The following is a 72,089-nucleotide window of genomic DNA, read 5'->3' on the forward strand; positions in this document are numbered from 1 at the left end:
ATAAAGTACATGGAAAATGTTGAAATCATATAAAGTACATGGAAAATGTCGAAATCATATACAAAAAAGTACATGGAAAATGTCGAAATCATATAAAATACATGGAAAATGTTGAAATCATATAAAATACATGGAAATGTCAAAATCATATACAAAAAAGTACATGGAAAATGTCGAAATCATATAAAATACATGGAAAATGTTGAAATCATATAAAATACATGGAAAATGTTGAAATCATATAAAGTACATGGAAAGTGTTGAAATCATATAAAGTACACGGAAAATGTTGAAATCATATAAAGTACATGGAAAATGTTGAAATCATATACAAAAAAGTACATGGAAAATGTCGAAATCATATAAAGTACATGGAAAATGTTGAAATCATATAAAGTAAATGGAAAGTGTTGAAATCATATAAAGTACACGGAAAATGTTGAAATCATATAAAGTACATGGAAAATGTTGAAATCATATAAAGTACATGGAAATGTCGAAATCATATAAAGTACATGGAAAGTGTCGAAATCATATAAAGTACATGGAAAGTGTCGAAATCATATAAAGTACATGGAAAGTGTCGAAATCATATAAAGTACATGGAAATGTCGAAATCATATACAAAAAAGTACATGGAAAGTGTCGAAATCATATAAAGTACATGGAAAATGTTGAAATCATATACAAAAATGTACATGGAAAGTGTCGAAATCATATAAAGTACATGGAAAATGTTGAAATCATATAAAGTACATGGAAAATGTTGAAATCATATACAAAAAAGTACATGGAAAGTGTCGAAATCATATAAAGTACATGGAAAATGTTGAAATCATATAAAGTACATGGAAATGTCGAAATCATATAAAGTACATGGAAATGTCGAAATCATATAAAGTACATGGAAATGTCAAAATCATATAAAGTACATGGAAAATGTTGAAATCATATAAAGTACATGGAAATGTCGAAATCATATAAAGTACATGGAAATGTCAAAATCATATAAAATACATGGAAAGTGTCGAAATACTATAAACACAAATAGTTGGACATAAACCATTCTTAGGGTTATTTTTGTGTGTAAATAATGAAAAAGTAATATATATATAAAAAATTAAAATTGCCATATTGATAATTACTGTTTCATTTAACCACTAAAGCACCAGCATTACCTGGAATTATTGGCAGTTTGAAAACTGACCTCTGATAACAGCAGGTGCATGTTATTTTTTCCCTAGCTAAGTGTTTATTAATACCTATCTTGGTGTTAGTGACTTCGTTATTTGCATTTTACATGCACGGTATAGACATTATCAAAAAGCTTATAAATTTCATCACCTATTCACTATAGCGGCTTCTGCAACCAATAATATTAATATAATTATTTGCTTATTTCATAATCAATTTCGGGTTCTTTTGTGTTGTCACGTGGCATTCGAGCATACCAATAGCTAATCCAGCTAGGTGTGAATAGCACCAGCTTCATAGTTAAAATCACGTTTTAAAGCTTTTGATACATTGGAAGATGTAGGCGTCTCATACCCTTAATGCACAGTTCACGGTTTATTTTTGTCTGGCCCATTATTGATCAAGTATTTATTTGTTTTCTTTTCTCTTGAGATCTCTCTACATAAGGTGTGATAGAATTTTAAAATTGCTACAGTTTTAATTAGATTGTTTCAGATATCTGCTGCTTTATTATTATTATTATTATTATTATTATTATTATTATTATTATTTATTATTATTATTATTATCATTATTATTATTTTTATTATTATTATTATTATTATTATTATTATTATTATTATTATTATTATTATTATTATTAATTTTTATTATTATTTGAATGTGTTATACTCGGGCAAATATATTTTACATTCTAATAGTGGGATTCACATCTGGAAATAAACATAAAATTAGAATGATGGTTTAATCAATTCTGGCTTATTTTATATTGTAAGTGCCCAAGGAAATCCCGCAACCAGATGCTGTCATTTTCGCTGAGCCATTTAGTTATTTCTGCCAAACAAAATCTCGTGCCACACTGCGCTTTGTATTTATTTACAAGGCAGCACTGTCAAATTTTAGAGTATTATCAAAACTGTTCCATATTTTGCATGTGAACAATTGTCTTGTTTTAGTGTAGCATTCTGACTTTATTAAGGTGAATTTGCTACTTTACTGTATTGAATGGGGTAAGGTTCCGCATATGTGTGTGGTATTTTTTAAAAATATTTTAAAAAATTGAAATTTATCGTGTCTGAGATAACGTGTGCCTAAGACACACATTGAAGTAGGGTCTATTACATTATGAATATCGTCTAGTACGTTTACACTCGAGTCCATTAACCTTTTCGCTGTCCTCCGCACATGTGCCTTATGTTTGCATCGTGTCTCTATCGCATATACAAGGTTTGTACGTTTCTGAGTAAACCCATTTAAGCATATTTTTTTAAGTTGAGAACGATAATGTGAAATCGACTTTTCTCGTGCAAATACATTGAGAATATTTTACTGTTGCTCTACATCAAAGTGTAAATTTTGCTGAATAATCTTTCTCTAATCTTTTTTATGTTCTTCACCGTTAAACCGTTTTAACCTTGTTGATTTTAAACACTAATTATATCTACGTATTTTGTGTCTCCATTTTTCGTTTCCTCAAACATGTTTCTCTATTGAAGTTGTATATATTAACAACTCCGTTCATCCCAAGTATTGACTCTTCTATTTCTTTGAGTAATTTAATTTTAATTACTGCTACATGTGAAATGAAAGTCCTGAAAATGTTGTGCTGTAATTAATTTGTATTCACCTGTTGGGTATAGGAGCTTAATATCTACACTAAATGTGTAATTAATTTGCATTCACCTGCTGGATATAGGAGCTTAATATCTACACTAAATGTGTAATTAATTTGTATTCACCTGTTGGGTGTAGGAACTTAATATCTACACTAAATGTGTAATTAATTTGTATTCACCTGTTGGGTATAGGAGCTTAATATCTACACTAAATGTATAATTAATTTTTATTCACCTGTTGGGTGTAGGAGCTTAATATCTACACTAAATGTGTAATTAATTTGCATTCACCTGTTGGGTATAGGAGCTCATTCTGTACTAGCTGATTTCATTTAACTTTGTGGTAATTCCTTGTGATTGCAGTTTTATAGACGCGCTAATTTTGCATGTAAACATTTATGCAGGACAATGCTTAGGTAACTGTGTAATTTGTGTAACTGATTTGTATACAATTTCAGAGATGTTAAAATGTATCGATGTTTGCATTAACATTTGTTTGAGTTTTTTGACATTATTTCCTTCAAAATCTTATGTTTTCACCTTTTTAAATATTCACAAGAAATCAGCTTCATATCTTTCAATCCTAACATTCTGCAATGTGTTGAATTTTGAGTATGCATTGTACATTAAAATTTTGGAACAGTCAAGCCAGCAAGGTTTTATGTGAAGGGTCACTTCGACCTTTTCCCGTGTCAGTTGTTAAATTTCGTGGGAGGAGAGGCCAGCATATGTGGCTAATTTAGAATTGACCCGGGCATCGCAAAGCCGTCCTGGAAAGTAAACATCAAGATGCCGACCATATCTGCTTAATGGGAACGTCGTGTCGAATAGTCATTTAATAAAAGGAAGTTGGTATGTGTCTTGTTTCTCAGATTCGATAAACTGTCAAAATCTAACGGAAGTAATAATCATCTTGGAAAAAATTAGGAACGTCTGATTACGATTGGTCAGTTTGGATTTAATGCTTACACCCTGGAAGAAATGTTGAATTTAAAGTGCATATATATATATATATATATATATATATATATATATATATATATATATATATATATATATATATATATATATATATATATATCAAAACGCTTAAAATCCATATTATTCTCATGTGTTTGCATGTCAACAATGTCTGCCCGCTACTGGTAATCCACGTGACTAACATAGACCCGTCTCTAGGGATATTTTCTTATTTTCTTGTGTAATGTGTAAGTAAGTTATTCAGTTTAAATTTATTCCTACTATATACTATACTGAATCATTTTCCTTCCAGGGATGATGTTGTAATCGTTTGGGGAGCTTTCCTGAGGCATTGGAGTATATCTTTTTATGTTTGATATCAGCAAATTGACACTTTCATTTTATTTTGTTATTCATCAACACAACCAGATTTCACCATAATTTTATTCCATCTTAATTTATAAACAAGTAGGCAGTTTAACTCAATAAAAGCAGTGTTGATTTGATGCTGAACTCGTGAAATATTCCTGGTGACTACAGCACGCTGTTGAATTCAACACAAATGTAGTTTTTGCGTATATTTATAATGTGAAACATTGCAATTATAATTCTGTGCTCGCTAATTTTATTCATCGTCAGGCTGGTCTAGTACTTTGTAACGTTTGAAGTACCTTGTTGTATGACTGTTTCATGTATTTTTTGAGTCGTTGATAAATAGAGAAAACGTAGATTTTAATTAATCAAAATCTCTCGATCTAATTTTTTAAGATCGTACAATTTTAAATTTCTTTGTGGTCCAGCATTTTTTAAAATTGTTTTGATGTTCTCTTATCCAAAGCGAGACGGCGGTACACAAAAGTATGAAATGTCTAGTAAATTTTAAAGATTTTCAAGCAAGCATTGATGGTCTAGTAACACAAAAATATGAATGGTTTATCACATTGAATATTATAAATTTTTTCAACCACCTTTTCGCAATTAAAAATGTCTAGATTTGTTTCCAATCAGTTAATTTTTCAAATTCCATTCAACCGTACCCATACCTTTCCCACCAGCACTACAACCAAAAGAACGAAGGAGCAACCCCATTTATGAGAAAATGACTGACATAATTTATCAGACCAAAAGAGTATATGGCGGTTTTTCTACCCAAACATTACAGTCGTATATCCACCCAAATTACGTCCAATAAATGAATGTATACCTTTACTGAAAATGTAACATTTAATTTGAGAAACATTTTAAGAAATGACTGTCTTCCTTGCATAAAATAATAAATTTATGCAATAAGAAAACCGGATTGTTGTAAAAGTCCATTGAATGAGGTTCACTTTCATAACTGATTCAGAAGAAAGTGAAGACAAAGTTTCCAAAGAATGTTATAGCTAAAAATGTAAGTACCTGCTTATTAAAATAAAATCATACTGCTCTTTATACTGTGGTATAATAATAATAATAATAATAATAATAATAATAATAATAATAATAATAATAATAAAATTCAATAATAATAATAATATACAGAGTGACACTTTGTATGCCCAAATTACGCTTTTTTGCCACTTATAATAGCAATATTTACGCTTATCTCTCTCGGGGGTTGGGGCGTTGGCATGTATGCAAGAGAGTTAGCAATATTTATACTTTGGAAACAATAAGGTGTTTTTTTCCCTAATGCTCAAAATGCACTGTGAAAGGTCATTTATTGTAAAACCACAAAAACGAATACCCACTGAGTTCACTGTACCATACTAAAATAGTGACAGTGGTTTCGTTTAATATAGTTAAGGAGTATTATGGTTAAGGTGACAGTGATTCATTGCATTTCAATACTTACTTGAGGCAAAAGGTTTTGTATCTGTCAGTTTGAGATCACTTCAAAAGCACTCGTTTGATGAAGAAACATGGGGCAACATTATTAAAACAGACTTTATAATGCCACCTTTGAACATCGTGATTAACACAGACTTTATAATGCCACCTTCGAACATCATGATTAACACAGACTTTATAATGCCACCTAGGGCAAATAGCAATAGGCTCCTGTTTTAGACGTTTAAAGGTTATTTTTGTGTCAAGTTAAGCCTCATGTACTTAATAAAGAAATACTTGCACATATGTAAAATGACAGCATAAGTATAGTTCTAGCTTGTAAGAAAGTAAAAGTGCCTTTTCTAACAAATTATGGGAATGATGGATGAAAAGCTTGTTTTACTTGGCTATTAGATACACTGTTGCAAATTTATAGATGTCAAATGACTTCTGGTGTAAATTTTAGCTTTTATATCTGAAGGGTTTCTTTATTTTGAATTGTCACTGTACGATACAAGTTGAAATTGTAACTTCAACAGTGTACATGAAATTTTTTCATGGTTTTTCATGGTTTTGTTAATGTGATTCATATCTCAAAAGGCTTTAATATTGAAAATGTATTAAAATATTGTAGAGCATCGCATTCTTGAAAAGGACTTTTTTTGTGATTGAGCTTAAAGACTTCTTCCAAGCAGCCGTGTTTGATTTAGTTAGCGGAATGCCATGTACAATAAATGCAATCGGGGAGTGGAGGATAGTTAGAGGTCCTAGTGAGATACTCTACCGGTAATGAATACCGCTTGGGGCAAGACTCTTCTGCAGATAAGTAGTTTTTATCTCAATCCTAACATGTTACATTGTAAGACTGGAATGTCATACACTGCAGCAGAGACCTCGCCTTAGTCAAGATAGTACAAGAGCATTCACCAGAGATATAAACATCTCACAAATACTATTTTCCAAGTTGAATGACCTCGATTAAACTGCAAGAGATTCTTGCGCCATGAAGCCTCCAATATATGTAGAAGAGCTAATTAAAAACTATACAGTAGCGTACTAACACCGGAGCGGGAAGGGGGCGGGGGGGGGGGCGGGGGGGGGGCGGGGCGATTGTCCCTTGCGCCAGAGATTTTGGGGCGCCAAAACAGCTGATAAAAATCAAAGTACAGGAAATTCGATGGCGGGCTCATCATCGTCGTCTTAGGCTCCATTTACCCTTAACATGCCACTAAACATTTTGTTGTTACTAATGTCGTCCAGTTTACAGAATATCATTCAAACCAGTGACTGTATGAATATATCAACTGTATTTGATGGTCTATCTAATTGATTACTTGGTGTGTTTAATTGATTACTAAGTGTGTTTAATTGATTACTTGGTGTGTTTAATTGATTACTTGGTGTGTTTAAGAAAGACTTCATAACATGAAAGAAACGTCTTTTTTTTTTTTACTGTGACACAAGATCTGTTTTAAATTCCTACCCCATTCAGTTGAATCAATGTGTGAGTTTCCTCTAAGCGTTTGATACCTATGTGTATTGTCAGTATTCAATCCTGTCAAATATCCATCTTATTTCCTGTAAACATTTGATATGTTAAATGTCCAATAAATGTTGAATGGCATTATCCACTTCATCTCTGCTGTATCCACTTCAGCTCTGTATCCAGTTCAACTCTATATCAGAAATCCCTTGTTCTGTAGTAAAACTGTCTATACTCGTTCACTTTCTGAAATGATTATCTTGGTAGGTCTAATGATCCAGCGTTCACACACACACACACACACACACACACACACACACGTACATACATACATACATACATACTTGAAAAGTGGTAGAGATATCAGAAAGTCTTGACAAAATTCCGATATCATTATTTTTCCTCTTATTTCATTTACAATCTGAGTTTCATTAAAATTCCCTTGGCTAAACGTGACTTGGTTCTGAGACAACCATTTAAAGGGAGACAACCATTTGAGGGGAGACTAACATTTATTTTAGATTATCTATCTTAAATTTTCCCTGCAAAAATAGTTTTCAAGCAGAAGAAACCAATCCGTAAAATATACATGCTTTGAGACATATCCTTTACAGAATCTCCTGTGTATAATCAAAAATTGCTCCAACAAAACTAGCAAGCTAAAAATACATAAACTATCAATATAATGATAAACTAATAACACAGAAACTAAGAAACTAATAAAACAGAAACTATAAAATTAACAACACAGATACCAAAGAGTTTTCATACATCAGAAGAATGTCAGAAATTAAGGATATGTCATTCTTAATGATCTAAATGCTACTTTGTATTTCTGCCATGTTTCAGTTCTTTTCTAACTGAGGGTTCCTGTAAGTCTACATAGGTATTATTATGGACTAAAGAAACGTGTTTAAGATAAGTCTGAATTTCGCGACCTTGAAATTGTGAATAGTACCAACAGAGAGTATCAAGTGCTGCACGATTCGTTTTATCTGATTAAAGAATTGTAACATCAAAATCAGATTTATTGTGGAACCATTGCCGTGTCTGGTCCACAAGTTGTTTATCCAAGTTATCACGATAGGTATACCGTACGATAAACATTTGACGCAAACTGTACTTAACTCATATAGGCATTTGTATACTAGATGAGTATGGAAGTCTCTTTGCAGAAATGCATGTTCCATTTGCGATGCCAAAGTGTCAATTAGGAAGTAATCTATGGTCTGTCTTAACCTTCGGATCTGTATTGCGTACTGTATTATATATAATTGGATTGAACCGAGTTTACCGTCTGTATTAAAAGAATGAAGAAATATATACTGGTTTTTAAATCGTTTGTAGCTTTTAACTGTAATTATCGGTCAATCTATTCACATATCACCCTTCACATACTCAAAGTCATCCTAGTCAGGGCGAAGCACAGGTGCTCGACGCGAGCTTGATGTTGAGAAAAAAACCCACAATAATCTAAAGAATAAAATCATATAGAGTGACAAAAATACCTTAGATTACCCCCATGACCCGTTCTGACATAGGACCCTCTCTATCATAATATATAAGAGAGAAGGCACGTAACTTCCAAATCATCGTTCCACCCATGACCCTCGATTTCCTTCTGCTATTTCCGTCTTTTTAGGCACACGACCATACTATATAGCTTGTTATACTCCTGAGATATTTTTCTGTTCATCAAGCCATCATTGACTTTTCTGTGTTATACTAAACTGAAGTTACGGTCTTCGAAACGTGGCATTTTCGCGAATTTTTACGCTGGGACAAGTCCGAGTTCTTATGATAACAAGTATAACCTTTAGAGCCAGTCATATTTCGGCGTTGACGTATGTGCCGCATAGTTTACCTATTTTGAAAATAGAGACGCATGTATACGATATATGTTCAGTGAAGAAGACAATGTCTAATTCTTGCATGGAACAGGATTCCTAAAGTTTAATCGAGTTAATGGTAAGTAAAAACTTATTTGCATTGACCATTGTTCTGTAATTGAAGAAGGGATGCATCGTAGAGTCGCAAACATGGTACATGTAGCTCTCTTCACCGGTTTTCACGCGAAAATGCCTCGTTTCGGCACCAGTAACTTCAGTTTGCTACAACGCAGAAAAGCCAATTATGGCTTGATGAATAGAAAACTATCTCCGGAGTAAAACAAGCCATATAGTAATGGTCATGTGCCTAAAAAGACGGAAACAGCAGAAGGAAATCGAGGGTCATGGGTGGAACGAAGTATTTGGAAGTTAGTACCTTCTCTCTTATATATTATGATAGAGAGGGTCCTATGTCAAAATGGGTCATGGGGGTAATCTAAGGTATTTTTTGTCACTCTGTATGATTTTATTCTTTACATTATTGTTTTTTTTTTCCTCAACATCAAGCTCGCGTCGAGCACCTGTGGGGCGAAGCTAACGGCAATCACGAACCAAGATCACCATAGTAAATCTGGCCCATGTGGCGATAAAAGGTGCAAAACCTGTTAACATATGATAGAGACCAGCGCATTTTCTAGCACAGCGACTTGAAAAAAACTTAACATATATTGTTCAAACAGAACGTGCACAACAGAGGATATAATTTATTTCATCACATGTAAGATCTGTAGCCTTCAGTATGTCGGATTAAACTGAAAAGCTACACAAAAGGATTAACTTTCACAGATCTGATTGGATGATAAAGAAGCTGTACTGAAGCCCAGTCGCAGAACACCCGCACTTTCACTGACATAACATTTATTGCAGTTGCTCACAACCCCGTCCTGAGTTCCGAAAGCAAGAAAGAAAAGGAATCTTACTGGATATGCCGCCTTAGAACATTGAAACCAAGCGGTTTAAAACAAGAAGACTAGATAAATACAGTGTGGGTGTGAGTGTGTGTGTGTGTGTGTGTGTGTGTGTGTGATTTGGGTTTTTAACTTAACTTTAACAATTTTTCAGTCATATCGCCACGATGTCTGCAGTGTGGCAGTTTATAGTGATGTCTAGCACTGGGACATCATGCCGCATACATGTAGCATGATGTCCCACCCAGTCACATTATCCTGACACCGGGCCGACCAGTCCTAACATTAACCTCTTAATGCTGAGCGCCAAGCGAGGTAGCTGTTAGTACCATTTTTGTAAGTCCTTGGTGTGACTCAGCCGGGGATCGAACCCACGACCTCCCGCATCCGAGGCGGACGCTCTAAATACTAGGCCACCGGTGCGGTCGATAAAGGCAGCCATGCACAAATAAAATTATCTTTTTGCGGACAGTACATTTTATTTTAAATAATTCTCTAAATTTGCTTGTAAAAATTTTGTAACCTCATCGATTGTTCTGTTTTATTTTTTTTTTTATTTGCTTGTCTTGTCTCCGTTTTGTGTTTGCCTTTGAAAAAGACATCTTTAGAGTCGAAAGCGCTCAGGCTAGTTAGAAACTAGTTTTGCACTGTTCGTTGTCAGTTTATTGTGTATATATATGTGTGTATGTGTGTGTGTGTGCGTGCGTGTGTCTGTGTGCGTGTGTTCTTTTTCAGGAAATATTTGTCAGTAATGATGCTGGAGCACATTTTAACTTCTTCTTTGTGGATTTTTGTGTGATCGAGTAATTTTTTTAAATATTGTTCCAATCGGTAAGATGACTACCTAGATGTTAATCTCTTTAGACACAACTTTAAGTGTAGTTCTAGACACTAATTTTGCCAGCAATGCTTTTTCCCTATATTAAGTGTTATGATACTGGAAAAGGTTACAGGCATTTTAATCTATATTGACATTTATAATGCACAGACGCCTTTAATGTACTGCGATGTTTATACTTCATGCACTTTTCAAGTTTAAATTTATTTCACGTGCAGATGTTGCTGGCAGCCGTACAGCACATGGAAGACACAGACGCGATCACTGGAAAAGCTAGAATATGACCGGAATCAGTGTACGTATCAGTCGGACCTGACGCAGGACCGATATAGTAACCACTGCTGGCGAAGATGCCGGGCAGCCGTGTGGACGTTCCTGCAACAACCCACATCATCCAGAGCGGCAAAGGTGAACACAAGTAGGCTGCTTTAAACAAAGCATCCTCTGAGTTAGGTTCATAAATGACGGTAGAACCTAAATCATTTCAAATTATAACTAAACACAACTAAAAGGACGACTCCACTAGATAGATGATTAAAAGGAATTCATGAATTTGATTCAAACAGCCTGATATACTTCCCCATTTGACTATGCCGCAATACTTTTTTTCTGAAAAAAGTCATTAACTTAAAAAAAATTACCCCAAAAGTGCTAACACATTCTTGTCAAGATCCTCCTAAGGTTAGAATCTGTCCTGGGAGTGGAACTCAAACCAAAATAAATGATCTATTTATAGCTTAATAACAAGACAAAGAGCAGGTGCACGCCAAAATTATATGCTCAATTATGAACAAAGATCAAGCATACACGATAAATTAAATATAATACCCTCCTCATAAGAAACATAAGGATTTATACAATGAAAGCTTTCTTTTACATATTAGACTAATATATATATATATATATATATATATATATATATATATATATATATATATATATATATATATATATATATATATATATATATATATATATTTATATGATACTATAATAATTAAAATTACATATGAATATACACTGTGAATGACTCAAACTGTATACAAAAAGCACTTCTATATACTTGAAAGTGCATCTGCAATCAAAGTATCCTTTCCCTTTGATGTTCTTGATGACAACGCTGTATTCCTGTAACATCTACCTAAGTAATCTCTTAATTCTTGTTTTTCATTCTGTTAATGAAAGTGATGGAGCTGTGGTCACTGCATATAATAATCGGAGGATTAGGTGAACTAATATACACTTCTAAGTGTTGCAAAGCCAGTCTTAAAGCCAAACATTCCTTCTCGATTTTGAAATAATTTTGGTACTTGTTTCATTTGGTTTAGAAACAATAGCACACTGGATGATCAATGCCATTTTTTTTGTCTTCCCGAATCAATACTGCACCACCACTATCATCACTTGCATCAACTGACGTTTTAAACGATTGACTGAAATTTGAAGCTGAAAGAACTGGTGCACTTTTATTTATGGCCTTTAACTTATCAAAATCCTCCTGACATTTTTCAGACCAATGAAACTTGGGTTTCTTACTCAACAAACAACAAATTGGTCACTGGTTCAGTAATTATGGAAAACCGTGAGCATAAATTCCGATAATTTACAGGCATACGCAAAATTCGTAACAGTTTCTTTTTATCGATATGCTCTAAATCCAGAGATAGCCTTGACCTTTACTTCAACAGGTTTAACTTCGCCTTTTCTACAATATGTCCATAAATGTAAACAAACTTATGTCTAAACTAATTGTCAGATTGGCATCATTGAGTAGATCAAAGAATTCCGTATGGTTTCCAAGTGATCTTTCCAGGTATCATTGTAGATAACAACGTCATGAATGTAAGTTTCACAATTATCTAGACCAAATGTTGTCATGTTCATTAAAAGCTGGAATGTTGAAGGACAGATTTTCATACCAAACTGCATAACTTTGTATTGATTAAGCCCATCTAACGTTGCAAATGCCGAGATTTCGCTAATTCTTTCCGTGAGTGGAATTCGCCAGATTACTTTTCAAAGGTCAAACTTTATGATATATTTTGCATTTCCAATTTTGACAATGCTGTCACCGATTCTTAGCACTGGAAATGGACTCGTTTTGGGGACACTGTTCAGCTTTTCTATAGTCAGTACACATGCGGAAAGTAATATCTGGTTTCGGCACAAGAATAAATGGTGAACTCCAATCACTGGTTCAATAAAATCATTCTCCAGCAAATATTGAATTTCTTTTTCCGAACATTCCTGCTTGAGAGGATTCATACTGTAAGGATGCTGTTTCATAGGTGCAGAATCTACAATCTAAACGTCATGATAGATTTTATTTGTTCATGTTGGCACATCTGGAAACAATTGCTCATATTCACATCAGAGCTTTTAGTTCACTCTTTTCTTTTCCAGATTATTTACTTTTTTTAACTTCTGAAGATTGGTTATACCAAAGCCACTAAAGTCTCATTGCATTCCATCGTTTAAATTCTCACTGTATGGGATAGGTATAACAGAATTAATTGAATAATTAACAGGGTTATTTCTCTCAACACATTACTTTAACATATTTTTACGGCAACTTTGTTCATGTTTTCTCCTCACAGGACTGCTAATTATATTATTTAAGTCACTTACTTTCTTTTCAGTTGTATAAAGACCATAATATTTAGCCTGAAGAGGATTTTGAAGTACACTTGTATGGGCAAGAGGGCCAGAACCCTATCACCAGGCTGAAAACGCATTTCTTTTGTATTTCTATCATTTCTTATTTTCATTTTTGACTGAGTTCACAAAGGCTTGACAACTTATACTTGAAATCAGAGACAAAGTCAAGAAGATTAATCTTAGAATCTTCATTTGAAAAATGTTTCTCTTTTAACAACTTCGATGGTCCACGGACACTATGTTCGAAAAAAAAATCAAAATGAATGAAATCCGATGAGCCTTGAACTGATTACTTAACAAAAAATAACAACCAATGAACACTCTCGTTCCAGTTATTTCCTGTAATAAAGCAATATGACCGAACCATATTCTTCAATGTTTGATGAAATCTCTCCAATGTCCCATACTTTTCAACGTGATAGGCAGAATATTTAAACTGTTGGAGTCCTATTTCATGTATAATGTTTTGGAAAATTCCAGACATAAAATTTGACCCTTAATCAGACTGGACAGATTTGGGAAGGCCAAAATGTGTAAAACAAAATTATCAAAGCTTTTCTTATGGTCTAAGTTTTAATATTCCTCAAAGGAATAGCCTCTGAAAAACTCGTAGATGCACACATTATGGTCAAAAAGTACAGCATAGCATATCTGCTGATTCGATTCAATGCTCGGACATTCAGTTTTCACACGAGAATCACGAAGTTGTAGAGTAAAGACGTGAAGAAGCACGTGCAGACAAAAATCGATTTAGAACGTCGAAAAATTCAAATCATAAATTATCTTTAACTAAACAAATATTTATATGCTATTGATGGTTCAGAGTCTGCTATATTTAAAATATTCAAATAGTTTATGAATTTGCCTATTGTGACAAGCTTTGTTAGTTTATAATTGTACTATGTGCATTTGTGTCTGTTGTTTGCATTTCTATTTTCTCGGACACTTTCATTGGCTACTTTTGTATAGCAATAAGTATCAACGAATTTTAAGTTTCATCTCCTCCCCAGTAGGTGAAATGCATTTATTGCCTTCTTTTATCCAACCTAATCTAACCAATAAATCCTTTCCTGTCTGACCTGCTGTAGTGTTGGTGCCTGCATTGATTTAATGTTACCTTAACTCGATATCTAAATTATCTTAATCGTGATATGATGTTTTTGTATTTAGGATTTACCGTTAACAAACTTTGGTAAGTAGCTTTCATTTTTATCAAAGACCTAACTAGGTTTCGGGATCTAAATGACAATGGTCAAGGTCATGGAACTGAAAGAGGTAAAACTGTTTTCTCACAATAATATATGGTAGATACCTTGATAAATCTTGGGAAATGGCTTTCATTTAAGAAAAGAAATTTACTTTTGACTTTGTTCTTTAAAATGTTTTCACGTTTTCTTCTTTCATGAATTAAATCTATGAGGTCATTATTAATGCAATATATTTCTCATTCTTGCTCGGTATGAATCATACCTCCTCATCTTGTTTTTTTTTTATCAGTGTCTTCATGAACAAGTATTTGCTTGCCTAGTGATCATGGTCTGTTATTGTGTCCTCGATTATTGCACTGGTCAGTTCGAGTCCGGGCACCGAGAGCACATCTCTGGTGCACGTTGTCTTTCGAGTGATCCCTTTCCCATATATATAAGATGTCTTTTACATTCTTCTGTGAACAGGACAGGCTTTGCAGTTTATTTTGATCATAATTCTTCGTACAATAGCCGTGCAGTCTTATTAAAGACATAGAAAAAACCCATGTATATAATCTGTCCCTCATTGAACTATATATAATAGAATAATTTGATGCAAATACAAAACCCTAATTAATTTGTTTGACTGTTTTGATTATCCAAGATATTCCATATTTCATCAGTAAATGCTAATTGTCCAGAAGAAAAAAAAAATATTGTTCTTTTTTAAGTTTTGCAGCTAGTACAGTTACGCTTGCACAATCGCAAAAGATGGATACAAACTTTAAAAAAACACAACAAAAAAAGCCCCTTGTATTGATAGGTTTTGAATGTTACAAATGGGTGCTCTTTAGGCATCTGTAGATTTATCAACGTTAATATATAGCATACTGCATTGGGGTGGGGTGGTTGGAGCACTGAAAAGTATTCAAACATTGTTCATAGAAATATTTCAGTCCGTGATGCCTATTTATTTGTGACGATACTAATTTTGAAAACACTTTTATCTGAACATAATTGGACCTTCCATCTTTATGGTCATCAGGACCGCCATATATATAAATATGACTAACATGTCAACATGTATTTCTCTATTTCCGTGATTCTAACCGATATGATATAACACGGTTCAGCTATATCATGAACATTTACAAATATATCAAATTCAAGTTATTTTTAATGTCCGTTATATGTACTGGATGGGTATTGAACCAATGAATTTATATATCTAAATTTTATTTTGATTATCTCTCAGGATCTTCTTTGCAGTATTTAAAACTAACTTCACGGAATAACAAAAATAAATCATTTTATTGTCCGCATCTTTTAAAAGAGTTGGTGAATATTTTTTACACTCATTCTGACAAATATGTGTATGAACTAACTCAACAGTTGATCTGTCGTTGTGTAATGTCAAATATTCAGTCTTGTAAAACGTCATTGTACAATTTTGCTTTCTAATGACCCAATTTCGCATTTAATATTTCAAATAGGGTTTCTATTGAAGTTTGAATATGGTCTATGTTCAGTATATTTAAAAACATAGTTCTTAGTTAGAAATTCATATACTCCACTTGTGCACATTTTTCAGTGAAGCTGTATTTGTCAAGAAATAAATTGTCAAATTTTATAATCGTAATTTTCTTTAAATAAGGCTCTATTGCGATTAAAATTTCATATAAATATGGGCTGTTACCGCAAAAAAATCTATACCGAGTAGCATTTCCCTGAAATGAATCTCTTAATAGTTTTGCTATTATTCATTTTAAATTTTGTGGCTGCAGCTTCCATAATTATTTTCTGGCTGGAACACGTATTAAAGGACGTTATAATTATTCACACATGCCTTGGTATTAGTACATTAAGAATCAACGTCTTCAATTTTTGTTTTATCTAGAACAATTGCTATTGACATTAGCTATTTATCATGTGTGTGATCACTGATATTAAATCTGTGTTATCGTACATATTGGGAAAAGTCCTTCAGCTCTCACTGGTCTGTCGATCGCTGTATTCAGCCATATCTGATGTTCGGATGCACCTTTAAATACATATTTTCGTCACATATCTTAAAAAGCATAAATACCATTTTAATATTCTTTTAAATAAAAGAGATACAATTAAATTTATCTTAGTCATTTTTATATCTTTTTTAAGTCTTTACAAATAACATAGGGTCGGTTGTTTAAGAACTTCCAGTGTGTATATGTTTATCTTATTCTCTCTTTATTATGTGTGATCATCTTCGCAAGCCAAGGTTCAGATATGTTAATTTGTATAGTTAAGATGGTGAGGTTTGGTCATGTTCTTTTTCTAGCTGTCTATGTCATTGTTATCTTCTTCGGTTTCAGGTGTATGCCTGGGTATCTACCTTGTTCGTCTTCATGTCCATCTTCTCATTTTGTGCCTCCACCCACCCCTACTTCCAGCTGTCATCGAATGATTTTGTCGTTCGTCAATTCGAGACGCTCTACAGGATCTTCACTTTGGAGGATAAAATAGTGTTCCCTAGACCCAGAAATGCATCGTCCACCATTGATATTCACACTCTAAATATTTCCACTACAGCTGATTTGAATTCAACAAGTTCCCAGAATTCCACCGCGGATTCCGAGAATGTTACGGTGAACCATCCTGTACTGCTCATGATGGATGTTGCTTGTGTTTTTTACTTCACTGTTGAATTTATAGTCAGATTCATCTTCAGTCCAAAAAAGTTGAAATTTATAACCTCCTTGCAAAATAATATAGACTTTGTCGCCACCCTTCCGGATTATCTGGAATTCATTTTGATGGCGATAGGCCCTGAAGAGAGGAAGGTATTTCTTTTGATTGATTTCATATTTATCTTAAGAATGCTCAGATTATTCCGCATTTTCCGTCTGATCCGTCACGTGCCTGGATTATGGATTTTACTTTATACATTAAAAGCCAGTGTTAATGAACTGATGCTGATGTTCGTATTTTTGTTGATCGGCATGGTTGTATTTGCGTCCTTGATGCATTTTGCAGAGGGAGGAGAAGGGTATCAAAACATTCCGATAGGATTCTGGTGGGCTGTCATTACCATGACAACGGTTGGTTATGGCGACATGTATCCCAAGACAGCTTTAGGTTACGTGATTGGGTCAGTCTGTGCTATTTCCGGATTACTAATGATTGCTTTCACAGTTCCGATCATTGTGAGCAACTTTGTTCTATATTATACGCATGTTCAGTACGGAATTTCGGAACGGCACCAGAAGAGTAAAGTGATCCTGCCTGTGCCGGAAATTAAGGCATGTTCCATTCATGATTCCTCTGTCAATGTGTCCAGGAGTGACGTCAGCATATCTAAAGAATATTTAGCAGACACACCGGAAAATTACACGATAACTGATGGAAATTGCAACAAACTGTGATATTTCCACAGGGGTCAAAAATAAAATGCAGCAGCCAGTCTATGTGAATTTTGCATCTCAATATCTGCATAAAGTACGGTGGTTTAAATGTCTTTTAAGCTCATAGATGAAGTTTTTTGTTTAAATTCACGTTTGAATCTTCCCCATTTGAAAATCCTATCTTTGTTTTCATTTGTTTACAAATTAACTGGGGGCCCCTATTGTCCGAGTGATCTAAAGCGCTCACCGTTCCGGATCACTGCCATCTCACCTCTGTCTGCGTGGGTTCGAATCTCAGGCTCTCACGTGAATGCGTGAGAAAGCTTGCCGGTAGCTTCTCATGGGTGGGTGGTTGTTCCCGGGGTTTTCCAGGGTTCTTCTTATACTGGCTGCCATGTATAGCCTATATTGTGCTGAAAATTGGCGTTAAACCCCACAACAACAACAAATTAACTATGTTTAAAGAAGGGTTTGTGTTGATTTGATCACCTGTAACTAATAAAATAAGGAATAGCAGGAGGGCCTACCAGGAAGGTCTTTAATATACTTACTAGTTTCGACATATTCTTATCCGACAGATCTTCCTTTAATGGGTCTTTTTGTGTGTAGAAATTAATGGAAAGTGAAAACAACAACTCCTTTTGATCACAATTTGGAAACGGATTTTCAAACTGAGCCATTTTTTCTTTATTTAAAAGACCGTATAAACTATACACTTATACGTTACTGTTGGTCGGCTTGTTGCACAATGACGTCACACATAACGGCAAACGGCGCCTTAGTCAGGGGAGGTAACGCAGTGTGTTAGTTTCGACACAATTAGTTTTAAAAGTAAATTTCGTGATTTTCTTGGGGTACCTTTTAAAGGAGAAACGAATTTCCAATCTACACATAATACTTTACAAAAGAATGAGAAATCTTTATTGTGAAGATCTTCTCCTTATTTTATCTTTAAATATCTATGTCAGAACGATTAGTTACGGTATGCAACTTCTCCCGGTATCTCATCAATGTACCAAAGCATCATCGATTATGTAGTTGCACAAACGGAACTCTAGATAGTTGTTTTACCTGCACAAGCCATCAGACCCGTCTTCATAATGAGTTCTCAAATATTGAGTTTCAAATATTATTTTAGATCAAGTGAAGAAATCTCAGAAATAACTGTCTCAACTGCGTCCATGTTTTTGTTCATATAGCCGCTTTATTTGGCTTTAATAAGCTTTCAAACAAAACTTTAACATATTTTTACCATAAGGATTAAGCAAACTATACACGCAAGACAGGAACCACTCGTATATGAGTGTATTAACCTTTGACCGAGATAATACTATCCTAAAGTTGCAGCTGAATACAGCAGCTGATATAGAAGATATGTGACTGTCAAACAATTTAATTCAAAATGTTAAGATTGTTAAAAACGGTGAAAACTTTAGAACCATTGTAATATTAGAATAGTTTCGGCAATAGAAGATATGTGACTTCATAAAAGTGAACTCAAGAATTTTACATTATTGTAAGCTTTATGCTTAAGCAGACAAGAGAGGCAAGATGGGAACACCTAGCACATCAGCATATATATATTTGAATGTTTAAACCCATAGTAACACTGCCCTCAAGTTGCAGAGAAATGTAGCCACTAGCGTAGATGACGTGATTTTCAAAAACCTAACGATAAACATAAAAATTGTCCACCATGAGGCTTACGTCGGCGAGATAGGCAAGACAGGAAATCAAGCATATCATGGCATGAACTTTTGACCTATATTGACGTCATAAGAGTTCCACTTGAATGCAATAGAAGATATCCGTTGAATGCAGTAGAAGATATCCGTTAAATGCCTTGACGCAAAAAAAAAATTAACATTGTTGACAATGCTAACGCTGTTGGAAATATATTATCTTACCATGTCTAAGTTGGCCCAGTTCGTTTGTTTATTTATTGATTTATATAGAGACCGTATTAAACACATACACATACAAGCATCAAAATTATCATTTTGTCTGTTCGAAACAAATGCAGGTAAGCCAAATAGAAATATAATTCATTTAGCAAACGTTAGAGTGATATTTGATTGCGTCAGGTTTATTTTAGATTTATGTATCACCATGTTCATGAAAGCTGAGACTAGACCAAAGGGGAGGGGGATGTTTACCAAAATCAATGTTAGCACGAGCTGGGGTTTCAGTTAATAATATTTTCTTTTTTTTATTGGGCAGGGGATGGGGAGGGGCACATGGATGTTGATATTTGTTTGCAAAATATATGCTGCTAAATTGATTGCCTTTTCTCACCATGAAACGTGGAAGACGCTGTCCAATATATTGATTGGCATATAGTTATCTACACAGTTCATGAAGGTGTGCACAATTCCATCTCGAAATGTCTACAAGGAACCATTTTGATGATCAAATGCACGCGAGCAGAGCGTAAAACAAGGAATTACGCGCAGTATGCTGGGATTGTTTGGTGTATCTACTATGTAGACTTCGAAATGTCTTATGATAAGATAAATGATATTATGTCTTGTGTTTTAAATAAGGGAGTTCCGAAATATGACAATAGATAATACTTTATGCATGGTTAGCCTCGTCTTTCCGTTATAGTTTGTACATAATATGATCAAAGATATATTTTATTACCGTTTTACACATTTTACAGCCATTGTAAATTATTAAAAAAAGCAATGTTTTTTTCACTTTTGTGCAACTTTTCATCATCAACAACTATCTGTACATACTAATGATCACAATATCACCATCATTATAGGCAAAGCTATGTTGAAACATTTCTTTTAGACAACTGTATATTTTTTATTAGTAACGTTATTCGTATTAATTGTTTGAGAGAATTGTTTTACGAGTTACCATTGCATCACACATCCGATAACCCTTTATCTTCCTGTTCAAAATCAAATAAAAAAGAATCCACCCCATATTCAAGCTGTGTTACATTGCTGAGTCATAATTAGCTGTTACTTATTGTCAAACGGTAAATCAGTATGTGTTTTCGAACACGGATACAGACAAAGAAAGGAACGCTTGTCTCAGTTTTCCCTTTTGAATGAGACGTGCCTCCAGATTTATCAATTGTTTGAAAAATGTAAGTATTATTCCATATTTAATTGATTGAATTCTGTCAATTTCTTTATTATATGCCCAGATAATTTTACATGGCCTATTCAATAAGGAGGTTCAATCTCTAATTCCGTATCGTACATTCCGTATCGCACACCTAAAATTTCCGTATCGCACACTCAGTTTGGAACTATTTTTTACAGTTAAAATAGATCTATTAAATAATAGCACACTTATAAAATATCCAGAATGATTTATTGCTATAAATTTGAAATTAGTCAAAAATGCAAACACACGTTTTGTAATTTTAAGAATTGCGATTATGTTTGATAAAAATGGCAGCTTTTGCCGCTGGGGTTCATGGGAGAGTACGGTAAGTAGCGACGGGCATTTTATGTGCATTTCATGGTATCTAAGCCGAGAAATTAGAGCTAGTTGCAGTTTTCAACACCATTTTAGACAGTATGTTTGTCAGTTAATTCTCAGATGAAGCTGGTAAGCAAATTGACATCGGTCATAAGAAAGAAGGAAGAGAGAGAGAGAGTGCGTATTATCCATTTATTATTTGCTTGCAAGTACAATGTCTATTCAGTAAGTTGCATGTATGAAAAGGGGCCACACACTGGTCCAAAACCGATGTTTCGTTTGAAAAACACAGGAAACTTTAATTTGCCCCATCTGAGAAATAAGAAAAAAATTCACTTTCCTGTGACTGCAGATTAAATCCATTTATATGTTCCATACAACATTTTTAAAAATTAAAAGCTAAAGAGGTTAATCCATTTGTAATGGAGACATACAGACAGAAGTTCTGCACAGTATAGAGGCTTAATCCCGGCTAATTAAATCTACATGCTGAAGTTTGTACAATATTTTTGATAAAACGCTAAATGCCTAATTCATTTTTGTTTAAAGTATACATGGTTTTTGTTTATATGAAAAAGATGCGAATAAAAAGAGGTAATGTAATAAATACAAAAGTGTACATAATATTACATACGTGTTTTGTTCCAAGTCGGGGGAAAGAACTTTGATATGGCGTAAGATAATAGCCTCCACCTGGCGGCCTTACCATTCCTACACAGTATCAGACTCGTTCTTTCCGCCCGCTCGGATTATAACACATATGTACGTTTGTCTTTGTATTGAACACACACACATACACACACACACACACATCAGAGTCAACTTTAAGCATGTGATTGTATGCGTGGGATTCGCACAGAAATAACAGAAAACGAATTCCAAAACAGAGGAACTTGGGTCCGAGAGACAGAAAAAGAGAGGGAGTTTGTGTGTGTGTGTGTGTGTGTGTGTGTGTGTGTGCACTTTCGAGTAAATGGATTATGTAATAAGTTAATCAATTATTTACTTTGCTAATATTTATCAAACTGCCAGAAAATGTTGTTACCATTGATAATTACCTTTTTATGGTAACTGTTTAAATGAGAAAACTGTTTATCCTTCTTCATAATCTACAGTGTAGATGTTGTTGTTGTAAGGTTTAACGCCATTTTTCAGCACAAGATAGGCTATACATGGCGGCCAGTATAACTGGTGGAAGAAGAACCCTGGAAAACCCCGGGAAGAACCACCGACCCACGGGAAGCTACTGGCAGGCTTTCTCACGCACCCACGTTAGCCAAGTCTGAGACTCGAACCACCCGTAAATTTTGTTTTACATAAATGGCTATACACACATTTAATTACCAGTGTATGCACTGTATACGAGATAAGTGTTTAATTTCTAAATTTGACGACAAATTATTATTTGAATGAAAATTTCTTTTTCTTTCCTGTTTACTTTTATCCGATTTAAATTATTTATTTGTACATTTTAATCGTGTCATTTAACGTCACGTATATATCACACGCACGCACGCACGCGCGCACACACACACATACATACATACATACATACATACATACATACATACATACTTTCTCCATCTATTTAATAACATTATTTTTAATAAAAGGAAATCGAAACAGTAGTTTCCACCTCCGTTCTTTTCCAGAAATTTTTTTAACAACAAACATCCGATATTTTGAAAGGAGGCTGAACTGTGTGGAGCAGATTGGACGATTTCCAGTTGGTTTCTTTGCAGAACACGTAGTCGGTTATTGTGGGTGTAATATTATTGTTGTGCTACTTGTTCAAATAATCGTGTTAAATACCAATGAATGAAATTGCGCGCATGTATTGATAATGGCAACGACGTTCGCTTCATTATCTGTTTTGCGAATCATTTATCATTTATAAGATTGTACTTTTTAAGGTCATGTGTGAGGAATAGTTTCGTATTGATCTAAGTTCGGTTCCTGCATGATTTAAATCTGCCATCTAAGTTATTTTGAATCGGTTATATACCCTTATCGAAGTAAAGATCAGTGTAGGGTAATGTGCTTTGACGGTTACTTGATTGCTTCCGGTGATAGAAAATGCGAAAACTTTACAAAGCTGACGTGTAATTATCTGTAAAGAGACGTGTTACTCTGCATTGCATCACTGAAGTTATATATCGTCCGGCACGTTGCTGCTGATGGTGTATGTGAACCCTTCAGCTTTTATTTCTGTAGACATACCAATATTATTACAGAAAATAAGAAATACCTGAACAAACTTACACGTGTGCTGGATCTTATAAGAATCACACCAAAACTGTCACCACGAACTCCTTTATCCGGGGTCTGCACTCTGTCCAATAACATACTCTCATAGCAAATATGTATCATACATCTTCATGGGTATTTGATAACATCCAATCTGTACGAACCGGTTTTAATTCAGATATTTGTAACCTTTCGTCCCCAAATCCGCACCTATATCGTCTGTTGGATCGTCGTTTGTATTTCTATCATTGTGATATCTTCCTGTTTTAATATCTATGTTGCTTTTGTCCTTGCAATTTTCGACCCTGAACGGAATTTCTTTATGTAAATCACCACCTCTACGTGCTGTTCTGGCCGTTTCTCTGGGAAGAACGTGCTTGGAACATCTCTTTTCAAGGTGACCGGTGCCGGCGTCTCTGTAGCGATAGTATAGAGTAAACTTTCCGGCAAAAATTGGGATAACCATACCAACAATTATTACACCAGCCATAGCACATATTACAGCTACGATGTAACCAAACATGGTCCCTGGGACAATATCTCCGTATCCGACGGTTGCCATGGTGATTAGTCCCCAATAGAGTCCAATAAAGACATTGTCAAAGGCCAAGTCGTTGTACACTTCTGCATAGTATATGCAACATGCATAGATCGTGAGAGAAAATAAAACAATCAACATTAACAGAAGAAGCTCACCCAGACATGCCTTTAGGGCTAAAAGGAGCACCCGTAAACCACGGTAATAGCGCGCCAACATGAACATACGAAGGGCTCTGAAGACCATGAGTATATCCATGGCCAGACTCAACTGTACGCCAGAATCTTTGTGCCATACAGTACCATCAACCATATCAATAATGAACCGGCACCACATGGGAATCAAGCATACAAGATCAAATATATATAGGCCTGAAAACATTTTTTTAAGAGAAGGAGTGACCAACAAACGCAGGATAAAATCCACTGTGAAAATGAACATCACCCCATTCTCAAGGAACCTTAGGGCGTCATGTGGTTGCGTAATTCTCAGGCGATTGATTTTGGAACTCTCGTCTAGAGTATCATTATTTGCTGCAGAGTTGTTGGAAGGTAGGACTATGTGGATGGTTCTGGGTACTCGGCATCCCTTCAATGTGCCCAAAAGTACGGTGATGACGGACAGAATGATCAGCAAGTAGTAGATCACTCCCCACACCTGAAAAAATTGATGGATTGATTGAATAAATACTCAAGAGGTAAACCTATGGAATCGTGGCGTACCATGGACCATAAGTTTCCATTTCCAGGTGCTGAATTGGCGCCGATTCTGAAACTAGTTATACACCCCAAGTTAAAAATAAATACACGCAATGAATAAATTTACCCCAGACTTTAAGCGGATGTTTCAAATGACTCCGGGCATGCCTCAATAGTAGACGAACGAATGGGTCTGCACGTCTACAGAAAAGAAACATCTCATTACATTTCAGTTGAAATCTGATAGCAATTGCTCCAGAAAAATTTGGAACTCACAATCATATAGCAAAATCTCGACCATCATGACCTTGGTCTTGACGAGGTTAAGATGAACGTCAAGGTTGCGTACATATCAAATAATCTTCATTGATAATATCTTCTAAATATGTAATTAATATAGAAATGGTACACGGCTTGCTCAGTGCAAACGTTTGCGGAAAACGAAAAGATTGGCATTGCCTCGTCTTCCGGAAACTATTGGAGAACGAAACTCAGGTTGAAGCTTCAAGTCCAACAATTCTGACCACCTTCTGTATCCTAAATTATCCTGAAGTTTGTAAGATAAAACATTTTCTTCACTTTGGTCCCTGATCTGATACAGTTCGCTTAAGTAGTCGTTCTGCAGGTATCGTGCAGGATGTCACAATAGAGTTAAATGGGTCCACAAGATAAATATTAGTCAAAAGATTATAAAATCACCTTGAAATGTATGTTTAAAATAGTGTAGCAGGAGCCGACGGTATGCATTCAAACTAAAATGTCGCAGAGGGAGGGGAGAGAAAGTGAAAACGGCACACAAAAGACAAAGAAGTCAACATTTGGTTGCTTGATTGCTTCTGTCTGTCTGCCCTATAAATGCCTTAAATTTTGTCATTTGTTTAAAATGTTTACTTCGATCTGAGTTCAAGACCTAACCTTATTTCGAACTTTTAATTTAAAATGGCACACATCCTGGACATTTTATTGTGTTTTAGGTCAAGGTCAAGTGAAATAAGTATATATAGGATGAGATAAACACTTATTCATTCCTGTTTAAAGTTCAGCCCGTGGAATCATTTCCTTTCGAACTAGCGTAAAAAGGTTACTGGGATAAACGCAAAATAGACACGAGACCTCCATTTTGAAAGTTGTGTTTTGTACCAGTGTAGCATGAGGCGACGATCTTCTCTCTAAATGATATGACGTATGACAACTTATGTTTCACACGTGGAGTCTGTTGGTTGTATTTTTAGGGGATATGTAAGGGGTAAGAGTTTTCCATAGGAAAAATGGAAGTTTGCTCTAAAAATGAAATTAATTGCCATATTTTGCTTTGCTTGATAACAAAACTAACTTCTTTATCTCCCGTAACCTCCCTCTGATCCCTCTTATAATGTTAAAATATTGACCATATTCTATAATATCTCCACCCTACCCTACCCTACCCTACCTTCCCTTTCTAAGAATAAAACTACCATCATCATAATATTTACATTTCAATACGCAGTTATCGACTTTCCACTACCTAGATGTCTAATATCCGGCACCCACATATATACTATCAACCAATTAAATATCATTCATCAACAAATTGAATATTTACTATCAACAAATTAGATATCTACTATCAACCAATTAAATGTCTACTATCAACCAATTAAATGTCTACTATCAACCAATTAAATACCTACTATCAACCAATTAAATGTCTACTATCAACAAATTAAATATCTACTATCAACCAATTAAATGTCTACTATCAACAAATTAAATATCTACTATCAACCAATTAAATATCTACTATCAACCAATTAAATGTCTAATATCAACCAATTAAATGTTTACTATCGGCATTCATTTATGTAATATCAACCAACCAGTTGTCTACTAGCCAGATCAACTGAGTGAGAACAATTTACACTGGCACAGTTAGTCCGGGAATATTTTATACTGGAATAAAATAGTTATGCCAACTGCGGAAGATAATATTTTCATATTAAATAATTAGCGATATATATATATATATATATATATATATATATATATATATATATATATATATATATATATATATATATATATATATATATATATATATATATATAAATGGCACAAAAATCACATATTGATGTGTATAGTATTTTGAAAGAATTTATGAGCTTTTCTGATTCTGTGATTTACATGTATGAGAACAGTGGAGTGTGCGCAGCCTTACAGGAAAGTTTTTGTTGTAGGGTTTAACGTCATTTTCAGCACAAGATAGGCTATACATGGCGGCCAGTATAAATGGTAGATGAAGAACCCGGGAAAACCCCGAAAAGAACCACCGACCCACGAGAAGCTACTGGCAAGCTTTCTCACATACCCACATTGGCCGAACACGAGACTCGAACCCACGCAGACACAGGTGAGATGGCAGTGATCCGTAACGGTGAGCGCTTTAGACCATTCGGCCACTCGGGGCCCCATTACAGGAAAGATTAAATGCACCCTACAGATTTGTTATAGGATATTGTACGACTTTTATAACACGTACTAGCAACTTTTGATAAAGTAAGAACGTTCTTGGAAGAGTAACGAACCCATGCGGTCAATACTAGAGGATGCCACACTAATCATAGGAGGTTTAAAGATTATAAACAAGGATTATAATATGCTTGAAGTTCATGAATGTGAGAGCACAGTAGATGGTGAGTTTCGAGTTGGTGTGATGCATTATTACAAAGGCAAATGTACGGTGATTTCACCAAATAGCCGTATTTTGGCACATGAAACATCAATTCTAATTAATGTATGGCATAATATAATTTTCAATTAATAAACGAGATTATCAACTATAATCCAATAAAGACTAATACGGATTTATGTCGGTTTAGGTTAGATAAATAATATTTTCTATGAAAGAATATTATTCCGATATACCTTCAAAGTTCAATGGCATTGGGACAAAATCAATACAAAAATGTATACATTGGAAAACGTAAACTATGTGTTAGAACTTGGCATTACGAATACTTTCAACCACATCTGCTCGCATTACGTATTGGTTTTCGTGCTAGACCATGTCTTAAATGCAGTATTGGAATCAAACCACGTAATCAGCATTCCCGGCATGTGGACATGTTTGCGAGTATTATCATGCACGCCGGCGAAAATTCGCTATCACAACACATATGGACCCTTTCTTATAGAAATACTCGACAACGTTGAGGAAACAAATGACAATGTTGATGAAATAATGGTAGGGATTAAATCACAGTTTCTGATCCTGGTTGAGTAAAAAGACTTTTAAAAAAATATTGGCGCAGTTCGCAACCGCATCAGACTGTGAGACAGCTTCTTGAAACTGTAGCACGATTAAATATACAAATTCTTCCACTAGCCCAAATTATACCAATACTCGAGAATCAACATGACCGCCGTAATATCGTCAACGATGCAGTTTTGCCTATGTTCGTGAACAAGACCTCCGTCGTATCGCATCTGCTATCGAGACTGTTGAGTATATTAGCAAATAAACAGACCCCGAGTTTAAGTTTCACACGCGCAGGGGTAAGTTAGAAATTACAAGGCAATCATCTGACTCATAAAAATCAGGCAAAGATGCCATAAAACATTTTTCGAAGATGCGTCAGGGAATTATGTCAGCATTAGAGTACCCAGGCACCTCCAGTGTTAAGGTTTACATTGTTCTGCATTTGGTCTTCATTTTGCTGCTTAACTTCCTATCAAAACTCAGTTCACGAGACAATGATGTTCAACGAAAAATGAAAGTATCATTTGTCATCTTTGCGGACTTTGAATGTTTAAATATTCCAATGGAAACCATCGACGTTCAATCAAATACAACGCAAGTAACTGACAAAATTTCATGCCGGTTTTGTTACTCTGTTGTTAGATGAGTCGCTCAACCTGAGCCGCCAATACTGTAACACGCCCAGTGCGCCACAATCACGGTTGAAATGAATACGAAATCATCTGTACACGCTGTATCATGACTCGTGATAATATTATTGAGTTTTGCGCGGCTACTTATTGTTGGATATGTGATGGTCACTTTCCGACTGATAGTAATGGAACTGGAAGTTCTAAATTTCGTGATCATGTCGTATAACTGGCGCATACAGAGGTGTTGCACATACCGAATGCATTATGAATCTTCAAATTAAACTAAATAAAATAAAACTTCCTGTTGTATTTCATAACCCGCGTTGATATGATTGCCCATTTAATAACGCATGCAAACCCTCCACCCTCAAAGGTGCCAATATTAAAATGGAAAAATACATGACATTTAGGCTCACATAGCTGTAATTCATCGATTCGTTATATTTTTGTTCTAGCCTGGACAAGCTAATTACCAACCTGTTGATAGCAAGGTTCAAAGTCACCAGTCGATATGTCACCAGTCAAATAACCCTGACAAACCGAACTATATGTTAGAAAAGGAATGGATGTTTAGAAGTTTGATGGCACACAGTTGCCACCATAAGTGCACCTTTCCCACCGTTGTCTCGCGAAGGAATTTCAGAAATAAATTGTGACCGTGCAAAAACCGCATTGGGACTATCACGATTTGGATTTGAGAACATATGCGTTTTTGTCTTTAAGACGTTTCGCAATACATCCATGCGTGTATACAAGTTCGATCCCGCGCATTTGTTTTACGTCACCGGGAATGGCATGGGATGCGTTGTTGTCAAAAATCAAAGTGAAGATGGAACTGCTCAATGATACCAATCTGCATCTGTTTATTGGGCATCTTACTTCAGGGCGAGATTTCGATTAAAAACCATCGATACTCTTGCGCAAACAACCCCAAAGTAGCCGGATATGACCCCGATATTCCAAATAGCTGCAACATGTATCTGGACACAACTAATGTTTAAGGATGGGCAGTGATGGAGCCCCGCATGTTGGTTTGTTTCAATAGATTTATCTCACAATTTTAAATACATAAAAACAGATTTGCGGATACAACCATAACAGTGACATCGGGTACTTTTTAAGTTGATCTGGAGTATCCAGAGAACATTCAACACCTTCGCAACGACCACCCGCTAGCAGCAGAGGTAATGACTGTCCCAAGTCATGTGTGTTTCTGTAGCAATGTTTAATCATTGAGGAGTTAGGTCGCTCCCATACAAAATGCACCAAAACTTGTTCCAAATCTAAGCACCAAACGGAATTATAGTGTGCATGTGTGAAACGCAGTATTATCTTCGAGCACGCATTTGTGCTTCCAGAAAATACCGGGTGCTTTCGTTTAACCAGAATGGTTGGATGGTTCCTTATATCCATATGAATACAAATCGGTGAGCGGATGCTAAAAATTAGTATGGGAAAGACTTTTTTAAAGCTCATGAATAATTTCGTATTCGGAAAAACGCTCGAGAATTTGCGAAAGCGAATTCGAGTCGAACTTATTCAGGGCAGTGAACAAGACAAACTTTGAAGGCTCATCGCGGACCTGACATTTCAGTTCCGGGAGATCTTAAATGATGGACTCATTGCTGTACATAGTAAAATAAAATCGAAACTGAAGCTGATGGAATGCGCTAGTGCACTAAAAGGACGTTAGTTACAGTTCTGTATTCACTGGAATGACTCGTAATTCCTCTTACACAAATTATATGTTGCTGCTTGCCTCCCATATCTACACCAGATGTGGACTCTCATTCTAACGCCAAACTGTAGCGTGTTGACTGTGCTGAAAAATGAATTCGGTCTGAAATTGTAAATGCATCGATAGCGCCCTAAGTGCTAGAACTCCAGATATGAGATCGAGCACTCCAAGATCTCATCCGTAATTCTTGTTCGTACTGATGTATATTAACATATCTAACACAAATCCTCAGTTGGTGCTTCTTTGTTGTGTTTTCTTTTAGCTGAATTGATTTGTAATAACAGTGGCCATGTTAAAGTCTCTTGCTTACCTGCGTTTAAGGTCATGTGCGACTCTTGTTGAAACGTTGGAGTCAACGAATCGGCTTTTTTGCCTTTGCTAGCAAAATCTACTGCGGTTTTCGCGTACCTGTATCATCGCTCATGCACTTTTACCAGATACGACAGACGTTAGCCGCTTCAAACGTTGTTGATGGACGTCATTACCAAAGGTCGAGAATCGGCTAATTTGACTTTTAATCGGTTGAACTGCGGCGTCTTTTCCTCTTTATACAACCGGGTGTTATGTTTTACCGTAACGTCGCTTAATGACGTAGCAGAAACCGAGTGGACGCTGGTTGGAGATCTTACATGTATTGTTTCTACAAACAATCAATCTCTTATTTTTCACAGACACGTTAAGGTCCTCGAGATCAGTTTAATAAAAAAAAAGGATATTAAAGTAAGGCTTTTTTTTCTTCCTGGCTCTGTTAAGAAGGTTCTTTGAGGCTTTGAGGCTATACATCGACAGTCTTTCGGGAAACTCTCGAGAAGGTTAGGTGGTGAGAAGGCTTAAAGGCATCGGAAGAATACATGCTTTGGACGTTCGTGTTTTCTACTAATAAATACCATCCGGAAAAAGTCTTTGCGTGGAACTGCCTGCCATCACCTGTCAATAACAGAAGATTGCCTGCAGGGACGTCATTGGAGGTGGGGTGTGTGTGTGTGTGCATTTGCATGTGCTGTAAAATTGATGTAGCCTACATACCAAAATTAACAAGCCCGTCATATTTTGACTCCCCCCCCCCCATCAAGTTTTGTCCCCCCCCCCCCACCAAATCAAGTCTCCGCACCCAATGAAAAAAATTGAAATGACGTCTCTGATTGCTGGTCCTGTCCAGCACTTTGCCGGTGATGCGTATAATGTAAAGCACGTGGTCCCATAAAAGAGGATAACAGCAATAGTACGGCTATTGTCCTCGAACTTTGCGATCTCTTATACCTTCATCGTAAACTTAAACTTGTCAAATTATAACCTTCCCTGACATTTGCTGTATTTGCTGGTACGCCCGTTGTGATCGCCATCTGGAGGATAGAGGGCAGAAGGGAAGGCTCATTCAAAACATCGGAAGTCATTGTTTTCGACGTTGATTACTGCTCTTTTGGGAATCCACCTTGGTGTGGGTATATGCCCTTTACATCGAAACGGGCGGTACTGTGAAATGTAGAGCTTTATCTCCTCGCACCGCATTACCACCAGCCTGAGTGCTTGTTCATTAATGTTTCCAGCCGCTTCTCGATTTTAGATATGACCTTAAGTATCAACTAACCGAACCGATCCGGTGGCCTTGTGGTTAGAGCTTCCGCCTAGGATGCGGGAGGTCGTGGGTTCGATCCCCGGCCGAGTCATACCAAAGACTTACAGAAATGGTACTGCCGCTCAGCAGTAAGAGGTTAGTGTGACTGGGTGGGACATCATGCTACATGTCTGCGGAATGATGTCCCCAGGGCTGGATATTACTATAATCTGCCCATTGCAGACATCAAAGCGATAAGACTGAAAAATTGTTAAAGCTACGTTAAAAATCCAAATCACATCACACATCACATCAACTCACCGAGGTCATCGGCCAACAAAGCTCTTTAGCTCAGCTAGCTAATAAATAAGCTTGCATGGAAATATCTCACCTTTCTATTATAATCGTTTCTAACTCAGCCCTAACACTAGTGTTAAAATCAACAACTTTCCTTCCACTCCCTTGTGTGAGAATATTCATCGGGCTCGAGGTCATGACTGTGAGAAGCTTGGAAAGGTCCAGTTCTAGAGGGTGACGTTATTTGATAGTCGACAATTGTATCCTTTCCGAAACGACCTCTTTTGAACGAGTATTGGCAAAAGGACTTGAGTGATTAAACATTTCCTCCACCTGTGTTTGATTGTCTTCATAACCCGTGTCTTATCTATATATTGGTGTGCATACCTAAATTAATAACTTAAAAGCAACGAAGATTATAATAATGGTAAAACTTTGCATTACTGTCTCAGTGTGGAGTTTAATTCTATATAAAAAAAAAGGCAGACTTATTTATGGATGTGTAATCTTACTCACACACAGCATCTAAATGCAAGCGAAATAGGAAGTGGAATTGGTCGATTACAAACCACATTAGTGTCAGGCGTAAATATAAAAACGTGTCCTATGGCTTTTAATTTAAGGAAATTCGCGTGAACGAGTGCTGATTATAATTCTGCTGCTGAAATGGTGTATGGTATGTGCCGAGCCATACATCCGGTACACTTTTATATCTAAATGATTTTTCAACAAAATCTATTTAAAAAATCCGGCTCGTGTTTTTCTCTGTATTACCTTATTGATACTCCACCCACCATGGTTTAAAACCGACATCACTGACAACAGTCATTGCCAATAATTCATATATATATATATATATATATATATATATATATATATATATATATATATATATATATATATATATATATATATATATATATGTGTGTGTGTGTGTGTGTGTGTGTGTGTGTGTGTGTGTAATTCTGCGCAACGATATTTCGTTTCTGTAAACATCACGTATTATTTTTGTTTTTAAAAAAAACATTTTGTATCAAGAAAAAACGATCGTACTTTAATTAAGGAGAGTGATATTCATAAAGTGTACAAAAATATTCCAGCTCGAAATGCATATGAAAATGTGATTTCTAAATGTCAACATGAAAACCCACTCCATGACCTTCTTGAATTGCTAACCCATAAAAATCCAATCTACTATGTATTTTTTAGAATCATACAAATAAATACATTATATAAAAGACGGAAATGTATACCTTAAAACAATACTGCATTTTAATCCAAGTTTCCAGTTTTGCAAGTTGTCCCACACGTACAAAAGCGTCTGCTACCCAACGTGTCAACTTGCCGCTAGAACATAAATTTTCAAGAAATTTCCCGGCTTATAGTCTGTTTCTAAATTCTTTAGTAATTTTTCCCCATCAACAAGACGTTTTAAACACGTTGCATCCTATTCATTGTTGTTTTTCTTCCACATAGTAGCTTTTTTATTATAAAATGTTGATCTTTACTAACTTTTTTACAGATCGGTTTAGTTTGCTTAATATCTCTTGCCATTTATTGGCATTTTTACGTCGAATTTTGTAAAACTAACTATAAACCTGACCTAATTACTCGACTGAACTGCTGACAAAAACAGTCCAAAGTAATGTATTTCGTTTATATAGCCCGATGGATAAAAATTACATCTTTTCAAAGCTGTGCGCAGAATATTCCGACATATCGCGAGTCAGAAAAACACAGGGGTGGTATCCCGTGTCCAAAATTAATATTATTTTGAACAGAATATCCTGGTGACAATCGCCTCTTTTCAAATGGTAAGCATCGCTGTATTTTATTTTGTTCAATCGGTCGAATTTGGTATGCGTTTTGCTTCAATGTTGGAGACAGAAACCTTAATTAAGTGTGTAGAAATGCCCGACAGCATTGTGTATGAGGCCGAGTTTTATTAACTGAACAGGCCAGTCTCGGTGTACTCTAGTACTAATATTAATACCCTTACTCCTACCTCGTGGACAGGGTACTAACATGGGCATATACGCGTCAATGGAGCAAGCCGGGTGTGATTCACACCTGGCGCTCTTTTAGCCTAATATCAACAATTTGAACATATTCCTTGCATATAATCTAATAAATTGTGTAGTCCTCTTATTTAATACCGGAAGTATCGAAAATCATTGTAGAAATAGTTGTAAAATCTCGTTTACCTTTTTTATCCGATATTTTTGTTTAGATCGTCCACCATATTAGTTCAAATAATGATCACTTCCGTTCTCAGCCTCGTTTGTGTGTGTGCCATATAAGGACACGAAGCCTTATTTGGAAACGTAAACAAATTGTAGTAAAAATTTTGCGCGGTTGGAGTCAGAAATTCTGCGCATTAAAAGTAAATACGGTTTATCGGCAACTTTGAAATTTCACCAAGAAGCGATTATTCGCCACTTGATTGATAATAACATAGCATAGAATATCCAAATATGGTCTGGCAAGTCTTACGTAGAAAAGGGGTCACGACGAGAGTCTCGCGTTATCTGTCATGGCGGACTCGGTGAGGTTAGTGTAACCATGCCAAATTACTGTATCGTGTAAGGGCTTAATAAATTCAAAATAAGCCAAACTTCTTTCGCAACATGATTATATTTATGTGGTAGATTTCTACACTGTTTGTTTTTCTGACATGAGTGATGATTTTTGTTGCTCCATTACATGATATGGGATCAGTTCGTAGCCTCAACCATACTTGAAATTTGCCTTAACAATAATAAAAATTAAAATGAAACGCTAATAATGTATACTGACTTAAAGGACTCCTGATGTAACGTAAATTAAATGACCGAAGAAAAATCTCTAAAAAGGCGTAGTGTTATTTTCCAACTAAAATTAAGTATATTATACAACTGGCGCAATCTGATTAAAATCAGATCTCCGATGTCATACATGAAGATCTGAGAGCGACCGCTTAGTGGTCATGTTCTGGTAACCTATGTTATTACCATAATAATAATCGCTAATTTTATCGACCAATAAGATGAAGTCTTATATCTTCGCGTTTGGAGACTAAGCAGTGTGTGTGAAGAGCATGAATGTGTAACGAACGATTTGATTCAGAGTTTTGAAAGCTGCATTTCTATTGACTATCTTAAAGGTCACCAGAACAAGACCCTTAAGCGATCTTCGTCAGATCTTCACGCAGGATAGCGAAGATCTGATTTTAATCAGATTGACAATTGTCGTTGCTTAGGAAAACTACTGGAGACTTTACATATATAGTCTGACTATACATCTCCGTTTGTTTGTACCCCCTACCGATTTCAATAATGGAAAACTTTAAGGTGATAAAAAGTGAAGGAACTTAGTCAATTCATTCATTGATTTATAAGTTCTAACCTGACTATGAGTAGAGTGGCCCTAACACCGTCATCATCTGCGCGTTTCATGGTTAACGGAAGTTTTAAATATACTAGACGGACATGCTGGAGATCCATTTCCAGTTCCTGGACAAGTCCATTTTCAGCAAAGGGGTGTGTGCACGACACATACATATGTCGTCTGCTTCAGATATTTACAATGTTGAATAGAATGACAACAACAAATTTGCCTTCACGTGGATTTAACAAACGGTTTAATTTTATGTTCATGTGTGCAAACCACAAGGGATGTAATTCAAAACTCTCAACGTTCTGGTAATTTGATCCGCAACCATTAGCAGCATTTGAACCTGTCTCTATGGATTTCTTACGTACAATCCTGATGAAGAGTGCACCAAAGTCATGTGAACTTGATCCAGTTCCAACATCACTGCTGCTTGAGTGCTTAGATCCAGTATTGCCTTCACTAACTGATGTTATTAATACCTCTCTCTCAGCAGGGGAATTCCCATCATTTTTCAAAACTGCCACTGTAAAGCCTCTGCTGAAGAAACCAACACTACACCATAACGATTTAAAGAACTACCGCCCAGTTTCTAATCTCCCATTCATATAAAAAATCTTTGAAAAGATTGTTCTATCCCAGCTTCTATCTCATCTGAATTCAAACAGTCTTTTTAGCAATGTACAATCTGCATATCGCCCTTGCCACAGTACTGAAACTACTCTTCTAAAAGTAGTTAATGACATTCTCTCTGCTTTGGATAACGGAAAGATTACAGTCATCGCCCTCCTTGAGTTGTTTGCAGCATTTGACACAATACACCATGATATATTGCTTCACCGTCTCCAGCATGTATTTGGCATTCATGATACAGCCTTACTGTGGTTCAAGTCCTATTTGGTCAACAGGACACAAATTGTATCTGCAAATGGAATACACTCAAGCTCAGTTGATCTATGTTGTGGTGTTTCACAGGGGTCTGTTCTTAGACCTGTTCTCTTCATTCTATACACTCAGCCACTCTCAAGTGTCATAGATCATCATACAGTGTCTCACCACTTGTACGCTGATGACACCCAAATATACAAATCTAGCCACCCAACTGAAGCTGATGCTACCATCCAAGGTGTAGAGAGGTGCATTTCTGATGTGAAATCATGGATGACATGTAACAAGCTGCAGATGAATGATGATAAAACTGAGGCCATTCTGATTACAACAACACAAAGACTTTTTCATTCACATCCTTTACCTCAAACAATCAATATCAGCAACACCAACATTAAATTCACTCAATCAGTATGAAACCTAGGTGTTAGTCTGGACAGTACACTCACGTTGCACCAACATGTCATGAACATGTGCAAGGCTACATATCTTGAGCTGAGACGCATCAGCTCCATTCGCAAATATCTTTCAGTTGATGCCACTAAAACACTTGTGTGTTCATTAGTACTTTCAAGACTGGACTAATGTAACTCAATTATGTCTGGTTCATCTCAATATCTCCTCCAAAAACTTCAAAAAGTTCAAAATACAACTGCTTGGATCATACTTAGAGTACCACGATCAGAACACACCAAAATTTGTTCTCTGTGCTACGTTTCACTGACGGACTCTAGTCCAACATACCTATCCGACCTCACCCATGTGTGCACACCAGCAAGATACTTACGCTCCTCTTTTGACAATCGTATGCTCATTATTCCTACTATGAAAACAAAGTCATATGGACAGCGTTTGTTTTGCATACCAGGGGCCAGCAACGTGGAATGAATTGCCCACTGAATTTAGACACAAAGACACAGTGATCACATTCAAGATTGCTATGAAAACTCACTTATTTCGACTGCAAGAACAAACATAAAGACCTAATAATGTTTCCTACCTTAAATATTCTCAGCATGTTTTTTTTTCTCTCTTTTCTAATTTCATGGTGTTTGTGTTTGTAATCATATCATTATATATGTTTTTTTTTTGCTATAGGTGTTGTCTAATGTTGTAAAGCGCTTAGAGCTTCTAAAGATTAGACGCTATACAAAGTCTTAATTATTATTATTATTATTATTATTATTATTATTATTATTTACGGAATACCGAATAGGATGAAGTACGTCATTATGTTGTCGGATGGGAATAAGCTAATCCATAGTGTACGCAATATGGCGCCGTGTTAGTATGGAAAGTCTGTCAAGCATGAAAGGTGAATAGGATGCCAGTATTAGTGCCTTTCTGGTCACAGTCAGGTTATAAATTATAAATCAATGATTAAATTGACTTAGTTATGTGCAATTTTTATTTTTATCACATTAAACGTTTTCGTTATTGAAATGGGGGGGGGGGACAAACAAACGGGAATATATAATGAGGCAGTAAATTTCTACCATACCTTTGCTGGCTTAGAAGACTCGATGTCATCCAGAAATATAAATATTTTTTCTCGTAATTTGTTTAATGTTGACATTTCAACACTCTGGGGTTTATCTACGTTCAAGCCGTGTTCAAACTCTTTTTTGAGCACAAGATAGGTGGCATGTTCATGCATCATCTCACGGTATTTCTGTCTGCAGCCTCCGGCTATCGTTTCCGTGGCAAGTTCCCAGAAATCTAGTTCCTCTGAAATTTTATTTACACACACATCCAAAGGCATATGCATCAGACCATAGCGGTAGTAGTCTAGAATCCATTCAAACAAAACAGAGTTGCGATCGTAGAAAAATTCGTCTTTAACGGAGTCATATTCTTCGCTTGTTTTATTCAGTCGTGCAAGTTTTGAATTCGGGTGGTTCCTTAGAGTTCCTTTCGTAGTTTTAAATCGCTGTCCTCCTATGTTTAAAACCATTATATCCGAATCGTCTAGTTTAGGGATTCTATGATGGCTTTTCGTGATAACCTCAACTTCCGGTGCCTGTAATCCATCCGTTTGGTGCATCGCTGCAATTACACTAAATTATGCCAGAAATACTTAAACAAGTCTAATATCTATAATCTCTGAAAGAATTTTTTACTCGCACGTCATCAATGCATACTCAAAACCGTTTTAGTCTTTCTCGAACGACGCATAAATGCTATTATCAGCCATTAATAATCGGTACAATGCAGGCCACCGTTTATACTTGTTTACAAATGACGTCACATGTGACGTCAAAACCGCTCATTATATGTTAGTGCTCACACGCTCTCAACACAGGCGAACACTCGGAATTCGCTACTAAATCTTCATTTCGTCGCTGTTGTTTTGAAGTAAGTTGAGCCCCCTTGGAGTTCGAAACCCTCGGAGAGGAACAAGAGTACCTAGAGGAGAACAACATTGTTTAACAGAGACAACCTGCTAAGAATTAAACTAAATTCAAACCTGAAAACAGAAAATAGGCCAAGTTTGTAGAATATTCATATAAACGACAGTATTTATAAATTTCTAGCTATTCTTATTAATTCATTCGAATCCAAGTAATGTGAACAATGACAAAACAGAAACTTCTTAATGGTACGAAATCGGTATTGACGCAAGGAACTACAGATGAAACATAGACAGCCTCGTTTTTATTTTCAGAAACAAAGACTCTACCAACCCCCTTATCTGTTTGGAGACAATATGCTTCTTGGTTCACTACGACATATACAAAATACCCTTACTTTCTGTTTCCTACAGACAACACCCAACTACCCATCCACTCGAAATACAAATAAAATAATACCAGTCAACAATATCTTAACCTGGACGATACAAGTTTTGTTCGGCGATATACTTTCTGGCTCAACCTCTAACAACCTTATTTTCGTATTTCAAAAGCCAATAGCCTTCCACCAACCCCTATACTCAAAATCAAAATATCAAATCTGAATTTCACCTAAAATAAAACTTAAATTGTGATACTTACAAATAACAGCTTGGCAGGAATTTATTGTACTATAGAATAACAACTAGAGAAATAATACTTTGTGTATACAGAACTCATAAAAATGAGAACGAATTTATCATACTATAGACCACTCGTACACACTGTGATGTTACAATTTTATAGACTAATTTTATAAAATTTTATAATTGAGATAATTATTTAAATTTTATGGCGATATTATGTATTAAACACAAAAATAACTTTATTAGATCTAACTTAAGCTTAAATTTTCTATTAAAACCCTTTAAATAGTATATGTAGCCACGTTATAAAGTGTCAAATGTCTATATGAACAGTTGAAAGTGGTGAACTTAGAGGTTAAAGGCTAAACGAATAGAATTTGGTCAAAAATATAGCACCACTTAAAACACAGCTTCGCGTAGGAATTGTAGCTATATCCTTTTCATTGCTGATTCTGGACAAACCGTAAAGACACGACGTGACACTGGATCAAAACCAGATTTTTTTATGGTGCTTAAAATGGGCCGAAATCTAATTAACTGTATTAATCAAGTGGTATAAATAAACTAAATGAACATATAAAGTCTGACGTGATGTGATGTGATGTGATTTGGATTTTTAACGTAGCTTTAACAATTTTTCAGTCATATCGCTACGATGTCTGCAATGTGGCAGTTTATAGTGATGTCTAGCACTGGGGCATCATGCCGCAGACATGTAGCATGATGTCCCACTCAGTCACATTTTCCTGACACCGGGCCGACCAGTCCTAACACTAACCTCTTAATGCTGAGCGCCAAGCGAGGCAGCTGTTAGTACCGTTTTTGTAAGTCTTTGGTATGACTCGGCCGGGGATCGAACCCACGACCTCCCGCATCCGAGTAAAGTCTGACACTATTTCCTCAGGTGATAATATCAGATCATGATTAGAATTTGTTATTATACAGCCTTTAAAAAATTTAGATTGATTTTTTTTTTCCGCCTGAAGGCAAAGAAAATGTGTTTGCATATTTAAAACATCTCTTTTTCTATCACTGCCTTAAGTATAGCGCTTTCTGATGTTGCATTTCCATTGAAAATTCTAAACTCACTTTTCAGAAATTCTATTTCGTTTAATTATAGATAGATCTGGCAGTAGTTGGAAAGTCTTGTAGTCGTAATATGAAAATATCTGACAAGGAATATGAAATACATCCCTATAAAATATAAGGTAAATCTCTGATTCATATTTCACAATTTGTTAAATATTTTGCTGGTAGCATCAAAGTTGAATCTTTATCTCCATGGTCATTAAAATTTAGATTTAAATTCTTCTGCATTTTTAAAGCATGGAAGAATAATTTCCTTGATGTAAAAATAATGGGAAGATTAATATGTCTGAATTCAGAACTTGTCCGCATGCGATCATTTATAATAATCTAAATGGCAGCTATCTTAGACCAAATTTGTATATGACCTGAAGGTAATAAAATATTCCTTTGTAGAAAGTCATCGTTACCTTACAACAAAAGTCGGATAATAAAATACTGGTCCTTTAACAAACTTAAATTTAAATAAAATTCAGCTCAATTAAAATTTAACAATGATTTAAAATAAATTATTGAAGAACAGCGTTTATGGCATGTATACCACGTTCCTGCAAGTACAATTTCGTGTAAAAAAATCTCAGTAAATTTTAGGAACAAAATACACGTGATAGGTAAAAGAAAAAATACTCTGAATTGAAAGTTTAGATAACTGAACAATCGACATCCACATTAACAAACACGCAAGAAAAAGATCGCCAGAAGAGTCTGTTTGTCACGTGGATGGCCAGTGGCAAACAGATATCATTGATATACAAGCAAATCACTCAGTTAACGTTCGATACGAATGCATTTTGACTGCAACAGATGTCTTCGCGAGACATGTTTGAACTATAAAGGCGAATACAAGCGGAGACGATATAGATAGCGTTTTTAGAGAAATCGTTAATGAGCCACAAACAAAATACATAATTCGACAAAAGGAAATAAATTTTCGATCCAACGTACAAGGTATTATTCGAGAAAAAGTACAGAATACATTTCCACTTACTCTGACAAAGATGCGCCAAATATTTAAAAAAAATTAATTGCGATTTGTAAACGAAACTGGAAATGTTTCACTAAAGATTAAACTAGAGAATGGATATATGCATTGCTTAGCCTTATTGGTGATACAATAGTTGAATAATATCACACTACAATATTATAATACTAACACAGGTCGATATATATGCTACCATTTAAATTCATTGACCTAAAAGGTATATCCAGAGTCTGTATTAACGTATCTGATTATCTGACAACTGATACCTGTCCATCGTGGATATATGAGTTAACATCTCAAAATATAATTTTGCAATCTTCCTAATTTCAAAGAAGAACAATCCGAAACATAAATTTAAGTGACCCTTCTGTATATAAATTGGAAGACTTAAAGAAACAGAATAGAGAGGGGATATTTTATGAGGAGGATTTATCTATATTCAAGATGAAGGTTCAAGCTTAAAGACAAAAACAATCATGGGAAACAGAATTGGAATTAATAAAATGGAAGGGATGTGATTCGTATATTGGTTGGGAGCTAAACAAAAATATTTTTTTTTAGCTAAAATAAATGGAATATATTAAACTGGTTTCTGTAAAATTAAACGAACTATTGGAAATAATCAAAGACATTAATCTGAAAGACAATTCTTGTGACATAGTGTTTGACGTCATACTACCACTTAAATGTTCGCAAGATGTCTGCTGGTAAAGATTTTAGTCCAGTAAATGCCCAGCTAAATGTATTGATTAAATTCAGAGTTGAAGAATATGAAGTATTGCGTTCTGTACATTGGTAACACAGAACATTGTCTGTAAATACAAATAGCAGAAAATAAACGGAGAGCAAAGTTAAAATTTTGTTTGATATCATTGATACAAAATTTAGTCCGGAAATAAGTCATGCTACAGGATTATATTTCCACGAATAAATTATCAAACGCTACATATAGATGTGTATTGACTAAAAGAGGAGAAGATTCCTACATCAAGTCACAAGAAATGACAAAAATTAAAACGCCTTTGATATTATAAAAATAAAGACAATCGTTTTTTATGCTATAGAATCTAACATAAATCCACCAAAAAAATTGAATATATGCCACAAAAATAGAACCTTGACAAATATAAACATTGGTTTCATTAATGAAAATAAATATGAGACAAATACAATTGATAACGAATTCATTATTTGTAGAGTCCGCTTATAAAGCCAGTTAAAATGATAAAAAAGGAATAAGATGGTCACGTAGATATGTTAATTTTATTTTATTTGAACAATTTACATTATTGTGGAATAAAGGATTGATCAAGACGAACATCATATCAAGTAAGTAAAAGGTACGAAAAGTATTTTTGCAAGAACTGTCTGAATTATTTTTATTCTAAATTATCTTTTAAAGAACGCTAAAGAATATGCAGTAAAATATATAACACAATAAACATAATGCGTGAAGGGTTCTATTGTTAAATTCAAAAACTACTATTATTAACTAAAATACCAGTCAGTCATGAAAAACATACGAATGTACTCATGTGAAAGGTTTATTGAAACAAAAATACCATAAATATAACAAGTTTAGTTCAAGATGAGCAAATTAGGAATTAGCGAAGTGGATTATCCGTACGATGTCATGAAATATTGAAAATTGAATTATCTTGCCGACTTAGCCTCCTTAGCACTTAATATACCTTTAAATACTGACTTTAAAAAAAGTACTTTGATTGTTTGTATCTGCAATTGTGTTCTGTGTGATTGTTCTTACATTTAGTAATTTCCTTTAGTGTTATATGTTGCAAATATCACTGATATGTCTTTATTGCTTCATGTAATGTCAGTAATCAGTAATGCTCATTAGAACATTGCATATTCGTTGCTTGAATCACGTCAATGATAAATAAGTCTTATCTTGGGATATCTTGTTACCGTGTAGAACAAGGATTTGGGTTATATTTCAGCGTAAATTTTGCTCGGTGATTGTTAATTTGCCGTCTAGATTCATGCTTATATATTTTTGACTAGATTGCTAGCGATCCATTTAGATCGCCGTGGATCTTTTAATATTTTAACATAACAGACTTGCATTGAACGGGTCTGCACAACGATATCACATATCGTCTTCCATCTTCTATTCAATCTGTCACAAAGGTCAAAATCATTACAAAGATGACGTCAAATTTTATGTTTTTGATGACCATAAACTTCGAGTCGTCCAATACGTATAAACGGCTTTAGCATCTCCCAAAATATATGATGATCTGTGAAAGTAAAATCAAATTTTTAAAAAAATATTTTTGGCAAGATTATATCTGACATATTATGATTGTGCTACAACATTAACTTGTTTGTGTTGAGGTATAATACCAGGTTCATCGGCAAGTTTAACATCAGGTACAGAAACAACTATGTTTCTAGATCGAACTCGGGGTGCTTTGCAATCCGGTGTAAGGCACCATTATTAATCAGTGAACCTCTAGCGGTCTGAGGTATACTTTGTGTCATATGATCAATATCATCTCGAAGATCAGACAATCGTTGAAACATATCATATTTTATCAGCGACATTATGAACCTGCTGTTTTACGCGGTTAAAGTTTTATGAACAACAATAAAAATAGATCTCAAACATGTTACTCTTATTGTTGGATATAATCCTTACTCTGCGTTTAAGGTACTGTTAACAGATTTCCAGGTATCAGAACTCAAAAAAGATAAAAGATCTTTGTAAAATCTTAGGGATATCTTAAAGATGGATCTGTGATCAGCAATTTTGTGTTAAACATTTGAATAACATGGAACGCTTTATTACTCGAGCTAATTTGTGAACACATATCAACTTGAAGAGGCTATAAGAAACATGTTTCGTGGAGATATTAACGCAATGGCCCACTTCGAAGTGGAACGAGAAACAAATAATCCTATTTTGCTTAACAACGTCGAAGTTGATCCATGTTGAAATATGGTAAGATTTGGATAGAGTACGACAGAGAAGCGCTAAACAAATATGTCAACTGCTGCTCGACTAACAATGATGTTGCCGCTATACTAAACGGTAAGTGATTCGTAACGAAAGAAGATTCTATCTTCACTCGTTTTCGAAAATGCGGATTAGGTAATACTATCAGCAAGATATTTTACTGAAGTTGGATAAATATTAAAATATTTTGCCGCTGATGAGATTGAAGGAAATAATATTTATTCATCTGTGACAGAATGTGTTGATATAATAGGTCTATAATGGTTTTTAACGTTTCCAGTATTACCTTGTCTGCTATTTCCTTTCGAGGTAACAAGGTCAAGATGATTATCAACTTTATTTTCTTTGATGTGGTCAATGACAAGACCAACATGAATATATCCATGAAATACGTCATAAACAAAACGATGTGAGAGATAGTTGGCATAACTTGTATTAGTACCTCTAAGTATGACCTTTAAATATCCCATGTTACTAACATGACCAACAATTTTTTTTGTTTTGATGTTTCTAACAACTTCTTTTCTGTCAGCCCCGTAAAGATCATACATCAAATGATGTTTAAACTCTTTTTGCAATGACAAATTTTCAATAATATTGTCTGTAACATGTTCATTTACGTGATAACCTTTCATTCCCACTGGAATATCGTCATTGAACAACGTCCAAATAAAATCATGTAAAAACATTTTTGATTTCATTATCATCTTCTTTACTGTTATCCTGTATCCTTGTGATGTTAATATTCCAATTACATTTTTCGTTTTTAGATGTATCACAACACCAAGTTCATTGTCGGCAAACAAATCATATTTTGGATGACACTATAATATTTCCTGACCCATTGAAAGACCATTGACTATGATAGTTCGCTGATATAAATTTACCATGTTATACTATACATTTTTCAAATCTCTAATTGGCGATTTTGGATCTTACTATTAGAGAAATAGAAAACACATATGATATGATGTTGAAACTTGCAGATATCGCAAAACGAAGTTTGTTCGTGACAAAATATCATCCCTCAAAACATTGCAACATCATTTGCTGGATCTGACAACAGTTGGAGATTTTATTAATGTCAAGAACAACGATAACAAGTGTTTTCTATGGGCGTTATTATCAGCATTGTTTCCAGCTTGTGATCACGTTGATCGAGTTAGCAATTACATCAAACACGTCAGTGTGTTAAATTTCAGAGGAATAAAATTCCCGGTCTCTGAAGCGCAAATAGATAAGTTCGAAAAGCAGAATAACCGCGTGTTACCTGGTAGTATTAACGTGTACGGGGTGGAAGATGATAGATCGCTAACAATCTCTCCGTGGAAAGTGTCTGATCTCGCTAATAAAAAAAAACGATAAATCTTTTGTTGTATCAGGGGCATTATGGATGGAATAAAACTCTGAATTGATTACTGCGCCTACAATACAACTATCACAACGAAAAGAACTATTTATGTTTCAGTTGTCCCAGCTGGTATTAGATCGTCACCTTGAATATTATTCTAACGAACAACGAATATCTACGCCAAGATAAAGATGAAAACATGTTCATAAATATGTTTCCATGGATCATAATTCATTAACTACAGACTCATGATGAAAGTTCCGTTTATAATATACAACGATTTCGAGTCGATTCTACTTCCTCTGCAAGGAGCAAAAAAACCTGATAAATCTTCTGCAAGAAAAGTACAAGAACATGTTCCATGTGGGGTCGCATACAAAGTTGTATGAGCTGCTATTAAACGTTTATCAAAACAGGTTAAACTTTATCGTGGTGTCAATCCTGCTCTGTGGTTGTTGAAAAATCGTATCAACGAGGTTAATGCCATCATGATGTTGTTCGACAAGATAACGAAAATGAAACATTTGACTGTAAAACAAGAAATATAATTTGCTTCAGAAAAAAACATGTCACATCTGCGAACAAGTGTTTACGTCTGAACTTGGATCTGATCGAGTAAATTATCATTGCCATATTATAGGTAAGTATCGCGATCCAGCTCATGACAAATGCAATCTTAAATATACCGCACCAGATTTCGTTCCTGTTGTCGCACATAACTTCCGTGAATACGATTCTCACAGTATCGTAGAAGCGCTCGACAACAAAAAATATAATAAACAGCCCTAAAATCAAAAGCAACGATAAAATAAAATACATTTTAAACAATACGGAAAAGAATATGCCTGTGACACTCGGCAAGTTGAGATTTATGCATAGTCTCCAGTTCATGGCGGCATCGTTAAACGAACTCGTGAAAGGATGTGGAAAGTATGATAATTTGATCGATCATTTCGGTGGCAAAGCAAATTTACTTACAAGAAAAAGTATATTTCCATACTAGTATCTTGACGATTGGAGCAGATTTGAAGAAACAAGTTTACCTGACAGGGAAAGTTTTTATTCTCGATTAAATCTTGAAAGTGGCAGCAATGACAACTATGCTTACGCTCAGCAAATGTGGAATGATTTCGACTGTAAAACACTTGAGATTATCATGACCTGTATCTGATCATAGATGTGTTGTTGGTCGCGTATATTTGAAAATTTCGTAGATGGCAGTGCTGGTAAATACGGACTTGACCCACCATGGCATTACTCAGCACCGGGTTAGTCTTGGGACGCATTACTCCAGCAAAGTAAAATAAAATTAGAATTGTTAACAGACCCTGACATGTTTTGTTTCATAGAACGTGGAATCCGAGGTGGAATAAGCTATAACAAAAACAATAGGCCCGCGCTAATAACATGTACATGAGCAACTATGGTAAGACATTGCCGTCGTTTTTCATAGTTAATTTGGACGCCAATTATCTTTATGAATATGCAATGTCTGAGCCGATGCCGTATGGCACATTTCATTGGGTATGTCCGGAGCAGTTTTTCAAAGAAACGGATAAAATTGTACATGACAATATTGGTTATTTTGTTAATGTTGATCTTGACTATCCCGTTGATCTTCATGATGCTCATAACGACTATCCATTTTCCTGAGTCAATGCTGATCGATTACAGTTTGTTATCAGAAAAACAACGTAATTACCCATCTAGTTCTAGCACCAGTGGTAAATCTGTTGTTCAAAAACTAGTACCAAATATTCTTGACACACGGAGATATAGTTTGAAACATGCACTTGATCATGGTCTGGTACTTAGAAAAGTTCATCGTGTGTTAAAGTTTAGTCCATTGTGTTGGATGAAAGATTATATCGACTCTAATACTAGACAAAGAGCAGCTGCAACAACAGAATTTGAGAAAAACTTCAAGCTCATGAACAATAGCGACTTCGGAAAGAGCATGGAATACATTAGAAAGAGAGTCAATAGTGAGAACGTCAATAACGCTGAACGTCGTACTAAGCTTGTATCATCTGATAATTTTGTTAGTATGACAATTTTGTAAGAAAATCTTGTCGCGATACATAACAGAAAAACAAACTTGAAGTTGAATAAACCAGTTTATGTTGGTGTGGCAGTACTTGAGATATCAAAGACGTTAATAAACGACTTTCATTACAGTTTTGTTAAGGTTGAGTGGCCTGATGCAGAGTTGATATTTACAGATACTGACTCGTTTACGTACAATCTAGAATCTGATGATATTTACAAAGAATTTTATGAACACCATTATCTGTTTGATCCTTATGATTATCCAACAAACAGCGGATATCACTGCGACGACAATAAAAACATAATATTATTGCTTAAAATTATCTGATAATAAGGTTTTAAAAAGCCAAGAGATTAAAAAGAAATGTGGTAGGTAAAGAAATCGGATCTGATAATTATAAGTCGGAGTTAGACGTTTTTCTTTTTGTGTGGTTATGTTGAAATGATGGCAATAAAATCAAATGATGATGAAAGATCCTGCTCTGATGGAATTAACACATTTGCGTTGGGATATAAAATGTCTGATAGTGTTGATTTCAGCAAGGTGTTGTTTTTAGATTGGTTACTACAGTAAATCGCCAGTGATATCATTTCAAAACTAATGATAGTAAAAAATTTGTGTGAAATATGAAATATGATGGAAGTTACTACGGTGGAAGATACAACGTTAAAGATGAAGATAATTCTCTTCCAGGGTAAGCATATGACGATTGTGCTTAACAACGAGAAGTATAACACGTACTTCAAAAATAGAAACAAGATAAAGTTGTCTCTGGTTTGTAATGATTATTCGGAATATTTTGATAAACTTGCTTTGATCACAAAAGAGCTCGTTAAAACTATTGACAATCTTAATAATCCAAAATAAACAAATACACATAAATTACAATAGATGATGAGCTAAAAATGTTACGTTAATAAGACAATAGTTTCTCATGGAAACTTTATAAAAATGTTAGAACCTGATTCTCTTATCAGAGTAAAATCTGTCATGATGATGACAGACATATTATTGCAGAAGCTAAGACGTTAAAAATATCTCTAGAAATCTCTAGCGATTTTGTGTGAAATATAAGATATAAAAATAGCTACCAATTTTTTTCTGAAATATATCAGTAGTCTTACACAGGCGGTATTTCTGAATCAAACCCTATTTTGTTTGACGACGGCGACGATTCAATGACATGTCCTTGGCTAGTAAAGGATTATGAAATAGACGCTGTTGCTTCAACAAAGTTGTTTTTGCAGTTGTTTAGACTAATTTGAGGGGGTTATGGAAGGAGAGAATTATGCTGTCGTCAAATTTAAAATAGGGCTTTGGGCCAGAACACCCCCTTTATAAGAATACTTACAGACTAATGACACAGCAACCAGTTTGTATGAGCACAGCTACAGAATTATGATAAGCAATCTGTTTGTACGAACATAACTACAAGCAACCTGTTTCTATGAACTCGGCTACAGACTAATGGTAAAGCAACCGGTTTCTGTAAACACAGCTTAAAAGATAGCAGAGCAACCTGTTGCTATGAACACAGCTACAGACATGAAAAGAGAACTTGCTTCAGCGTTAGTTCACTGATCTTCATCAAAAGACTGTCAGTTGAAGTCTTTATAAAGTTTACTTTAAGAGGGTGATTCTGTGTTTTGGAATCTCACATAAACAATAGGAAGCGAATTCCGAGAAAGAGGAAACTGTTTCAGAGACAAGAGTGGGTTGGGGTTGTTGTTGTAAAGACTTAAGATAACAGAGTAAGTAGTCATTAATATTTATGAAACTGCTAGGAAAAAATGTAAACGTTGATAATTGCCGTCTTAAAATAATTTGTTCAATGAGAACATAATTTTTCTTTCTTTTTAGTCTACTAAATTTATGTAAATAGGAAATTTTTATATAAATATCAGCCCATATGCTTACTATGTGTACGAGATCAATATTTAATCTCCATAACTGACGACCAGTTGCTATTTGGATGAAAATCAAGATAATTATCTTTTATTTTCTTCACAACCATGTCTATTATTACCTTATTTAAATTAGGAAATCTGAATATTCTTTTATTTTGTACGTTCTCAATGGTTTCATTTAACATCGCCTAGTTAGAACATACATACATACATACATACAAAAACGAAGAGTAGATATCTGTAAGGATTCGTATCAATATATTGTCCTACTGAATTCATATATCTTCTGGTCCGCTGATACTGATACCGTTCGCATACCCTTCTGTTGTCATTTCCGTACCAATATCTTCCGTTGGTTTTTCGATTATCACTATGATATTACCATAACGTGTATATTCTTTGGTTGTACCATCTATCTGCAAAAATGGCGCATTCCAATAGCCATCTGGTTTAATTTCTGTACTCACATCGTCCGATAAATCATCATTTTTATTGTTACAACGTGTGTAGTCTGTGATTTTATCATCTATGTTGTTTTTGTCCTTGCAATTTTCGACCCTAAACAGTTTATCTTCATGTATATCACCACCTTTACGGGAAGGTCTGACCGATTCTTTAGGAAGCACGTGCTTGGAACATTTTTTTTCAAGGTGACCGATGCCGGCATCTCTGTACCGATAGTACAGAGTAAAATTTCCGGCAAAAATCGGGACAACCATACCAATTATTATTACACCAGTCATAGCGCACATCACACTTACGATGTAACCAGCCGTCGTCTTTGGGACGATGTCTCCGTATCCGACGGTGGTCATGGTGATAAGTCCCCAATATAGTCCAATAAAGACATTGTCGAAGGCCAAGTCGTTGTACACTTCTGCAGAGTAGATGCAGCATGCATAGATCGTGAGAGAAAATGAAACAAACAACATTAACAGAACAAGCTCACCCAGACATGCCTTTAGGGCTAAAAGGAGCACTCGTAAACCACGGTAATAGCGCGCCAACATGAACATACGAAGGGCTCTGAAGACCATGAGTACATCAATGATGAGAAGCCACTGTACACCGGAATGTTTGAGCCAAACGGTACTGTGAAACATATCAATAATAAACCGGCACCACACGGGAATTAAGTATATGAGGTCAAAAATATAAATGCCTGAAAACATTTTTTTAAGGGAAGGAGTAACCAGCAAGCGCAGTATAAAATCCACTGTAAAAATGAACATTAACCCATTATCTAAAATCCTAAGGGCCGAATGTGGTTGTGTAGTCCTCAGACGGTAGAGTTTGGAATTCTTGTCTATCGCACCACTCTCTGCTGCTGTTTTGTTACAAGGTATAACTCTGTCTGTTGTTCTGGGGACTCTGAATTCGCTCACTGTGCCCAAAAATACAGTGGCGACCGACAAAATGATCAGCACGTAGTATATCACTCCAAATACCTGAAAATAAATGGATAGATTGATTGATTAGAAACCAGAGGAAAACTTGCGTCAACATCAAGACAAGGGACCAAAAATGTCCATTCTCATGTGATGAATAAACGCCGATTTCCAAACTGGTTGAGATCCCCACACCAAGAGAAGAGGCTTTTTTTTTTCTTTTTGTATGAACCCTTAGAATGAAAGTGTCTAAATGTTCTAAATAACGAATGGAAATTGCAAAAGTTATGTTGCTGCGGCAGCCTGCAGTCCCGTTGGTTGCTGCACGTACCTGATTATAAGAAACGTTTTTCCCTCTTTGGTGAGTAGCACAAGACGTTGGCGAATCTGTATAAATTTACTTCTTAGAATGCAAATTTAAGGTGTATGTGATGAATGATTTTGTGGTTTTCCCCGCTTGAAATGTAAACGAATTATATACTATCAATTACATGTATAAACTTCCCAGTATTTTACTGAGGATATGAACAAATTAATATAGATAACCAGTGGTCTCTTTCACTGAAGGTTATATCACTGATAACAAGAGTCCCTCGAAGGGACTGTCGCTCTAATATCGAAAAGAATTTCCAGGAATTCCAGATCAAACCATTCGTTTTTTTAAAAACTGCTAAGTGTTGAAACCATGTCTGATACTTTCCCGCAATAATATGATTTTCAAATTAGCGGCGGTGCCAAACATTTTTAATGCAAAATAGTCAATTTTCAGTCAGGTCCAGGTAGACATCATCAGAAGGCTTTTCGTGAAAACACCATGAGTAGATGACCATCCAACCAGGAGGAGTGACGATAATTGGAGTTTCAAGATGGCTGTCATAGTGACCATGTTGGCTGTCAGATCATCACCATTTCATAAAGACCAACAAACCAATATTATTTAGGGCCAACACAAATACAAACATACATCCTTGAAACCTGATGTAGCTACAAAATTTCGAGGTAACTAACAACGATAGTTAATCACCATATTAGAGTTATCTTACAACGACAGTTAAACACTATTCGAGGTAAGTTACAATGATTGTTAATCACCCTATTCGAGTTATCTTACAACGACAGTTAATCACACAATTAGAGTAAATTTACAACGACAGTTAATCACAACGATTCGAGTTACCTTACAATAGTTAATGATATTTCAATCATCGTTCTTATGCGACTCTACTTACCTATATTAAATGGTTACAATACCTTTGCTGGCTTAGAAGATTCGATGTCGTCCAGAAATATCCATATCTTTTCTCGTAATTTGTGTAATGCTGATATTTCAACACTTTCATGTTTTTCTTCATGTAAGTTGTGTTCAAACTCTTTTTTTAGTGCGAGATAGGTAGTATATTCATGCATCATCTCACGGTATTTCTGTCTGCAGCATCCGGCTATCGTTTCCGTGGCAAGTTCCCAGAAATCTAGTTCCTCTGAAATTTTATTTACACACACATCCAAAGGCATATGCATTAGACCATAACGGTAGTAGTCTAGAATCCATTCAAACAAGACAGGGTTTCGATCGAAGAAAAATTCGTCTTTAACAGAGTCATACTCTTCGCTTGTTTTGTTCAGTCGTGCAAGTTTTGAATTCGGGTGGTTCCTCAGAGTTCCTTTCGTAGTTTCAAATCGCTGTCCTCCTATGTTTAAAATTATAATATCCGAATCATCAGGTTTAGGGATTCTGTGGTGGCTTTTTGTAATACTTTCATCTTCCACTAACAGCAATCCACTCGTATTGTACATTGCTGTATTTACACCAAATTATGGCAAGCATTCGTGTACAAGTCTAATGAATATCATCATTATTAGAATTTTTAACTCGTACCTCATCGATGCATGATGGCACCTTTTCAAGTCCTTTTCTAACGAGGAATAACAACGATGCTCAACCATGATCAATCAGAACAATACGTCGAACGGCGACCATTTTGTGCATGTTTACAGATGACGTCACATATGACGTCAAAATTTCTCATAATATGGAAATGTCCCCAATTATTGTTGAGAGTTTAATGTTGTTTTTTCTGAGTTTATCTTGATATAAACTGTCAGTTGCCGGATCACACAGCAAAGAACGCCCTAAGGGCGTTATGCAAGCTGTGTGAGTCGGCAACTAACAGTTTATACCACGATGAACTCAGAATAAAAACATTAAACTTTTATAACTGCAAAACTTTATAATTTTATTTACGTTTTTGATATAAAATGTTTTTAAAGATAGTTCCTATCAATTTTAAAACTTTATTTAAGCGTATGAACTCTTATGAGGGTGTCTGCTACGCATCTATTTATAGAACAAGGGATTCTCCATTTGTAACGTAATAGCTAAGTAAACATTAAACAAATTCTACCAATGGTAGGCGACCTAAGGGTCTGAACAATCCACAGCATGATCTTAAAATTTGATCTATGTTGGCATTTGTTTTCTGAGTAGAAGTTCAATATTCAAAGCAAAGGATGTGTTGTTTTGTTTGACTTACGAATGACTCTTGGATTTGGTGTTTTCGTGAGTTCGTTCTGACTTGGCCGAATCGCTATTGCCCAGACACGTGAGTAACCAATTTTCGCTTCTTTAAATCTATCTTAGTGTTCATTAACAGTTTAGGCTACCTACAAGGACTACTTACATTTGAAATTTAGAATATCGATTAATGGTTGTAGCGATGGTGATCAAATAATCAAACAGTGCAGGACATTGACCCAGACAGTTACGATGGATGAGTAGCGTATCTATTTCCCACCCCACCCCCACATAGCAACTAGCAGAGTCGACATCTCACACCGTAAAACTGTGAGTCCAATAATTATTATAATATCAGTCTTAAACCACCACCTTTCCTCCCAATACCTATATCAATTTACCTATAGTTTTAAATTAATTTTTAACGAGCAGCCGTGAAAGTGCTGTAGCCCTAATGTTCTTCTTGGCAGATTTTGATTTTCCCAGCTTCTTTTTCAAATCTAGTCAAAGAAAGAATTATTTATATTAGGAAAGCTGCAGAGACGTGGTATATGATTCTGTCAAATCAGTTTATTGAATACTGTAAATAAAATATAAACCCACCGTTTTTGTTTTTTTTTCGTTTTCAAGGCACGCAGTGTGTATGCCTTCCCGTTCAGTATTAACATTAGTTCAGGGGTGGGCAATTGTTTTGGCTCCGGGGCCACTTTGTGGGAGCGGAGGTTAGCGGAGGGCCGCACCGTTTAAAATGATTGTATTCATTAGTTAACATTAAATTTCATTTCAGAAAAAGTATAACTTGTATCATAAAAATCAATAAATAAAAATTAAACAATATTGTGCTAATTTCAGATCATCTAGCTTTCTAGCTGCTAGCACATTTAATTATAGAATCAGTTTAATGAGACAAGTGTACCCTATCACACTTTTTTAAAAAAATTTTGAAATCAGGAGTGAAGTTGCTTGTTGAGATTCTCATCACTGCTTGCAAGTGTATGTCTGTCAAAGAGCATCTATATTTACTCTTGTTGATCTTCATGCAAGAAAAACTTTGCTCACAAATATATGTAGATCCAAATATAGAGAACATTTTCCCAGCAAATTTCTTCACACATGGGAATTTGTCAGCAGACAAAGATTTGTAAAAGTCAACTAATGTCACAGCATTAAACATTTCTTTCACTGTGTGATCTGACTGCATGTCAATTAGTTCAAGCTGCAGCTCCTCAGGTGCTGTATCAATATCAGCAGTGATAGGATAAGACAGCAAATTAAATTTAGGCTCAATTTTCTTGAAGTCCTGAAATCTTCTTGTGACCTCGTCCTCTAAACTCTGCAAATGATCCCTAATCTTAGCGGAAACACTTTCAGGCACTTTCTGTTTTCCTAGTAAAGGGAAATGACAAAACTTGCCCTCACCTGCTTGCCTTGCAAATAGACCTAGTTTTGCTTTGAATGATTTTACATGCTTCCACATTTCATGTGCAAACAACCCCTTTCCCTGCAATGTCACATTCAGTTCATTCAATTTCTCAAATACATCAGCTGCAAACATCATCTCATATCTCCACTCCTCACATCCCATTTTGGTCACAAACTCACAAGAAATCCCCTTCATGTCCAGAAATAAGAGGATTTCATTCTGCAAAACCCAGACTCTTTTTATCACTTTGCCCAGGCTCAGCCACCTCACACTGTTGTGGTAAATTACATCTTCATACTCTGCCTCCATATCCTCAAGCAGTGATTTGAGCTGTTGATGGTTGAGTGCCCTTGCTCTGATTGTGTTCACCACACTTACAACAGGTTCTACCACACGCTTTAAGTCCAGTGCAGCTTTACAAAGGCTTTCCTGATGCAAAATGCAATGAAATGACAAGACATCACTGTCTGTGTCTTGTGCTTGTAACTTGTTTTTTAAAAGCTTAACCATACCCACATTTTTTCCAGTAAAAGCTCTGGCCCCATCTGTTGTAATGCTTGCCATTCTATTCCATGACAAGCCACTTTTCTCCACACAATTTGCAGCACACTCAAACAAGTCCTGACCAGTGATTGTACTTTTCATTGATTCCAGGCCAAGTAATTCCTCTGTGATGACAAAATTTTCATTAATTCCACGGATAAAAATGAGTAACTGCGCAGTGTCTTCGTTATATGTGCTCTCATCCAGTGCCAAAGAAAACCAAACAAAATCTTTGCTCGCAGTCTTCAGCTGTTCTGTGAGTTCGTCACTGATTGAATCAATGCGGCGCACTATAGTCCTTCTTGACAATGAAACGTTTTCAAATTTGCTTCTCACATCAGGACACAATACGCTTGCACAATCTACCATACACTGCTTAACAAACTCGCCATCCGAAAAAGGCTTGTTGCGTTTAGCTAGGTTGTAGGTTATCATGAAACTGGCCTCTGTAGCACTATCCTGAAGTGTTGATTGCTTTGTAAATAATGTTTGTTGCTTCTTTAGCTTTGTAACACACTCTGCAACTTTTTTCTTGCGTTCTTCCTCGGAAAGTTTTGCAGCCAAATTCGTTATGTTTTGTTTCGTGGTGTCGTTTCAGATTGTACTCCTTAAATACGGCAATCGTTTCATGACACAGTAAACACACTGCTTTTTTGCCTGTATTACCAAAGAAATATTTGTGTGTCCATTCTTCATTAAACACACGGGATTCATCACCAATTTTACGCTTTTTTGGAGGGTTCATGGCCCCACTTAATTTGGAAATTTGTAGATTTTACTGCTGCAAAGACAAAATTGAAATGAAACAGACCAACCGGAAAAGTGCGTATCTACACTGCCTGCGCATTGACGTAGCCGCCCTAATGGAAAACATCGAGACGAATTTTCGGTCGCGCACAAGAAGCAAATCTCAGTTCAAGGCGGGTTTTTCTGAATGTCTTGGCGGGCCACAAAAAACTCTGTGGCGGGCCGCATGTGGCCCGCGGGCCGCAATTTGCCCACCCCTGCATGATTGGTTACAGTGTACGTGATTCTATTTACAGAAGTTCATATAAAGTAGTTCTGCGTACTGTTTAAGCAGAAATAAACGCAACTGGGTCTAATCACAAGGTTTTGTTCTGACCAATGGAAATCTTTCCTACATTTTACAAATGAACGCGTAAAATTCGCTCATAGGGAGTCATTTTGTCGCTGTTGTGTTGGAGTATGTTTCTCCCACTTGGAGTTCAAACCACGCTGAGAGAAACAGGAGTACATAGAGGAGAATAACGTTGTTTAGCAGAAAAACCTCATTTGATCGGATAATACAGAGAACCTGCTAAAAAATAAAAGTTCAAAGCTGATAACAGAAGATGGTCCAAGATTGTAGAATATGCATTCAAATAATAGTATTATTAAATAATAGTCTTATTAGTTCATACAGTCGACTCAGATAGCATACTATGGTCGTTTTTACATATATTCAATTCAATATGGACAGCTCTAAGTGTTCAGAAAGCTCTCCAAGTAAATTATTGAGCTCTGTAGTTGAATTAGAGAGCTCTATATATCTGTCGGAAGCCTGTCTAATTCAATTATAGCCAGGAATATATTTATTTCTTTTTGTAGACCACAACAATGAAATTAGAGACCTCTGGAATGCATTCTCATGAAGTAGTGAATCGTCAATCATCGATGTTTTCAGCAAATAACAATTTCTCCCTACCCATTATCGAAAAATACATCGGGTATTGATGTGCCATTTTTGTTGAGCTACTAAAATGATGTCAAACACTGCATGTCTTGCAAATGGGGTTTCTCCTGCCGTTCAACGGATTATGACAAGATATTAATTTTATTTATAGATGAAATAATAATTTCACTAAGATAAATATTTTATTTACAAAATATAAAACAGTGTGAACAAGCAAGTGTTCGCTGATCATCTGAACCGAAACACTGAACAAAACCTGCTGTCTCGAGTAATCTGATTTACCATTTACTAAACGAAATTATCTGGGTCGTTTTCTTTAGTATCAGAAGTCTGTCGACGATTGATTGATAACAAGATTGCTTTTTGCAGATAATGTTCGTATTCTGGTTCAGGGCTTACCTGGGTAGATAGCTGACCCGAATGAGTTTCACAAAAGAAACAAAAGCGGTCCATTGAAATGTAAATTTATATATCAATAAATTATAAAGACTTACATTTAAATTTCGAAGAACTTACTTGTGAATGAAATAATCTCTAGAAAGAAAATGAACAACGAAGTTGGAATAAATCACTAACAGATTGCAGCACATATCTGAGACAGATATACCTATATGTTCGTCTCGGAAAATATGCAGAATAAATTAGGTCGGCAGTCCATTCAAGATAAGTGCTTTGATATTCAATTGATTATGCTTGATACAATTGTACAGAAAATTGTGGATATTCATCTGGCAGCTAATATAAGACGAGAATGACCAGATACATACACACCACCAACCGCCCGTTTCCTTCATTCAAATTCAGGCTGCGGTCATCTTTGTTGTAAGTATACCATTTCTCCTCTTGCCATTTGTGCAGTGGTGCATTCTCACACACCTAGGATCCTTCAATTGAACATTTTTTCGAATTGTTTTCATACTATACATTAAAATTCACCCATTCTTTTCTTGCCTATCTGTCTCCGTCTTTCTTCCATCCATAATTTTAATATTTAACACATACTTTCGTTGCTACCTGTTTCCCTAACTAATTGTACAGATGCACAACTCCACATAATTCTTGAGAGAGTGTGCCGCGCTAAATAAAGACAAATAGATCGAGAAAATTGTTTCCTGAACATTTGTTCATTCCGATCATGATAAATATACTTGAAAAATGTCACATGAACATCGCCAATGAATTTACCTGCGGTGATTTTTTTTTTGTACTTATACATTTTCTCTTTTCAAGTATAAATACACTTGAAAAATGTCACATGAACATCGCCAATGAATTTACCTGGGGTGATTTTTTTTTTGAACCTATACATTTTCTCTTTTCAAGTAAGTATACTTGATTCTAGAATGTCAATGATATAAAGAATAGCACATAACAAAGATTAGTGGTAAGTCTCCTGAATGCACCAAATTCATGCTTTTAAGTTGAGAAATATGTTTCTCAAGCAGTGCAGCCCAACGGAGAAATATGTTTCTCAAGCAGTGCAGCCCAACGGAGGAACTGAAAATAAAGTAGTGGTTTACTAATGTGGAAAATAAACATAAACCATATGGAAACACATGCACACGTGTATAATTTGTTTCCGACAGTGAACAGTGTAGACAGTAGAGCCAGAACTAAATCTACATTATCTCAAATATGTTTTTGCTATGCTTGGTTTAATACTTTTTCAGCCCGAGACTCAAACCCACCCAGGCAGAGGTGAGATGCCAGTGATTGGTAAAGACGAGCGCTTTAGCCCACTCGGTCGCCTGGGGCTCCTACATGTGGGATATGATCAGTAGAATTACAAATGTAGAAACGTACATGGTGGAGTATTACAATTACAGATCCCGGTCTATTTTGGTCGTACTTTGGGTCAACTTATAAACAAGGATATACATGGTACATGTAGTCTGAGCTCCCAGCAAATTTCAGAATGAGAAGTCTTGCACTCTTCAGTCACAGACTTCAGAATCCGCCGGCTATTTACCAAGACACCCAACTACGTGCTTGACTTGAGACTCATCAACTTAAGTAATGAGATTGTAAAGGGGTCTCGTCGTTGACTACCTTAGGTTGGGTGGGGTGCTCCCAGTATTATATTTAATTATTACAGAAGACCCACCCTGACTCGTTTTTGTTAGAAATTGAAGTAGTGATAGAGTTGCAAAGCTCCGAGCCCCCAGTCAGCGATGTCGACAGTTAAATTACTGAATACACAAAAGGTGAAATTCAAATAAACAACAAATTTAATGCCATTCAATTACAGATAATCTTTCCTCAAATGAAATTCAATATTCGAAACTCTATTACTCGACCAAGTGACGGCCTATTTCATCATCTGACTTAGTGTGATAGATTTTCCTCCTGTCCTGTGTTTCTGCTCATCTCTTGATCTGTAGTATTTCTTGACTGGCATTCAGTACCCCTTCAGTCCAACACCCACGTCCTTCAACCTTCCACTTCCGTTCTCTCCTTCTCTTGTCTCCCAGAGACTCGGGACCAACTGTAGCAGGATATTTCCCTTCTCTGTCTCCTACAGCTGATACGGTCCCTAAAAGCATCTTGTCCGAACACACACAAGGACATTAGTATATTCCTCTAGCTATCTAGTCTCACACTAAACAACAATCTATCATCAGATAAGCCATTACCTTCTTTGGTCACGCATTCGTGCACATCGAAATACCCATACTTTCTGGTATGGTATACACGGTATCAACTGTTTATCATGCATATATCAATAGATTTCATCACATCGGTATATATAGATTCTCAATCTTATTATACAGAACAATATCACATGATCAGACACATTTCTGTACATTACACTTCTACAAAGTGTACACAGATATCCACATATCCATGCGCTGATATATCCTTACACATTATACTCCTACAAAGTATACACAAATAGTCAAATACTCATATTAACTAATGTTGCCTACTGCAACCATTATACAAAGTTCAATTCAACATTTGCAAATCTAGAATATCACATGAATAAATGTACGAGGTTACTACGAATTAACCAAATAGCGAATTACAATATTAATTCTTTGCATAAACATTACTCATATCTCAAAATATGCATGTAAAACACTACAAATGAATCAAACCCTACAAATGGTAATTCTACGTACTAACGATTCTAGTAATCAAGCATACATACTGCACATAATTAAAGTACAATTACCATGCCGTAATAGATTGCTACAATCGAGCAGATAAGTCACTGACCTTTCCGAAGCTCCTTTGTAATTATCAGAATAACAATGTTTCCCGCCAATTTCGAATGACGTCGGAGTAGCTTAGAACTTCCTTATGTAATTCCCGCAAGATGGTTTAGCGACTACTGACGTTTAGTTTCAAGACACTAGATTTAAACTTGCGATTCCAATGGTGGCCACGCCTTGCTCAATTCCGAGTGGATGCCGATTCACCCATGGTCTACATAATTAGCAGACGTTGCCCCCTCCCCGGCAGTCTGTCAAGGGTGGGTTTACGACCCCCACTTGATTTCCTTTGAGCCAACACCGGCAATTCCTGCCACTTACCTGTGAATCGCATTCAGCAGAATAAGGCGCCAGTAACAAGTTCCTATGGCCATGTTATATACAACTGGCTTCCTCCCCGTCTTTTTATGTCGGCTTACACTCGCAACATTTATGAAGTGAATAATTAGCCTCAGGGTCTAGCATATACATCTTGCAATCTGGCTATTGTTCCTTACTTATAACGTGAAAGAGATCAATTAAAGTCTTCTTAAATTTCGTGTTTTCATTTATTTGTTTATTAATTTATTATTAACTTAATTTATTGTATTTATTTCATTCTGTTTAAAAAAAAAGAAGCTAAATGGTGTATAATAGATTGCTGGATTGATAGCATGGTATGGTACAAAATGTAGAACTAATGGTCAGATTCAATCGGACACTAATTAAGTTCGTATGACAGTGAATAAACTTTAGTTACAAATATGTATTTTAACGTATATATTTGATTACGAGTTTATTAGTACTGATGAAAATTGCTGGCAAATAATAGAAAACTGCTCATGTGTTATATATATATATATATATATATATATATATATATATATATATATATATATATATATATATATATATATATATATATATATTGGAGGGCGGAAGCGCCTCGGGCAAAAGTCTTGGTTACCTACTTTTAACTCTAGCGATTTCGTTAATTTTGTTGTCTGACATGAGTTTGTGTACGGTCGTGAAATTTATGTGTAATCATTGTACAGGTGCCAGTCACCACAGACAAAAGAGGTTATACTGACCAACCTTTGACATTCAAGGGATGCTGTAAAGTTTTGAGGATTTTTTGCATTTATATAGCGGCTTTTCATGCTCAAGCAATTACATAATTTTTCTTGGCATTTAGCTCGTTTCCTTATAAATTGTTGTGTTAACAATCTTGAAATTTTATAATTTTATTTATGTTAGCGATAGCAATCATGTCGTGGACCTACTGTTTAATTCTGACGGACCTGTTTTTTTAAAATTTATTTATTGGCAATGCAAGTTTTTTTCGCCGGTTTTGTTTTTATTATGCCACAGCGGAGCAAGATTTATTATTATCGATTTCCTTGTTTAATTCCTCCGTTCAAACACCCAATGCAAGACTCTTTATGCCCATTTCCCTGTTAAATTAAGTTCTCAATGTTTTGTCTGTTTTGTTTTGAACATTATCAATGTTAACACGTCAGGAGTCTTTTTAATATATTTCAATTTTCATTGCATCCGTCTCGTGTGTAAATTCGCGTTGCAAAATCAGCTAAATCTTTCTTAAACTTTATTTGGTTTTCTCTATTTTGTCAATATTACTTTGTACTATGTCGATATCATTACCTACTTGTCGATCACCGTATTCTTTCGGATGTTTTTGATCCTTTATCTTATCAGGCAGCTTGTAAAACTGAGCAATGTAACATCCTACATTGCCTTGATCTTCTTACCCAAATCTGCAATCTTAAGTTGTCTTCAAAATTCTTATCGTGTTTTCGTACCGTATCTTTTTACGGCCCTTGTCTTGTTTCCATTCTTTTTATCTCTGTTAAATGATTCTTCTGCAGCTCTGACTGAAAACTCGTGTTGGCAGTTATCTTTTAAAAGGTCGTGACATAATGTTTATGTTAGAATCATTAATTACCTTTCTATTTTATTGTCCTTTTATGTCATTGTTCAGCTCTCTATGCCACCATATTATGTGTTGGTGCAAAGTGTTATAGACGTTTGCATCTTCTCTATGCCCCTCTCCAAAACATCGATCTTGTCGCTTAACCTCTGCTTGATTAGTGGCAGATATTGTTTATATAAAGACACCGATCTTTGCACACCCACTTTATCTTACTTTTTCCAAAATTTGTATGGTACTAAATAACGTTCTGAATCTTCGTGTGAACAATTCCTGTGCATCTAAAATGTTTTGTTTCTGTGTATTTATTTTCTAGATCTGAGATTTTGTTGCCTTGTCAGCTCTTTTAGTACCACGCTGTTCAATAGCTGCTAATTTATTTCAACTTGCCCTCTCCGACTGAATTGGTAAAATAGATTTAACTCTCAGGCAGTCCGTCGATTTCAAAACAGCTTTCCATTTAATAGTCTTAAAAGAGACTAATGTCGTGTCTGCTTATAACTATTTATCGTAAAGCTCCGCTTATGCAAAATGTGTGTGATTTAGATTTTTAACGTAGCTTTAACACTTTTTGTCTTATCGATGTCTGCAGTGTGGCAGTTAATAGTAGTGTGAAAACAAATGGATATGTAGCTTCATGTCATGCCGTGTCACATTATCCAAACACCAGGCGGACCAATCCTAACGCCAACCTCTTAATGCTGAACACCAAGGAGGCATCTGCTAGTACCATTTTTATGTCTTTGGTATGACTCGACCGGGGTCGAACCCGCAACCTCCTGCATACCAAAGCATTTGTAAAGGCAAAATTATGGTTGTACACACCGGTATATTCTATAAGTTTTTATTTATCTTTTCAACTTGTATCTTTGGTTGTCTTTGTGCTTCGCACATGTTATTTCTAAAATCATGATAAAAGACTTGCCTGAAATTCTCTTCAGTTTTCTTCCCTTCGTCCAACAATGTTTCTTTCAGTTCTTCTATGTCCACCTCCATTTGAGGCTCTGATGTGTTACTGTTTCCTTATTGCGTTATTTTGTTTTTTAATTTTAAATTTTATCTTCGTATAGTTTGTCTTCATTGATGACCGAATACAAGTTTTCGTGGTTTATTTTTCATTAACATTTATTACTTTATCACACTGTCACCGATTTTACGCTTACTGATGGCAAATACTAACATTTCATCATGCTTTAAAAATTGTCTATCAACTTTACCTTGAAAGCTTTTGCAGCAAATCCTATCAATGTGTTGCACCGAACACAATAAAAGCCAAAGGATCAATTACACGTATTGATAATCCTTTAACATCCAATCCGGTTGAATTAATCTCAAAATGAAACTGCTCCCATATTCTCTCATACCTCTGTAGTTTTTGAGTTTTCTAACCTAATCATTTTTAATCTCCTCAATGTTATTCGGTCAATAATTAAGACCGTCAGTGTGCACAGGCAGTGCAGGATGTAACAGTGTAACACCTGATACCTTTCCACTCATTCATACATACATAATCATTCTTCGTCTCGTGGCTGGAATTAGGTCAAGTGCCTGGAATTAGGTCAAAATTAGGTCTCATGCCTGGAATTAGGTCAAAATTAGGTCTTATGCCTGGAATAAGGTCAAAATTAGGTCTTATGCCTGGAATTAGGTCAAAATTAGGTCTCATGCCTGGAATTAGGTCAAAATTAGGTCTCATACCTGGAATTAGGGCAACATGTTCTGTGCAATAGACACAATTATTCCATCTTTCATTTGTTCATCGAACTACGTCCGATGGCCGCACAAAACAGACTTGTAGTCTATCCATTTTAAGACTGTTTTTCAATTACTTATTTCTTTCTTCCATTATTTAATTTTAATTTGTAGATTCTGGTTTTGTGCTTTGTTTTAAAATGTTTGTTTCTTCCTCTGAAGAGCATGTTTAGTTCAAAATGTTGGAAACTTTTTTGTGCCCATAAACACACACACGCACAAATATATATATATATATATATATATATATATATATATATATATATATATATATATATATATATATATAAAGAGTTTACAATTTGTAGTGGTATTGAGTCTGACTCTACAGATAATTTAGATATTCAGTATGTATGTCTGAGGATAGGCATTAAATAACTTCTTCCAAAGCACTGAGAATGCAACCCTGAGGACATAAAGCTGCATGGTAAAGATGGTTACAATAATTTTGTTTCACTCTGTATTTGCAAGTGGCATTTTTCCAGGTTGAAAATTGTTGAAAAATTAAAAGAAGTGGGTTGTATAGAGCCAAAATCGTGTCATGTCGACCACAGGAGACAAGGTAAAGCCAAATATCATACATACCATGCTAATATTGATTTTCGATTTTAAGTTTTAACAAATGTAATAGGAAATTATTCCATATAGATTCCAGTTTGAATCTTGTTCAAATTAATCTGTACTTTTCAGAGGCAGAACATACATTTTGCAATGTAGTGTGAGTTTGAAGTCATTTTAGTCTGTATTGTCTTCATCTATTATAGATTCATCCATTCAGTCATCTAGTCATTCATCTATTATAGATTCATCCATTCAGTCATTCATTTAACTGTTTGTTCATTCATCTATTATAGATTCATCCATTCAGTCATTCATTTAACTGTTTGTTCATTCATTATAGATTTATCCATTCAGTCATTCATTTAACTGTTTCTTCATTCATCTATTATAGATTCATCCATTCAGTCATTCATTTAACTGTTTGTTCATTCATTATAGATTTATCCGTTCAGTCATTCATTTAACTGTTTGTTCATTCATCTATTATAGATTCATCCATTCAGTCATTCATTTAACCGTTTGTTCATTCATCTATTATAGATTCATCCATTCAGTCATTCATTTAACCGTTTGTTCATTCATCTATTATAGATTTACCCATTCAGTCATTCATTTAACTGTTCATTCATCTATTATAGATTTATCCATTCAGTCATTCATTTAACCGTTTGTTCATTCATCTATTATAGATTCATCCATTCATTTAACCGTTTGTTCATTCATCTATTATAGATTCATCCATTCAGTCATTCATTTAACCGTTTGTTCATTCATCTATTATAGATTCATCCATTCATTTAACTGTTGTTCATTCACCTATTATAGATTCATCCATTCAGTCATTCATTTAACCGTTTGTTCATTCATCTATTATAGATTGATCCATTCAGTCATTCATTTAACCGTTTGTTCATTCATCTATTATAGATTTATCCATTCAGTCATTCATTTAACCGTTTGTTCATTCATTTATTATAGATTAATCCATTCAGTCATTCATTTAACTGTTGTTCATTCATCTATTATAGATTCATCCATTCAGTCATTCATTTAACCGTTTGTTCATTCATCTATTATAGACTTATCCATTCAGTCATTCATTTAACCGTTTGTTCATTCATCTATTATAGATTCATCCATTCAGTCATTCATTTAACCGTTTGTTCATTCATCTATTATAGATTCATCCATTCATTTAACTGTTGTTCATTCATCTATTATAGATTCATCCATTCAGTCATTCATTTAACCATTTGTTCATTCATGTATTATAGATTTATCCATTCAGTCATTCATTTATCCGTTTGTTCATTCATCTATTATAGATTTATCCATTCAGTCATTCATTTAACCGTTTCTTCATTCATCTATTATAGATTCATCCATTCAGTCATTCATTTAACTGTTGTTCATTCATCTATTATAGATTGATCCATTCAGTCATTCATTTAACCGTTTGTTCATTCATCTATTATAGATTTATCCATTCAGTCATTCATTTAACCGTTTGTTCATTCATCTATTATAGATTCATCCATTCAGTCATTCATTTAACTGTTGTTCATTCATCTATTATAGATTTATCCATTCAGTCATTCATTTAACCGTTTGTTCACTCATCTATTATAGATTTATCCATTCAGTCATTCATTTAACCGTTTGTTCATTCATCTATTATAGATTTATCCATTCAGTCATTCATTTAACCGTTTGTTCATTCATCTATTATAGATTCATCCATTCAGTCATTCATTTAACTGTTGTTCATTCATCTATTATAGATTTATCCATTCAGTCATTCATTTAACCGTTTGTTCATTCATCTATTATAGATTTATCCATCCAGTCATTCATTTATCCGTTTGTTCATTCATCTATTATAGATTTATCCATTCAGTCATTCATTTAACCGTTTGTTCATTCATCTATTATAGATTCATCCATTCAGTCATTCATTTAACTGTTGTTCATTCATCTATTATAGATTTATCCATTCAGTCATTCATTTAACCGTTTGTTCATTCATCTATTATAGATTTATCCATTCAGTCATTCATTTAACCGTTTGTTCATTCATCTATTATAGATTCATCCATTCAGTCATTCATTTAACTGTTGTTCATTCATCTATTATAGATTTATCCATTCAGTCATTCATTTAACCGTTTGTTCACTCATCTATTATAGATTTATCCATTCAGTCATTCATTTAACCGTTTGTTCATTCATCTATTATAGATTTATCCATTCAGTCATTCATTTAACCGTTTGTTCATTCATCTATTATAGATTCATCCATTCAGTCATTCATTTAACTGTTGTTCATTCATCTATTATAGATTTATCCATTCAGTCATTCATTTAACCGTTTGTTCATTCATCTATTATAGATTTATCCATCCAGTCATTCATTTATCCGTTTGTTCATTCATCTATTACAGATTTATCCATTCAGTCATTCATTTAACCGTTTGTTCATTCATCTATTATAGATTCATCCATTCAGTCATTCATTTAACTGTTGTTCATTCATCTATTATAGATTTATCCATTCAGTCACTCATTTAACCGTTTGTTCATTCATCTATTATAGATTTATCCATCCAGTCATTCATTTAACCGTTTGTTCATTCATCTATTATAGATTCATCCATTCAGTCATTCATTTAACTGTTGTTCATTCATCTATTATAGATTTATCCATTCAGTCATTCATTTAACCGTTTGTTCATTCATCTATTATAGATTTATCCATCCAGTCATTCATTTAACCGTTTGTTCATTCATCTATTATAGATTCATCCATTCAGTCATTCATTTAACTGTTGTTCATTCATCTATTATAGATTTATCCATTCAGTCATTCATTTAACCGTTTGTTCATTCATCTATTATAGATTTATCCATCCAGTCATTCATTTATCCGTTTGTTCATTCATCTATTATAGATTCATCCATTCAGTCATTCATTTAACCGTTTGTTCATTCATCTATTATAGATTCATCCATTCAGTCATTCATTTAACTGTTGTTCATTCATCTATTATAGATTTATCCATTCAGTCATTCATTTAACCGTTTGTTCATTCATCTATTATAGATTTATCCATTCAGTCATTCATTTAACCGTTTGTTCATTCATCTATTATAGATTCATCCATTCAGTCATTCATTTAACTGTTGTTCATTCATCTATTATAGATTTATCCATTCAGTCATTCATTTAACCGTTTGTTCATTCATCTATTATAGATTTATCCATTCAGTCATTCATTTAACCGTTTGTTCATTCATCTATTATAGATTCATCCATTCAGTCATTCATTTAACCGTTTGTTCATTCATCTGTTATAGATTCATCCATTCATTTAACTGTTGTTCATTCATCTATTATAAATTCATCCATTCAGTCATTCATTTAACCATTTGTTCATTCATGTATTATAGATTTATCCATTCAGTCATTCATTTATCCGTTTGTTCATTCATCTATTATAGATTTATCCATTCAGTCATTCATTTAACCGTTTCTTCATTCATCTATTATAGATTCATCCATTCATTCTATAACCGTTTCTTCATTCATCTATTATAGATTCATCCATTCAGTCATTCATTTAACTATTTGTTCATTCATCTATTATAGATTCATCCATTCAGTCATTCATTTAACCGTTCATTCATCTATTATAGATTCATCCATTCAGTCATTCATTTAACCGTTTGTTCATTCATCTATTATAGATTTATCCATTCAGTCATTCATTTAACCGTTTGTTCATTCAACTATTATAGATTACTCCATTCAGTCATTAATTTAAACGTTCATTCATCTAGTCATTCAGAGCATGTACCTGTATAAAATATATTTTTAGTTCAGGCAATGCAAAACTTGCTAAACGGGTATTCTCTTCACTCAAATATCATGTGCCAGCTTTATCTGAAATAGTTTGCTATCTGCTTTCAAGAAGAAAAGGACTGTTCGTTCTTTCTCTTTCACTGTGCAATGAAAACGAAAAGATTTCATACTTCTACAGTGTTGTCACCCTGTTTAAGTTTATCACAAATTCTTTAGTAAACGATAACATTTTCATAATATGCATTCCTGTTTAATACTGCATTTTGTTAAGCTTTATATGACATGGAATGTTACTATCGATAACTAAAGCAGAACCTTTATGTCACATATTTCAAAAGACATATCATTTCTCTTCAGTCATTTCTTCATTTAATACTTAATACACCTTACAAATACATGTCAAATTGTAATGAAATATGGTTTTTAAGGCAGTGTGCCATTTGCTGTCATCAAGAAAGGACTGTTAATCCTTTCTCTCACACTATGCCATGAAAATGAAATCTTTTCATATTTCAACAGGTCAGTCAAGTAATGTAACCATTCATACAAACTGTTTTCCATCTTTTTTAAGCATGGTACATTTTGTGGCATCACTGATCGGTGGCTGCTCAATGGCAAAATATCAAATCAGGTAAAATGTTAAAAAATTATGGTGTTTTATGAAATGAAAGTGGCTGCATTTTACAAAACTTGAAGTATTAGTGACAAAGATTTAGATACTGATCATGTCATACCATATTTGTTACTTCACACAAGAAAACCAGTAATAACAAATATTTTTAAAAATGTCAAAATGAAAGAAATAGAAGAGCATAATAAAAAAAGTTGAATCAATTATGACTAACTTGAGTAGAGGTGTTTTGCAGTGTTGTCAAGTCCATTTTTTTCTGTTACAGTTCACTGTATATTCGAGGCTCCTAAAAAGGGTCATAATAATAATGCCTGTCAGACTTAAAAATTTTCAATAGCAAAGCAACCAGTATACAATTTGGAATAATTTAAGTATTTTCTCATTATTTTCTGTTCACCTTTAAAATTAGTTGTTTGAGTTATCAAACAAGTATTCATTATACAAGTGGCAACCCCAATCTGAATGATACTAATCCAGTGAAGTATCTAATTCCATTTGCTGTCATCACCTTTCAGTTCACTTATTAGTACTAATATTAGTACCCTTACTCGTACCGCGTGGACAGGGCACTAACATGAGCATATACGTGTTAATGGAGCAAGCCGGGTGTGATTCACACCTGGCGCTCTTTTAGCCTAATAATAACACTTTAAACATATTCCTTGCATATAATCCAATAAAACGAGTAGTCCTCTTATTCAGTACCGTAAGTATCGAAAATCATTGTAGAAATAGTTGTAAAATCTCGTTTACCTTTTTTAGCCGATATTTTCGGTTAGATCGTCCGCCATATTATTTCAAATAATGATTACTTCCGTTCTCAGCCTCGTTTGTTTGTGTGCCATATAAGGACATTGATGCCTTATTTGGAAATGTAAACAAATCGTAGTAAAAATCTGGTGCCGTTTGGGTCAGAAATTCTGCGCATTAAAAGTAAATACAGTTTATCTGCAACTTTGAAATTCCACCAAGAAGCGATTATTTGCACTTGATCGATAATAATATGGCGTAGAATATCCAAAATATGGTCTGGCAAGCCTTACGTTAAAAAGGGGTCACGGCAAGAGTCTCGCGTTATCTGTCATGGCGGACAGGATATGGTTAGAGTAACCAAGCCAATTTATTTTATCATGTAAGGGCTTATTAAATTCAAAATAAGCCAAACTTCTTTCACAACATGATTATACTTATGTAGTTGATTTCTACAGTTTGTTTTTCTCACTTTAGTGATGATTTTTTTTGCTCCATTACATGATATGGGATCAGTTCGTAGCCTCAACCACAACAAATCAAGTTGAGGCTACGACATCGTAGCTATTCACTTATGTAAATCAAGTTGTGGATTGGAACACATTTACTAATGAATCATGTTACATAAACTTATAACAACTGACCAGAATTCGGAAATTTTGGTATTTCAGGCATTTACAAAAAAGTTTTATATCTTCATTTGCCTAATGCCCATCTTTCCAACTATTTTTCAATCAAATTTTTACTGGTATCTCTTTTTAGTTCCATTTGTTAGCTTTTCAATAAATCATCCATATCATAATAACATTATTGGTGGTTGGAATGTACCGTTTTCATTCAGAACCAATTATACAGTTCAAGAAATGTTCAAGTGTAAAACCCATTTCAGTGCAACCATTCATATAAGTAGTTATATACAGATTTTCAGGATGGCCATCAAGGCAGCCATTTAAGAAATGTAGCTGTTATCAGATTTTGACATTTTTGGAGGTCATTTTGGCATCATTTTCATTTAGGACCAATTACAAAGAGAAGTAGTGCTTTAGAGAAAACTCGATGTTGATATGAACACAACTTCAAGATGACCACTATCATGCAGCACTGTTATTATCTAGGACCAACTAGATATAGGAAAACGTTTCTCTGTGAATTTTTTAATAGAACTATATGTTTCTTCATGAATACTTCACCAATCATAATACCGTATGAGAATTACTACTACCTCGCTAATCCAGTCCTCCCAGGTAACACTTTAAGCTAAAATGAGCTAAATATTATCTGCCTCAGATGGTTGCATATTGAGATAGTTGGTCCATTTGTCAGTCTCCACCTGGATCATTTTTTGTACCTGAACATAAGAGTCCAGATCTAGTCAACTGAATTTTGAAAGGGTACAAGGTCCACAATGTTCTTATTGACAAGTGATTGAGAATGAAAGGAAAATATAATCATTTCATGCTGCAAAATATAAAGTCTAAAGTATGTAGCCTGTTGCATCACAGAACTTCTGAAGACCATTGAATGGAGTGTGAAATTATGTCTCTTGCAATTCCACACTGATTGCACAGTCTCCACAATTAACTATTAGGATCCATTGTTGTATGCCATTGCAAACCCAACAGCATAACTGAATGTGCTTAAGTTGAGGATCAACTGATAAGAACTGCATTGTAGCTGAAACTGATGTGGCCAAAGGTTTAGTATGCATGCTGAAAATGATACAGAGCCACCAGGCACTATTGTTGGATCCCCAAGTCATCATGGTGAGTCTTCTCCACTTAGCCATGAAAGATGGAGTCTTCTTCCTACTCCAATCTGATATGAGGGTAGGATGTGTGGCCTATATGTGTGTCATCAAGATATGGATTGTCTCATGGAAATGCTGGTGAAAACAATAGCCCTCCCTTTGACTCTTCCACTTAGTTCAAGAGTTGTAAGA

At 35.0% G+C, this 72,089-nt stretch overlaps 4 protein-coding genes across 6 annotated transcripts in view; 1 reads left to right on the plus strand and 3 right to left on the minus strand.

Annotated features, from left to right (window-relative positions):
* Window positions 1-19,567, plus strand: part of LOC149776980 (potassium voltage-gated channel protein Shaw-like) — a 97,667-nt gene extending 78,100 nt beyond the window's left edge. For all 3 annotated transcript variants that reach the window (XM_089941718.1, XM_089941716.1, XM_089941717.1), the window contains exons 3-4: window positions 10,919-11,108; window positions 16,897-19,567. In XM_089941718.1, the coding sequence (XP_089797844.1) occupies window positions 10,919-11,108; window positions 16,897-17,946 (1,240 nt within the window). In that variant the 3' untranslated portion in view covers window positions 17,947-19,567. The remainder of the gene's footprint in view (window positions 1-10,918; window positions 11,109-16,896) is intronic.
* A 3,856-nt stretch (window positions 19,568-23,423) lies between these two features.
* LOC149776981 (potassium voltage-gated channel protein Shaw-like) lies at window positions 23,424-38,520 on the minus strand. The gene is made up of 2 exons (XM_089941365.1): window positions 38,068-38,520; window positions 23,424-24,811 (listed from the first exon to the last, which is right to left on the minus strand). The coding sequence occupies exons 1-2, from the start codon at window positions 38,518-38,520 to the stop codon at window positions 23,786-23,788; spliced, it is 1,479 nt and encodes a 492-aa protein (XP_089797491.1). The 3' UTR covers window positions 23,424-23,785.
* Window positions 38,521-49,626: 11,106 nt separating this feature from the next.
* Window positions 49,627-53,225, minus strand: LOC149776982 (potassium voltage-gated channel protein Shaw-like). The gene is made up of 2 exons (XM_089941366.1): window positions 52,536-53,225; window positions 49,627-51,344 (listed from the first exon to the last, which is right to left on the minus strand). The coding sequence occupies exons 1-2, from the start codon at window positions 53,076-53,078 to the stop codon at window positions 50,172-50,174; spliced, it is 1,716 nt and encodes a 571-aa protein (XP_089797492.1). The 5' UTR covers window positions 53,079-53,225; the 3' UTR covers window positions 49,627-50,171.
* Window positions 53,226-54,694: 1,469 nt separating this feature from the next.
* Window positions 54,695-56,197, minus strand: LOC149776983 (general transcription factor II-I repeat domain-containing protein 2-like). Its single transcript, XM_089941367.1, has one exon. The coding sequence runs from the start codon at window positions 56,195-56,197 to the stop codon at window positions 54,695-54,697; it is 1,503 nt and encodes a 500-aa protein (XP_089797493.1).
* Window positions 56,198-72,089: the final 15,892 nt, after the last annotated feature.

Source organism: Sinohyriopsis cumingii, chromosome 18, assembly GCF_028554795.1.
Source record: "Sinohyriopsis cumingii isolate HCF-2022 chromosome 18, ASM2855479v2, whole genome shotgun sequence".
Taxonomy (NCBI): domain Eukaryota; kingdom Metazoa; phylum Mollusca; class Bivalvia; order Unionida; family Unionidae; genus Sinohyriopsis; species Sinohyriopsis cumingii.

Coding starts and splice junctions, on each gene's coding strand:
- LOC149776982 (XM_089941366.1), bottom strand. CDS start 53,078: ATGTACAATACGAGTGGATTGCTGTTAGTGGAAGATGAAAGTATTACA. Junction 51,345..52,535: donor AATCTTCTAAGCCAGCAAAG/GTATTGTAACCA, acceptor ATTTATTTTCAG/GTATTTGGAGTGATATACTA.
- LOC149776981 (XM_089941365.1), bottom strand. CDS start 38,520: ATGGTTTTAAACATAGGAGGACAGCGATTTAAAACTACGAAAGGAACT. Junction 24,812..38,067: donor AGTCTTCTAAGCCAGCAAAG/GTATGGTAGAAA, acceptor CAATTTTTTCAG/GTGTGGGGAGTGATCTACTA.
- LOC149776983 (XM_089941367.1), bottom strand. CDS start 56,197: ATGATAACCTACAACCTAGCTAAACGCAACAAGCCTTTTTCGGATGGC.